The sequence below is a fragment of the Capra hircus genome, chromosome 7, assembly GCF_001704415.2.
Source record: "Capra hircus breed San Clemente chromosome 7, ASM170441v1, whole genome shotgun sequence".
NCBI lineage: Eukaryota > Metazoa > Chordata > Mammalia > Artiodactyla > Bovidae > Capra > Capra hircus.
In genome coordinates, this window is record NC_030814.1 from 101,746,141 (window position 1) to 101,818,229 (window position 72,089).

The following is a 72,089-nucleotide window of genomic DNA, read 5'->3' on the forward strand; positions in this document are numbered from 1 at the left end:
ACTATTTACAATAGCTAGGATATGGAAACCCTTTGGATAAGGAATGTGTTGGCACCTTCCCATGTGTATTTGATCTGGTCTCAAATATATATCTAGCAGAAAACCTTTCTCACTGATGACACTATAACAGTTGGGTTTCCTTTTTATGTCTTTTTATCTTAATTGGTTTCAGAAGAGGAAAAGGGACTGTGACTGTCCCAGGAGTTTGTTGCATCTTCATGGTATTTATCTTGCAATATCCTGAATGACGTATGCACTTGTCTCTCTCTCTCTCTCTGCCTTGTTCAGAACTGCTTAGAAATGAAATCTGAGCCCCAGTGATCTTTCATCTCTAGCACAAACTATGTATATTATGAATATTTTAGGGCAAATTTTCTATTAAGGATTGGATGGTTAGGACTTCCCTGGTGACCCAGTGGCTAAGATTCGGTGCTCCCGATGCAAGGGGCCTGGGTGCAATCCCTGGTCAGGGAACTACATCCCACATGCAGCAACTAAGAATTCACATGCTGCAAAGAAGATCAGAGATCTCATGTGCCTCAAATTAGACCCAGCACAACCGAATAAATAAATGTTTTTAATGAGATTACCTTGTTTTTAAAAGAAAGGGTTGGACAGTTAAATTGAAGGGCTCTTCAAATCCTTGGTCAACATATTACTCTCCTCTTTTCTTAGATAAATAAAGGAATGAACCTTATGCTTGATCTGCTCTTTGATAACTGGAAAAAGTCAGAACTGGCCACATAAGCTGGGTGGTTTTATACGTGTGACCAGCCTAAGTACTATACATGAGATAATTCTTATCTCCAGCTCAAAGGAAGTCCAGCCCCAGAAGCCATGTATTCACCAGATGTGTATGGAACATCTGAGCCTATCGCTAATCCCCTCACTGGGATGACCCCTTGAGCATGACAGACATACTTGCTTCTATGACACTACAGTGGAGGCAGGGGGAGAGGGTGGATGATGAAGAACTGAATCTAGACACAACTGTCAGGAGTTTGAGGAAGGGAGGGCAAGGGGCTCTGAGAGCTTAACAACCTAATGCATAGAGAACAGGGAAGGTTAGGAAGGCTTCGTGGAGAAGATGGCACTTCAATTCTATTAGTTTGTTTCTCTATTTCTGTGTTTTTCGTTGTGTGGGTTCTCCTTTGCTAGCTGTGGGCTTTCCCTAGTTGCAGAGAGTGAGGGCTCCTCTCTAGTTGCAGGGTATGGGCTTCTCACTGCAGTCACTTCTCTTGCTGTGAAGCACAGTCTACAGAGCATGAGCTTCAGTAGTTGTGGAGCGCGGGCTCAGTTACCCCTCGGCATGTGGGATATTCCCAGACCGGGGACTGAACCCATGTCCCCTGCACTGGTAGGCGGATTCTTAACCACTGGAAAACCAGGCAAGTCCTGAAGGTGGCATTTCAGCTGAGACATTTGCTGCAGAGGTAGGAGGGGAAAGGGTGCGTTAGGCAGAAGGAATAATGCATGCAAAGGCACTGAGGTAGGGAGGTGACTGTTCCCTTGAGGAAAAGGAGATCAGTCTGACAGGACTCTTGGGCAGCAAGGAAAGGAGAGTGGCTCAACCTGGCAGGAGTCCAATTACAAAGGAATTCACTCCATATTCCCAAGAACCAGTAGATGGCACTCACCTACACAAGGGATACAATCTGTAACACAACATAAAGCAATGGATTCCAACAATGATAATCACACCAGAAAAGTATGTCTCAGATAAATTACAGAACAGCCATTCATATTTCAGAAGGATTTTGCAGCTCTCAGACTTTCTACAGGGTTGTAACGAGAGATTCTTCTGCTTGTTTTCTCAGCTAGTATTTATTGAGCACTTATTAGGGATTCTTAGGTGGCTCAGTGGTAAAGAATATGCCTGCCAATGCAGGAGACTCAGGAGACGTGGGATCGATCCCTGGGTTGGGGAGATCTCCCGGAGGAGGACATGGCAACCCTCTCCAGTACACTTGCTGGAAAAATCTCATGGACGTGGAGCCTGGCAAGCTATGGTCCGTGGGGTCACAAGGAGTCAGATACGACTGAGCATCTGGGCATGAGCATATTAGGTGCCAAGATATAGGAATGAAACAGAGCCAGATCCTGTGGTCCTTGGCCCTCATGCTCTGCTTGCCTTTTGTCTGTGGAAAAGCTTTAGTCAAAGAATAAGCTTAATCGGAAAAGTGAGAAAATGCAGAAACAAAGAAAAGCAGTCAAAGGAGACCAAACAATAACTGTTTAGCCATTGTTGTTCAGTTGCTAAGTCTTGTCCAGCTCTTTGCAACCCCATGGACTACAGCACACCAGGCTTCCCTGTCCTTCTATCTGTCTCCCGGAGTTTGCTCAGATTCATGTCCATTGAGTTGGTGATGCTTTCTAACCTCCTCACCTTTTAGTCATTAAACATAGACAAGGACCTTTAGTTCTTTCGCAAGGGCTATAGGTAATACTCTGAGCCATATCCTATGAGCTATCTTATGGATAGTGAAATCCCCACCAGGCGGAGAAGTTAACTATATGATGGCCAGACTGTAGCCAAGACATAAGCTGACACAATTGTGAGAACTGGCCTCAAGAAATGGAAACAAATCAGCCCTGGAACTGAAAATTAACTGTACTTAAAAGAATCAAGATGATGCTGGCCAGAACACAAATGACCAATTTCAAGATGACTATCAGAGCTGGTACCATCAAAGTACCATCAGAGATGGTACTGTTTCTGCATGTAGCCCCCTTCCCTCAGCCTATAAAAGCTTTTGCCCACTGATTGTCTGGGGCAGGGTTGAGGGGGGAGGCAGTTAGCCTTTAGACAGGTGTTTGTGCCCTTCTATTGCCAGTATATAACATGAAGCAAACCAATCTTGCCTCTTTGATATCTTTTGAGCAGTGAGGAGCCAGACCTCACTTTTGGTTATAAGAACACAATGGTGAGCAAGCCCAGAGTGGTCCTACCCTCTCAGGGATACCAGTCTACTGTGGAGGGATGGGAAGGTGTCAATCAATTATTTATATAACACAGTGTAGTGAGCATTATGATGGAAGTAGAAGCATCAGCCGCCCTGAGAGCTCCAGAGACCTTCACCTCTGTATATGGTGGGCGGCACGGGATGCTCCCAGAAGCCACCCATGGCTCCAGTGCTTTGCATATTACAGATCTGCTGTACAGGGCACCATGTTACAGGCTGTAGCATTTGGCTCTGTGCACTTGGTGCAGGGGTCAAGCAAAGATCACCTTCATTTCCCACCTGTGTTTCTTGGTGTTAATCAAACGCCCAAGTTTGAGCTTGAGACTAAGCAGGAAAACTATCTGGGGACTATTTCTCTGGAGTGGAGTCAAACTGTGGCTCTGTCTCCACCTCAATCCTGAGGCTTGCATCAGACCTCATTTTCCCAAAGCTCTAGAGTTGATCTTTAGGGACTCTTTAATTTGTACAAATAATGTGGAGATGGGAATTGTGTGTTGAATTTTAATGAGCTCCCAGTTGTCATAGGAAATCCTATTGCTTGTTCAGTAATGAAACCTGGAATTGGCTTCCAAGGATTGTTATGCCAACGGAATTTAGCAGGTTGAGCAGGGTGAGTGTCCTACTGGGCTCTTTAAAAATATCAGTAAAGAAGTCTAACCTTGGGACTTCCCTGGTGGCCCAGTGAGTAGGAATTCACCTTCCAATGCAGAAGACTTAAGTTCAATCCCTGGTCAGGGAACCAAGATCTCACCTGCTGCAGGGCAACTAAGCCCACGTGCCACAACTACTGATGCCCTGAGCCCTAGAGCCCATGCTCCAAAACAAGAGAAGATAACACAGTGAGATGCCTACACGTTGCAACTAGAGAGTAGCCACTGCTCGCTGCAACTACAGAAAGCCCACTCACAGCAGTGAAGACCCAGCACAGACAAAAAGAAATAAATAAGGGTCTAACCTTGTTTATTTCTCTGTGGCCTCCAAGAGGGATGCCACAGGCAGTGGCGGATATGCTCTAAGAACACTGGGGTGGGGCTGGAGGTGACCAGCTTGGATTAATTCTACTAACTGCTTGCAGTGGACACCCTAAGACATTACTTCAACTAAATTCTCTGGGACATGCTTAGTTCTCTAAAGAAAGACTAACTAGCCAGCAGTGTGAATTGTCCACTTCTCTTTGGGTTATTTTCCAGCAGTCATGGACAGATGTGAGAGTTGGACCATGAAGAAGGTTGAATGCTGAAGAACTGATGTTTTAGAACTGTGGTGTTGGAGAAGACTCTTGAGAGTCCCTTGAACTGCAAGGAGAGCAAACCTGTCCATCCTAAAGGAAATCAGTCCTGAATATTCACTGGAAGGACTGACGCTGAAGCTGAAACTCCAGTACTCTGGCACCTGATGTGAAGACTTTGCGACCCCATGGACTGCAGGTCTGATTTCATGTTAATACTGTTTGTTTTATCCGGTAAAACTTGGGATGTTGTTAAGCTGGGGCTTGGTTGGCCTGACCCCCTTCAGGGGCCCAACAATCTCAGGGTCCATCCCCTATCTTATCTGTGGTGCCGCAAGGCTTGCACTCACCAGGCAGTCAGGTCACTCACAGTCAGGGCTGTGTCCGGGCAGGTTAGATGCAAGGTCAGAGGCCTGCTCTGCTTTGTCTCTGAAGCCTAAACAGGACACGAGTTTGAGCAAACTCAGGGAGATGGTGAAGCATAGGGAAGCCTGGCCTGCTGCAGTTCACGGGGTCACAAAGGGTCAGACACAGCTCAGCGACTGAACTGCAAAACAAGACTATCTGTTTAATTTCCCTAAGACTGCAAAGCCCCAAGAAGGCAACCCAGGGACAGCTTTGTCCATCCTGGCTCTTAACCACTGTGGCATGTTGCAGGTACATGTGAGTTTTCAGAGAACATGGCAATTGCGAAATGCACCCATAGAAAGCATAGGGTTGGGTCTGGGAAGACTGCAGATGCTGTGGGGCAGCTGAGTCCGGGCACCGCAACTACTGAGCCTATGAGCCGCAACTAACGAAGACCACGTGACTAGAGCTGCTCCACAACAAGAGAAGCCACCGCGATGAGAAGCCGGCACACCACTAGAGAAAGCCTGTGAGCAGTAACAAAGACCCAGTGTAAGAGGAGGGAAAGGGGTTGGGCACAGCTTTTGAAAGAATAACATAGGACACAACATAAACCAATTATAATCAAACGGGACCAAGAGGGCAGACAAAACTAGACCTTGATCCTCAATCAGCAAGTGAAAGGACACATCCAGAGGTGCCCTGACAGTTCCAAGACACTGTTAAAAGCCAAGGAGTGGGCGGTGGCTCAAATCCTGAAAACCTCCACCCCTTCCCAAAAATAGTTGGAATTATCCTCCCACTCATTAGCATCTGAGATTACCCAGCCTATAAAAACTAACCAGGGCAAATTTTATGTCCCAGCCACATGGGTTCAAGTCCCAAGCAAGGTTTTGACTGGGGAACGGGTTGGGCGGGGGCGGGGGGTGCGGCTAAGTCCCAGACATGTGGGTTCAAGTCCCAAGCAGGGTTTTGGCTGGGTTTGAGCCCCAGCACATGGATTCAAGTCCCAATCTGTGTAAACAGTTTCACCAGCACAACCAAAAATAAATAAATCTTAAAAAAAATTTTTTTAAAAAGCATAGTTTGACCCACTTCACTGAATCACTGCAGGGCATGTGGTCAGCCTAGAAATTGCATCTTCTTCAATAGCTGACCTTAAGCTAAACTTTCTCCAAAAAACAAGTGGCCACTCCCACTTTCTGACAGCTCTTTTCCAAGATCCTTGAAGATAATTGTAGTTTATCTCTTCTCTTCTCCACGGCAGGGATACAGGCACACACCACATCCATCCCCATGCAGTTTCAGCTTTTAAAGAGAAACAGCCATGACCAAACCCAATTGCCATTTTAGCTAATTCCAAATTGCATTTGCTGGAGAAAAGTTGTTCCTACAGATCCTGACTTTGTTGTACCATGACTATGTAGCCATGAGTGATAGACTAGCCTGTATATAAGTGAGTCTGGGCCAAGTCTAAGGAAGAGTCATGCCTAATCCCCATGCCAGATGCCTACACCTCCAACAGGTCTTGGCTTCAAGAACTCAGGGTTGCAAATGTGGAGGAAACTGTCATATGTTTTAGAATTAACAGAAGGAAGCCATGCATAATTAAGAGGTTAAAAGTTTTTTTTAATGGGATAGTGGTCACATTAAAGGATTGAAGATTTTTTAAAAATAGATTGTAGAGCCACTGCATCTACCCGGTATAGAGCAAAATCACAAAGTTAATAAAGTACTCCAAGAGAAGAAGGCGAGTGTCAGACTCCAAGTAGCCCAGGCAGATGGTCCTAGTTGAGATGGACCTAAGGAAGAATGAGGAGATGTCCCATGAGAAGCTAGGAGCAGGGAAAGCGTTCCAGGCAAAGGAAACCACAGGAGGAAATGCATGGAGGTATGAAGGACATAGAGAAAAGGAAGTGGCCAGACTGAGAATGGGGCTTTGGAGATGTCTTAGAACAGTCTCCCTGGGAATCAGAGAGGAGCTTGGACCCTAGGAGAGACTGAAAAGGAAGATGGAGGGGCTGCCTAAGCTAGTGGTAATGCAAAATGAATCTGAGGGGCCCAGTTGTGGGAAATAAAGCCCACTGGCCCAAACGCAAGGGATGGAATTGGAGACATGGAGAGCAGAAAGAAGCGAGGCTTTAATAACCATCTTGCAAGATCCGGTGTCTGGTGGGCAGCCTCACCCAGAGTCGTTACAATAGGGTTTTTATCCACTCAACACACAAGTCCCTCCCCCAGTCCCTCACTGACTGAGTTCTGCAGGGTTAACAATCTTCCTGAGGAAGTCACCTGGATTTATTACTCTGTTTGGATTTTCCCACGCAAGTATCCTGACAGCTATCACATCAGCAGGCTATCACTCTAGGCTAGCTGTCCTTGAAAATGGACCTCTTTAAGTTTTTATTTCTTATACAGTCACCCCTGACCCACAAGCATCAGGTTTTTTAATGTCAGAAGAAACCTCCAGGTCTGGGCATTTTATGAAATGAAACTTGGTCCCCTAGATCAGTCAGCTTAGGTTAACTATGCTGAAGTAACAAGTAGTGACCTCAAAATCTTAGTGACTGACAGCCACAAAGCTTCATTTCTTGGTCATGTCAATGTTCATCATGGCTCAGCAGAAGCTTTCCCTGAGAGGGTCTTCTTCACTGCAGGACCAAGGTTGAAGGAGTGACCCCTCTCTAGGAAGAGCTGGTCTTGTGTCAAGAGCAAAACAAAGATTAAAAACACACACACACGACTCTTAAGACTCCTTCTTAGCAGTGCCACATGGAAATTCCCATAATTCCCATTTCATTTTCTCAAGCAAGAACATGGCCAAATCTGGATTTTGTGGAGGTGATCATTAAAACCTTCCTATAGGGATGGGCCTGAGATTGCTCCTGGAGAGTTTCTTCTATTCAGCAGAAATTAGGAAAAGAGATAAAGGGTAAGCAAATCTTGTGCCAAGACAAGGAACCTGGACTTTGGAGAAACATCTTTATTGTTGCCTCTGGGATCTCAGTAGCCAGAGAGGACAGGGATGGAGGGTTGAGGAAGCATTGCAAGGAGTCTAAATCAGTCCTGAGGAGTGGAGTGGAGGGGCCCAAGTCAGCAACTCTGCCACTTCTCACAGATGAAAGCAAGGGACTCTGATTTGCAGGAAAAGTCACCCCAGTGCCCATGATGGAGCATCATCATGCAGGCAGGGACAGTTCCATTACCATGCAGTTCATTGGAATCCCAGTTCCTGTAGAGAGAAGCCCACCAAATCCCTCAGAAGTTGGGTTAGGGCCTGGAGTTCCTCAGCCCCGCCCTCTGTGAGTGAGGGTTTGGCCCTGAGGCTCTTGCAGCTCCCCAGTAGAAGTTAGTTATTGAGGCCATCTTACAGTAGCCATCTGGTCAACCCCTTCCTTTTTTTTTTTTTTTTTTTCTTTTCTCTAAGTGGAGACACTGAGCTCAAACAGAAGTAACAGTAGACAATGGTCTTCAGAGAAGCTGAGTGTCTCCAAGCTTCTTGGCCACCTTCTCTGACTGTCCCATCCCACTAGCCCTCTCCCTTTCTCTGAGGTCTGTTTCACCCTGAAGCCAGACAGACCACATCCAAATTCTAGTTCTTGTCACTTATCTATGTGACCACAGCAACTGTCTCAATGTCTCTGAGCCTCTGTTTTCCTCTTTTGCAAAAATGGGAGTATGTTGAAAAGGTGATGACTGGTGCCTGTAAAATACACAGCAAGTGCTTGGACAGCTCAGAGTTTATCATGGAGATGACCTCTGCCTTGGACTGGGACCCATACAGACAGGAGAATGGGAGGCAGCAGAGGGAAACATCACAAGAAAAGGCAAAGAAGGTGAGGATACAGGTAAATGCTGGGAAGGTACAATGGGCTCAATTTGGTCCCCAAGAAAAAGATATGCCTATATCTGGAGAAAAACATAATTTGAAAGCATACATGCATCTGAATGTTCATTGCAGCACTGTTTATAATAGCCAAGACATGAAAGCAAACTAAATGTCCATCAGCAGAGAGCTAAAGAAGACGTGATACATATATACAATGGCATATTACTCAGCCATTAAAAAGAATGAAATAATGCCATTTGAGACAACATGAATGGACCTAGAGATCGTCATACTAAATAAAGTAAGTCAGACAGAGAAGGTGAAATGTTATATGACATACCTTATATGTGGACTCTAAAAAGAAATCATACAAATGAGCTTACTTACAAAACAGAAAGAGACTCACAGACTTAGAAAATGAACTTATTGTTACTGGGGGAAAGGGATAGTTAGAAGTTTGGGATGGACATGTTCACACTGTTATATCTAAAATGGATAACCAACAAGGACCCATTGGTCCTTGGAACCAAGGAAGCACATGGAACTCTGCTCAGTGTTACGTGGCAGCCTGGATGGGAGGGGGTTTGGGGGCAGAATGGATACATGTATACCTATGGCTGAGTCCCTTCACTGTCCACCTGAAACTATCACAACATTGTTAGTCAGCTATACCCCAATACAAAATTAAAAGTTCAAAAAAAAAGAAAGAAAAGATATGCCTACATCCTAGCCCCTGGTACCTATGAATGTGACCTTACATAGAAAAAGCATCTTTTAAGATGCAGCCTGATCTTGGTATCCACCTGATGCGAAGAACTGACTCATTTGAAAAGACCTTGATGCTGGGTCTTTCAAGCATCTTTTAAAGATTGAAGGCGGAAGGAGAAGAATGAGACGACAGAGGATGAAGCGGTTGGATGGCATCACCAACTCAGTGGGCATGAGTTTGAGTAAGCTCCGGGAGTTGGTGACGGACAGGGAAGCCTGGTGTACTGCAGTCCATGGCATCGCAAAGAGGTGGACACAACTGAGCAACTGAACTGAACTGAACTGAAGATGCAATTAAGAGAAAGATCTTGAGATCATTTTGAATCGAGTGAGCCCTAAATCCAAGGACAAGTATCCATGTAAGGAGAAAAGGAGATACATATACAGAGGAGAAGGCCGTGTGAAGGTGGAGACAGAGACTGCAGTGATGTGGCCACAAGCCAAGAACACCTGTAGCCCCCAGAAACTGAAAGCGGTAAGGAAGCGTTCTACCCTAGAAACTCTGGAGGGAATGTAGCCCTACCAACACGTTTACTTGGGACTCCTAGCCTCTAGAACTGTGAGAGAATAAATTTCCATTGTTTGTAGTCACCACTTTTCTGGTGCTTTGTTACAGTAGTCACAGAAAAGCCATACAGTTGGCAAGTGCTACATTGTTATACCTGGATTGCAAGGAGCTCAAACCACTAAATCCTAAAGGAATATTCATTGGAAGGATCGATGCTGAAGCTGAATCGATCCAATGCTCTGGCCACCTGATGCGAACAGCTGACTCATTGGAAAAGACCCCGAAGCTGGGAAAGATTGAAGGCCAAAGGAGAAGGGGGCAGCAGAGGACGAGATGGCTAAATAGCATCACTGACTCAATGAACATGAATTTGAACAAACTCCGGGAGATAGTGAAGGACAGGGAAGCCTGGCATGTTGCAGTCCATGGGGTTGCAAAGCATCGGATACAACTTAGCAACTGAACACACATTGTTATACTCCTGAGTAGGCCCAGTTCACACCTCAGCACACTCGGGGATCTGAGACGTTATGCAGCAAAGAAACCCGACCGGCATTAAATCCACTGTTTCTCAAGCATGTAAACGGAGAAAACTATTTTTTTGTAACAGAATAGCAATAGCTAATATAATAGAAAGGGTGTCAGGTGGTTCGGAGCTGCTGCGGGTGATCTCATAATTGTGAATGAATGAAAGGAGAATAGCTATAATCATAAACTCACTCCTTGAAAGTCCTCCAGTCTCTCAGAGGGAGACTGTTTTGTGTGGCAAAGAGAAAGTGCATCCCAGACAGGGAGACTCATGTGTAGGTGGGGGCTTAACCATCAGTCCACCTGGGAGCACCTCCTTGGCCCTAGAAGAGGCCTATCCAGTATGTCACCTGCCCAGTTGAGGTCAGGAAGTCCTAGATGGGAAAAGGCATGTTCACAAGGTGGAATTCCATCAAAGCTGAAAGGATGGAGGTCCAGGGGTTTGAGGAAGGCTAAAGTGCAGAGGAACCCACAGGTGGGCAGACAGACAGATGCAGCCCCAAAGAGCATTGCCTTCCATCCTGACTCCAAACTCCAGACCCACTGTATGCTTGTCATATGGCCTCAGACAAGTTACCCATCCCTTGGTTTCCCCATCCGTACAAAGGAAAGTATCAAGTCTCCACCTCCTAGTATATTCTCAAGATCAAAAGAGTCAATTGGGACTTTCCTGGTGACACAGTGGATAGGAATCCGCCTTGCCAATGCAGAGGAAATGGGTTCATTCCCTGGTTCAGGAAGATTCCACATGCCAAGGGGCAGCAGAACTCATGCACCACAACTCCTGAGCCCAAGCTCTAGAGCTGGTGAGCCACAGCTCCTGAGCCCACATGCTGCCGCCACTGAAGCTTGCACACTCTGCAGCCCCATGAACCACAGCTCCTGAACCTGTGCCGTAACCAATGACACCGTGCCTAGAGCCTGTACTCTGCAACAGGAGAAGCCACCACAATGAGGAGCTCTCATTCATTGCAACTGCAGAAATTTCGTGCACAGCAGCAAAGACCCAGTGCAACAAAAACTAAATTAAATTAATTGATTTTTAAAGAAAAGTAAATTGTGTGAGGCATGAGCCCCCAGAAAGAAGCACTGGATAAATACTGTGAGAGTCCCCCTTAAGAATAGTGCATTTCAGAGCAAGGGATTTGACCTGAGGGCAGTAGGAATATTTCTGGCTGAAAACTCAATTCAAAGAATATTCTTGATGCCCTACTTGGGCCAAGCCTTGTTCCTGGTCTCAGAGACACAGAAATTATTAAACCCAGCCTCAGACTCATGATCAAGGCACCTCAATACAACATGAAGTGCTAGGAAGAAGGCCTCTGATGATGCCACCAGAAGATATGGAGGAAGGGATGTCCATATTGGGGTTTTAACAGGTGAGTAAGAGTTCTCCATGCAGACAGCAAGAGGAAGGGCACGCCAAGCAGGGGAATCCAGGTGACTCAGAGCCTGGGGACAGGACTTAGTACACAGAGTCCATACCCTGATATCAGAGCAGTGAGGTTGAGTTCAGGCAAAGTGTGTGTGTGTGTGTGTGTGTGTGTGTGTGTTAGTCATTCAGTCGTGTCCGACTCTTGTGACCCCATGGACTGTAGCCCACCAGGATCCTCTGTCCACGGGATTTCACAGGCAAGCATACTGGAGTGGGGTGTCATTCCCTTCTCCAGGGGATCTTCCTGACTCAAGGAGCGAACCCGGCTCTCCTGCGCTGCGGGCAGATTCTTTACCATCTGAGCCACCTGGGAAGCCCTCAGGCAAAATGAGGCAGGTCTTAAAGACCACACTAGGAGTATCGTGTGTCCAAAGGGGACAGGGAAATGAACCCCCAAATTATTTTAGAATCACTCCCCAACCCTGTTAAGTGGCTGCCGTTCTCTTTCGCATCTGTTCTGCTTGGCTATTGCTGATAACCAGGTGAGCTTGCTTCTGGGCACAAGCATCATTAGCCTGGGTCCAGGTGAGGCTGTCCAAGGAGAAAAAGTATTAGTAGGCCTGAAAGGCCATCCAATTCAGGGGGCAGTCCTGGCAGGATTCTGTGAGCAGAGAGGCATGAGCAAAGTAGCATATCCAGCTTTCCATCCAATGAAGAGACATGTCACCCACCACCCCCTAGTCACATTCCTGATCCCCATCACTTGAATGTATCTAATAACTGGAAACTCACTGCCTGGTGACCTGGTGCTTCCCATTACTGGACTATATCAGAAGGATACAGAACAATGCTACAATATCCTATTAAGTGATGGCTGCTGCTGCTAAGTCGCTTCAGTCGTGTCCGACTCTATGCAAACCTATAGACGGCAGCCCACCAGGCTCCCCCATCCCTGAGATTCTCCAGGCAAGAATACTAGAGTGGGTTGCCATTTCCTTCTCCAGTGCATGAAAGTGAAAAGTGAAAGTGAAGTCGCTCAGTCGTGTCCGACTCTTCGAGACCCCATGGACTGCAGCCCACCAGGCTCCTCCATCCATGCCAGGCAAGAGTACTGGAGTGGGTTGCCATTGCCTTCTCCATTAAATGATGGAAAGGGACTCAAAAAAATACTGTGAATAACATGCTATTTTTATATGAAACCGAGGCACATATGTTTGGTGTTCTTTATTTGCTCAAAGACTTTAGAGCAGTGGTTCTCAATCAGAGAAAATTCTGTCCCCAGGGAGACACTGGGCAGCATCCAGAGACACTTTTTATTTGTCACAACTGGTGAGGCAAAGCCAGAGATGTTGCCAAGCACCCTGTAAGACAGGACAGCTCACTATTACGGAGACTGATCCAGCCCCAAATGTCAATAGTACTGAGTGCAAGAAACTCTGCTCTTACAGAATTAACATTTAAAAACTAAACTGGAAACAATGTAAATGTGCACTGAATGGACAAAGATGTGATATGCATGTACAACGGAATACTACTCAGCCACAAAAAAAGAATGAAAAAATGTCATTTGCAGCAATCTGGATGGACCTAGAGATCATCGTGCTAGGTGAAGTAGGTCAGAAAAAGAAAGACAAAGACCATATGATACCACGTACATGTGGAATAGAAAATAGAACACAGACTTATCCATTAAACAGACTCATAGACACAGAGAGTAGATTTGCGTTTGTCAGTGGGGAGGGGGACTGGGGGAGGGATGCACCAGGGTTTGGGATTAGTAAATGCCAACTATTATATATAGAATGCATAAACAACAGGGTCCTCCTGTTATAGCACAGGGAACTGCATTCAATATCGTGTAGTACCTAGCCACAACACCACCAGGGAACCGTAGGACATAGAAGCAATCTAGAGGGGGGAGAGGGAAAGATGGCGGAGGAATAGGACGGCAAGACCACTTTCTCCCTCACAAATTCCTCAAAAGAACATTTCAACGCCGAGCAAACTTCACAAAACAACTTCTGTAGGCTGGCAGAGGACATCAGGCAACCAGAAAAGCAGATCATTGTCTTCAAAAACAGGTAGGAAAAAATATAAAAGATGAAAAGGAGACAAAGGAGGTGGGGAGGGAGCTCCGTCCCGGGAAGGGAAGCCCGTCCCGGGAAGGGAATTTTAAGAAGAGAGGTTTCCAAACACCAGGAAACACTCTCCCTGCCGAGTCTGTGGCGAGCCTTGGAAACACAGAGGGCAACATAACAGGAAGGAAAAATAGACAAATAATTAAAACCAACAGATTACAAGCCCAACAGTAACTCCCCCAGCGGAAAAGCAGCGCAGACGCCTGCATCCGCCATTGGGAAGCGGGGGCAGGGCAGGGACGCGCGGGAGGCGCGGGCTGCAGTGCTTTGTAAGAATCGGGCAGGAACGCCCCACGCGCAACCAGAACGATCTAACTTGGGCTAGCAAACCAGACTGTGGGATAGCTACCACGAGAAAAGCTTGAACATAAGACACCGCCAGGACCGAGCACAGAACAAAGGACGGAACGGGAAAAGCCGGCTGCAGACCATCCCCCGCCGGGGACAGGCAGCCAGAGCCGTAAGGACTGGAAAGGGGCAATTGCAGACTCGGGACCTAACTGCAAGCAAGCTCCTTTGCTAAGACTTCTGGGGGTGCTGGACAGTCACAATCTACTGCACGGGGTGCGCCAGCGGTCCGCCCAGAAAGCTGAGCAGCAGCGGCAGAAAAGGTGACAAGCCGCGGCGATCGAGCTCGCCAAACTCCTGAGCTACTCGGAACTGGGAAGGGCACAAAGCGCAGTTCCAGCCGAATCTGTGCCTCTGAGGGCTGCCTGAGCGCCGAACCTGAGCGGCTTGGACCGGGGAAGTGCACGCAGCCTAGGGCCGGCCCCAGACGGTTCCCGGCTGAGCATCCTAGAGCTGGAGCGGTTTGTGCGCCGTGAGAAAGGACAGGTCAAGCCGGGCAGAGATACTGCGTGCACACGACAGTGCTATTTGTTAGCAGCAGCCCCCCTCCTCACAGCGCAACTAAACTAGTGAGCCTAAAAAGCCAGCAAACAGAAGAAGTTAAACAGAGGGAACCACCTTGGAAGTGATCCCACACGGCCCATTACACCAGAAAGGGCCAGATATTTTTAAAATCATTCCTTTTTTTTTTTTTTTTTTTGCTTTTTTTTCTAACTTTTTTTTAATTGTTAAGTCTTCTATTTCCCCTCTAATTTTTATTTCTATAACCTATTATTACTATATTTTTGTTTGTTTTAAAAAGACTTTTTTTCTTTTTTTTTTTTTTTTTTTTTAAGGCAAACACCATATACAGTCTTTGGATGGTTGTTGATGGCTTTTTTTTTTTTTTTCCTTGATTGTTTGTTTGTTTGTTTTTTAATAATTCTTTTTCTTTCTTTTTTTTTTTTTCTTTCTTTCTTCCTTTTTCCTTCTGCTTCTCTCTAATATTGTATCTTTGAAAATCCAACCTCTACTCTAGATTTTTAATCTTTGCTCTTAGGTTTTTGTGGTCAATTTTGTACATTTAAAAACCCAAACTTCACTATCCCAGTTTACCTGAGAGCGAGATTACTGGCTTGACCACTCTCTCCTCCTCTGGACTCTCCTTTTTCTCCACCAGGTGGCCTCTGTCTCTTTTCTCCCCCATCTCTCCTCTATCCAACTCTGTGAATCTCTGTGTGTTCCAGACAGTGGAGAACACCTAAGGAACAGGTTACTGGCAGGATTTGTCTCTCTCCTACTCATTCCTCTCTCTGATCCTCCTGGTCACCTCTGTCTACTTCCTCCCTCTCCTCTTCCCCGTATAACTCTGTAAATACCTCTGAGCGGTCCAGACTATAGAGCGCACATAAGGAAGTGACTACTGGCTAGCTTGCTCTCTTCTCTTTTGATCTCACCGCATCTCATTCCAGTTACCTCTAACTACCCCCTCCATCTTCTCTTCTCCTTATAACTCAGTGAACCCCTCTGAGTGTCCCTCAATGTGGAGAAACTTTTCATCTTTAACCTAGATGTTTTATCATCAGTGCTGTATAGATGGAGAAGTCTAGAGGCTACTGTAAAAATAAAACTGAAAACCAGAAGCAGGAGGCTTAAATCCAAAGCCTGAAAACATTAGAGAACTCTTGAATTCAGGGAACATTAAGCAATAGGAGCCCATCTAATGCCTTCATACCTACACCGAAACCAAGTTCCACCTAAGGGCCAACAAATTCCAAAACAAGACATACCACGCAAATTCTCCAGCAACACAGGAACACTCCCCTGAGCTTCAATATACAGGCAGCTCAAAATTATCCCAAAACCTTTGATGTCTCGTAACCCATTACGGGTCACTCCATTGCACTCCAGAGAGAAGAAACCCAGCTCCACCCACCAAAACTCCAACACAAGCCTCCCTAACCAGGAAACCTTGACAAGCCACTGATAGAACCCCACCCAAAGTGAGGAAGCTCCATAATAAAGAGAACTCCACAAATTCCCAGAATATAAAAAGGCCACCCCAAACGCAGCAATATAACCAAGATGAAGAGACAGAGGAATACACAGCAGGTAAAGGAACAGGAGAGTTGCCCACCAAACCAAACAAAAGTGGAAGAAGTAGGGAATCTACCGGAGAAGGAATTCCGAATATTGATAGTGAAAATGATCCAAAATCTTGAAATCAAAATGGAATCACAGATAAATAGGCTAGAGACAAGGATTGAGAAGATGCAAGAAAGGTTTAACAAGGACCTAGAAGAAATAAAAAAGAGTCAAAATATAATGAATAATGCAATAAATGAGATCAGAAACACTCTGGAGGCGACAATTAGTAGAATAACGGAGGCAGAAGATAGGATTAGTGAAATAGAAGATAGAATGGTAGAAATAAATGAATCAGAGAGGAAACAAGAACAACGAATTAAAAGAAATGAGGACAATCTCAGAGACCTCCAGGACAATATGAAACGCTCCAACATTCGAATTATAGGAGTCCCAGAAGAAGAAGACAGAAAGAAAGATCATGAGAAAATCCTTGAGGAGATAATAGTTGAAAACTTCCCTAAAATGGGGAAGGAAATAATCACCCAAGTCCAAGAAACACAGAGAGTTCCAAATAGGATAAACCCAAGGCGAAACACCCCAAGACACATATTAATCAAATTAACAAAGATCAAACACAAAGAACAAATATTAAAAGCAGCAAGGGAAAAACAACAAATAACACACAAGGGGATTCCTATTAGGATAACAGCTGATCTTTCAATAGAAACTCTTCAGGCCAGGAGGGAATGGCAAGACATACTTAAAGTGATGAAAGACAATAACCTACAGCCCAGAATACTGTACCCAGCAAGGATCTCATTCAAATACGAAGGAGAAATCAAAAGCTTTACAGACAAGCAAAAGCTGAGAGAATTCAGCACCACCAAACCAGCTCTCCAACAAATTCTAAAGGATATTCTCTAGACAGGAAACACGAAAAGGGTGTATAAACTCGAACCCAAAACAATAAAGTAAATGGTAACGGGATCACACTTATCAATAATTACCTTAAACGTAAATGGGTTGAACGCCCCAACCAAAAGACAGAGACTGGCCGAATGGATACAAAAACAAGACCCCTCTATATGCTGCTTACAAGAGACCCACCTCAAAACAAGGGACACATACAGACTGAAAGTGAAGGGCTGGAAAAAGATATACCACGCAAATAGAGACCAAAAGAAAGCAGGAGTGGCAATACTCATATCCGATAAAATAGACTTTAAAACAAAGGCTGTGAAAAGAGACAAAGAAGGCCACTACATAATGATCAAAGGAACAATCCAAGAAGAAGATATAACAATTATAAATATATATGCCCCCAATATAGGAGCCCCGCAATATGTAAGACAAATGCTAACAAGTATGAAAGGGGAAATCAACAATAACACAATAATAGTGGGAGACTTTAATACCCCACTCACACCTATGGACAGATCAACTAAACAGAAAATTAACAAAGAAACGCAAACTTTAAATGATACATTAGATCAGTTAGACCTAATTGATATCTATAGGACATTTCACCCCAAAACAATGAATTTCACTTTTTTTTCAAGTGCTCATGGAACCTTCTCCAGGATAGATCACATCCTGGGCCATAAATCTAAACTTGATAAATTCAAAAAAATCAAAATCATTCCAAGCATCTTTTCTGACCATAATGCATTAAGATTAGATCTCAATTACAGGAGAAAAACTATTAAAAATTCCAACATATGGAGGTTGAACAACACACTTCTGAATAACCAACAAATCACAGAAGAAATCAAAAAAGAAATCAAAATATGCATAGAAACTAATGAAAATGAAAACACAACAACCCAAAACCTGTGGGACACTATAAAAGCAGTGCTAAGAGGAAAGTTCATAGCAATACAGGCATACCTCAAGAAACAAGAAAAAAGTCAAATGAATAACCTAACTCTGCAACTAAAGCAACTAGAAAAGGAAGAGTTGGAGAACCCCAGAGTTAGTAGAAGGAAAGAAATCTTAAAAATTAGGGCAGAAATAAATGCAAAAGAAACAAAAGAGACCATAGCAAAAATTAACAAAGCCAAAAGCTGGTTCTTTGAAAGGATAAATAAAATTGACAAACCATTAGCCAGACTCATCAAGAAGCAAAGAGAGAAAAATCAAATCAATAAAATTAGAAATGAAAATGGAGAGATCACAACAGACAACACAGAAATACAAAGGATCATAAGAGACTACTATCAGCAGTTGTATGCCAATAAAATGGACAACGTGGAAGAAATGGACAAATTCTTAGAAAAGTACAATTTTCCAAAACTGAACCAGGAAGAAATAGAAAATCTTAACAGACCCATCACAAGCACAGAAATTGAAATGGTAATCAGAAATCTTCCAGCAAACAAAAGCCCAGGTCCAGACGGCTTCACAGCTGAATTCTACCAAAAATTTCGAGAAGAGCTAACACCTATCCTCCTCAAACTCTTCCAGAAAATTGCAGAGGAAGGTAAACTTCCAAACTCATTCTATGAGGCCACCATCACCCTAATACCAAAACCTGACAAAGATGTCACAAAAAAGGAAAACTACAGGCCAATATCACTGATGAACATAGATGCAAAAATCCTCAACAAAATTCTAGCAATCAGAATCCAACAACACATTAAAAAGATCATACACCATGACCAAGTGGGCTTTATCCCAGGGATGCAAGGATTCTTCAATATCCGCAAATCAATCAATGTAATTCACCACATTAACAAATTGAAAAATAAAAACCATATGATTATCTCAATAGATGCAGAGAAAGCCTTTGACAAAATTCAACATCCATTTATGATAAAAACTCTCCAGAAAGCAGGAATAGAAGGAACATACCTCAACATAATAAAAGCAATATATGACAAACCCACAGCAAACATTATCCTCAATGGTGAAAAATTGAAAGCATTCCCCCTAAAGTCAGGAACAAGACAAGGGTGTCCACTTTCACCGCTACTATTCAACATAGTTCTGGAAGTTTTGGCCACAGCAATCAGAGCAGAAAAAGAAATAAAAGGAATCCAAATTGGAAAAGAAGAAGTAAAACTCTCACTGTTTGCAGATGACATGATCCTCTACATGGAAAACCCTAAAGACTCCACCAGAAAATTACTAGACCTAATCAATGAATATAGTAAAGTTGCAGGATATAAAATCAACACACAGAAATCCCTTGCATTCCTATACACGAATAATGAGAAAGTAGAAAAAGAAATTAAGGAAACAATTCCATTCACCATTGCAACGAAAAGAATAAAATACTTAGGAATATATCTACCTAAAGAAACTAAAGACCTATATATAGAAAACTATAAAACACTGATGAAAGAAATCAAAGAGGACACTAATAGATGGAGAAATATACCATGTTCATGGATCGGAAGAATCAATATAGTGAAAATGAGTATACTACCCAAAGCAATTTACAAATTTAATGCAATCCCTGTCAAGCTACCAGCCACATTTTTCACAGAACTAGAACAAATAATTTCAAGATTTGTATGGAAACACAAAAAACCTCGAATAGCCAAAGCAATCTTGAGAAAGAAGAATGGAACTGGAGGAATCAACTTGCCTGACTTCAGGCTCTACTACAAAGCCACAGTCATCAAGACAGTATGGTACTGGCACAAAGACAGACATATAGATCAATGGAACAAAATAGAAAGCCCAGAGATAAATCCACACACATATGGACACCTTATCTTTGACAAAGGAGGCAAGAATATACAATGGAGTAAAGACAATCTCTTTAACAAGTGGTGCTGGGAAAACTGGTCAACCACTTGTAAAAGAATGAAACTAGATCACTTTCTAACACCGTACACAAAAATAAACTCAAAATGGATTAAAGATCTAAATGTAAGATCAGAAACTATAAAACTCCTAGAGGAGAACATAGGCAAAACACTCTCAGACATAAATCACAGCAGGATCCTCTATGATCCACCTCCCAGAATTCTGGAAATAAAAGCAAAAATAAACAAATGGGATCTAATTAAAATTAAAAGCTTCTGTACAACAAAGGAAAATATAAGCAAGGTGAAAAGACAGCCTTCTGAATGGGAGAAAATAATAGCAAATGAAACAACTGACAAACAACTAATCTCAAAAATATACAAGCAACTTATGCAGCTCAATTCCAGAAAAATAAACGACCCAATCAAAAAATGGGCCAAAGAACTAAATAGACATTTCTCCAAAGAAGACATACGGATGGCTAACAAACACATGAAAAGATGCTCAACATCACTCATTATTAGAGAAATGCAAATCAAAACCACAATGAGGTACCACTTCACACCAGTCAGAATGGCTGCGATCCAAAAATCTGCAAGCAATAAATGCTGGAGAGGGTGTGGAGAAAAGGAAACCCTCCTACACTGTTGGTGGGAATGCAAACTAGTACAGCCACTATGGAGAACAGTGTGGAGATTCCTTAAAAAATTGCAAATAGAACTACCTTATGACCCAGCAATCCCACTTCTGGGCATACACACGGAGGAAACCAGAATTGAAAGAGACACATGTACCCCAATGTTCATCGCAGCACTGTTTATAATAGCCAGGACATGGAAACAACCTAGATGTCCATCAGCAGATGAATGGATAAGAAAGCTGTGGTACATATACACAATGGAGTATTACTCAGCCGTTAAAAAGAATTCATTTGAATCAGTTCTGATGAGATGGATGAAACTGGAGCCAATTATACAGAGTGAAGTAAGCCAGAAAGAAAAACACCAATACAGTATACTAACACATATATATGGAATTTAGGAAGATGGCAATGACGACCCTGTATGCAAGACACAGATGTGTATAACGGACTTTTGGACTCAGAGGGAGAGGGAGAGGGTGGGACGATTTGGGAGAATGGGAATTCTAACATGTATACTGTCATGTAAGAATTGAATCGCCAGTCCATGTCTGACGTAGGGTGCAGCTTGCTTGGGGCAGGTGCATGGGGATGACCCAGAGAGATGTTGTGGGGAGGGAGGTGGGAGGGGGGTTCATGTTTGGGAACGCATGTAAGAATTTAAGATTTTAAAATTTAAAAAATAAATAAATAAATAAAAAATAAATAAAAATAATAATAAAAAAAAAAAAGAAGCAATCTAGATGTCCACTGACAGATGGATGGATAAATAAATTGCGGTACATATATACAATAGAATAGTATTCAGCCATAAAAAGGGACAACTTTGAGTCAGTTGTAGTGAGGTGGATGAACCTAGAGCTTGTTACACAGAGTAAAGTAAGTCAGAGAGAAAACCATGTATAGTATATTAAAGCATATATGTGGAATCTAAGAAAATGGTACTGATGGACCTATTTGGGGGAAGGAATGAAGACATAGACGTACAGAACACACTTGTGAACCCCGTAGGGGAAGGGGTGGGTGGGATGAATTGAGAAAGTAGCAGATCTGTCACAACTATAAATATGTATATATAATCTCCTCTCTCTTGAGCCTCCCTTCCACTCCACCCCCAGGCCATCCCATCCCTCTAGGCCATCACAGAGTGCCAGACTGGGCTCTCCATGTTACACAGCAGCTTTCCACCATCTATTTCACACATGACAGTGTGTATACGTCAATGCCACTTTATCCACATTGCTTGTGGATTTCATATTTGTGGATTCACCTTCTGGCTAAAATGTATTGATCTTCCTGACCCAGGGATCAAACTGCCATCTTCTGGGGCTCCTGCATTGCAGGTGGATTCTTTACCAATGAGCCACCAGGGAAGCCCAGTGTTTCTCATCCAGCCATGCAGAAGTTATATTTAAAAAAAGCATGCAGCACCAAGGATTCCCTGGTCATCCGGTGATCAGGATTCCATGCTTCCTCTGCAGGGAGCACGGGTTCTATCTCTGGTAGGGGTTCTAAAATCCCACAAGCCACACAGCATGGCAAGTAAATACATAAAATGAAGCTTTGAGAAGAATACATAGCGCCCAGGACACCCCCTCCAGAATCCAATCCAATAGAGGTGTTTGGGACCCAAGACTCTGTACTTTAGCAAACTCTCTGAGTACTTCACAGGTGGCTCTAGTGGTAAAGAACGTGCCAGCCAGTGCAAGAGACGCAGGTTCAATCCCTGGGTTGGGAAGATCCCCTGGAGGAGGGCTTGGCACCCCACTCCAGTATTCTTGTCTGGAGAATCCCATGGACAGAGGAACCTGGCAGGCTACAGTCCACGCAGTCACAAAGAGTCAGACACGAGTCAGACATGACTGAGCAACTGAGCCCTGGGTACTTTTAAAATGCAGATAAAAACCAACCATGTCTCGTGGCATATGAGGTGTGGAGATTAAAAGTGGAGCCTCTGGATCCTGACAACCACTCCTGAAGAAGATACTCTTAATTTTCCCCCATTTTACAGCTGAGGAAACTGAGGCTTAAAGAGGTTAAGTGAGCGTTCCGTGATCCTAAGCCCAGACCAGGACAGGGTATCTCAAAAGCCTTGCTTTTCTGAGAGCCCTTCACTATAGACATGGTCTAACCACGTCACCCCTACTTTGTAAAAGGATCAGAGAAGCCTTTGATGGGGTACCCCTCTGAGTCCCACTGCGGCACAGCCTCTTCCCTTTCCCTCCACTCCTCACCATTGCCTGTAAGCACAGCTTTCATTTGACGGAATATTTCACCCCTAATGAAGTCCTGTGTCACTGGGAACCCCAAAGAAGAAGGGCTGGTGAATGTCTTGGCTGAGAGAGGGGATGTGATTTGCATTCCTGGGAGGAACCAACCCTTTTGACCCACACTTAACCTTTTTCATTCAGTTGACAGACTTCCTCCTGCACCTGCTTTGTCATCTTCAAGACTAAAGAGAATATATACAATGGAATATTACTCAGCCATAAAAAGGAACAGATGTGAGTCAGCTGAACCGAGGTGAATGAACCTAGAGCCTGTCTTATGGAGTGAAGTCAGCCAGAAAGAGAAAAACAGATATTGTATATTAACACATATATATGGAATCTAGAAAGATGGTACTGATGAACCCGTTTGCAGGATGAGAACAGAGACACAGATGTAGAGAATAGACTTGTAGACACAGCAGGGGGGGAGGAGACAAATCGAGAGAATACACTATTGTGTGTAAAATAGACAGCTAGTGCGAAGCTGCTGTATAATACAGAGAGACCAGCCCCAGCTCTGTGATGACCTAGAAAGATGGGATGGGAGGATGGTGGGAGGGACGCTCAAGAGGGAAAGGATGTATATATATATACTTATGCCTGATTTGCTTGGTTGTATGGCAGAAACCAACACAACTTTGTAAAGCAATTATCCTCCAATTAAAAATAAAAAAATAAAAATAAAGACTGAGGAAAGGTACAAGCACCGTGTTCCAGACCCCCAGAACCTCCCTGGGGTCTCTCTCTGTTCCTCAAACCCAAAGGGCCAAGATTTTCTCCCAGTCCCGGGACAAGGCACTCTGAGGCTCTGAAACGCCCCACCCATTTTTCAGATAAGAAAAACTAGGCTCAGAAAGGTAAATGCCCTTGTCTAAGGCAACCAGCTGGAGAAGGCAATGACACCCCACTCCAGTGCTCTTGCCTGGAAAATCCCATGGATGGAGGAGCCTGGTAGGCTGCAGTCCATGAGGTTGCTAAGAGTCAGACACGACTGAGCGACTTCACTTTCACTTTTCACTTTCATGCATTGGAGAAGGAAATGGCAACCCACTCCAGTGTTCTTGCCTGGAGAATCCCAGGGATGGGGGAGCCTAGTAGGAGGCCGTCTATGGGATCACACAGAGTCGGACACGACTGAAGTGGCTTAGCAGCAGCAGCAGCAGCAAGGCAACCAGCTAGTGAACATCACGGCAAAGGATTTTATTCAAGCATATCTAACTGCAGAGTCAATTCTCTATACAAAGTTAGTAGGGAAACTGGGGTTCAAGTTGGATGAGTTTTGGGAAGACACTCATTAATAATTAGGCCAATTCTCACTTCTTCTTTAGCCAGTGCAGATCCTCAAATGCCTTTGAGGCTAGTGGGGAGGTCAGCTCCTTTCTGTCACCATTGTCATCCCCCCAGGGACACAGACCAGCCACTGCGGTGCCAGCCCTGCGGACCCTCTTCTGCAGGTTGGGAGCTGCTGCACCTGCTTGTCTAGAGCCACCCTGTCTTGCGTGGTCCAGCTGTCTTACCTTTGGTGAGGACCATGCTAAGGATAATAACCTTGAGAAGCAGATCAGGGACACAGCAAGGCAGAGATGCTTCCTGGAACTTACGTCTTGTCCTGGAACTTACGTCCCCATTGGCCTGGAAGGAAACCAGATCAGCCTCCTTCTCCTTCTTCCAGGGACATATACTCTCTTCCTCAGATGGCTAAATGTACTGTCAGACCAGCTGGGGGAAATCACCATATCCCTGGTGGTATTCTGGGTTCCCTACTAGACCAACTTGATGTTGAAAATTCAGGAAAGGCTGGGAAAAGAAATCCATTATTTCAGGATGAAGGGTCATGAGGGTGAAGGCTGATGAGGTGAGGAAGGGACCTCAGGAAAGTTCGAACTGCAAGCATTTTTTTTCCTCTGACCTGTGGTTGCTGCTGCTGCTGCTGCTAAGTCGCTTCAGTCGTGTCCGACTCTGTGCGACCCCATAGACGGGGGCCCACTGTCTCTGGGATTCTCCAGACAAGAACACTGGAGTGGGTTGCCATTTCCTTCTCCAATGCATGAACGTGAATGTTAGAGTGGGTTATTTTGTGTTCTAACCACTTGGATATCCACTGCCTCACACTCAGGTGCCAGGTCCCTCCCTTTATTATGATAATTGCTCATCAGCCATCTAGAGATCCTGGGCCCCATGCTGAGCCAGGAAGTAAGGGAAATGCAGAAGAAGGTGCTGGGTACAGCCCAGCACCCAGCTCTTGATGGTATGGAAGAGGGCTCCTGGTCCCCGCTCCTTAACTCACCAGTTTCCCCCAACAGCAGGGAGAGGCTGGCTCTCAATGCTGTAGGATCCTAGGATCTCTGTCGTCTCAGGCTTCAGCCATGTTTTCAGATTACTCAGCTCTGAGATGCCCCCACCCCTCAGGGTTGTGCTGGGCAATGCCACTCCGCCCTTGAACGGAAACACACACAAACACACACCGGCTTCCCCAGCTCTTCTGCATTTCCCTTGCTTCCCGGCTCGGCGTGGGGCCCAGGATCTCTAGCTGGCTGATGAGCAATTATCATAATAAAGGGAGGGACCTGGCACCTGAGTGCAAGAGGCAGTGGATACCCAATGGTTAAAACACAAAATAACCCAGAATCAAATCCATTGAGAAATTTACAGATGTATTGGAAATGTTCTCTGTCTTAATTGTGGTCCTGGTTCCATGCCAAATTCATTAAAATATATAATTTAAAATAAGGGCTGGACGTCCCTGGAGCGCAGTGGATAGGAATCTGCCTGCCCGTTCAGGGGGCACAGGTTTGATCTCTGGTCTGAGAAGATTCCACGAGTAACTAGGTCCATGAGACACCATTACTGAGCTGTACTGTAGAGCCTGGGGGCCGAAAATACCGAGCCCGCAGGCTGCAACTGCTGCAGCCTGTGGCCCTAGAGCCTGCGCCCTACAACAGGAGCAGCCACGGCGATGAGAAGCGCATGCACCGCAGCTAGAGAGGAGCCCTGTGTGCGGCCCCTAGAGAAAGCCTGTGCCCAGCAACAAAGAGCCGGCGCCATCAAAAATAGACTAACCAGTGAATGAACCAAGGGCTGTGTGCATAGCTGATTCACTTTGCTGTGCAGTAGAAACTTGGAGAAGAAAACGGCAACCCACTCCAGTAGTCTTGCCTGGAGAAGTCCATGGATAGAGGCTCCTGGTGGGCTACAGTCCATGGAATCGCAAAGAGTCAGACATGACTCAGCGACTTTCACTTCACTCACAGTAGAAATTAACACAACATTGTAAAACTTATAAAAAATATATTTTAATGCAAGAAAACATAATGGAAAATATATATGAAAATATTTCATTATAGGAAAAATATATATGAAAATATTTCACTATATATAAAAATGTAATGAAAAAATAAATAAAAACTTATCCAGAAAAACTCTTTCAAGTTTTTGAGTTATTTTAATATTTTTATTTTTATTGGCAATCAGTGTTGATTTTATTGCTTAAGTGCAATTAAAGAGTATTGTCTTATTTAACTTATGAGACAAATGTTCATTTTTTTTGAAATAAAGAGAAGAGTTAAAAATAAAATAAAACAAAGGCATTTATGTAAATTATACATAATGGAGCTTTTAATGGCAAAACTAAATTATATTGTTTATGGATATACACAGGGGTAGAAAACAGTAAAGAAAATCAGTAAATGATTATCAAAAATTCATGATAATAGATAACTGGAGAATTAAACTATGTGATGAGAGAGCAATATGTGGAGACTTCTGGGTCTAAGACAAGCATCTTTTGCTCTTCCTGGGTTGCAGACATATGAACATTCATTATGTGTTAATAATTACCCATTGAATAAATACCCATTACATTTATGTCAATGCATTTTTTAATTTTCCATTATTGTTGCTCAATGGCAACCCACTCCAGTACTTTTGCCTGGGAAATTCCATGGATGGAGGAGACTGGTAGGCTACAGTCCATGGGGTCACTAAGAGTCGGACACGACTGAGCAACTTCACTTTCACTTTTCACTTTCCTGCACTGGAGAAGGAAATGGCAACCCACTCCAGTGTTCTTGCCTGGAGAATCCCAGGGATGGGGGAGCTTGGTGGGCTGCTGTCTATGGGGTCACACAGAGTCAGACACGACTGATGTGACTTAGCAGCAGCAGTCACTAAGTCATGTTCAACTCTTTGCAACCGCATGGTCACACGTCAGGCTCCCCTGTCCTTCACTATCTCCCAGAGTTTGCTCAGACTCATGTCCATTGAGTCAGTGATCCCATCCAACTATTTCACCCTCTGCCACCCTCTTATCCTGCCTTCAATCTTTCCCAGCATCAGGGTCTTTTCCAACGAGTCAGCTCTTCGCACCAGGTGGCCAAAGTATTGGAGCTTCAGCATCAGTTCTTCCAGTGAATATTCAGGGTTGAATTCCTTTAGGATTGACTGTCAAGAGCCAGTTAACTCGGTTAGAGCATGGTTGGTGCCAAAATCACAGGTTCAATCTCATGTTCAATCCCTTTGGTCTCCTCAGCAAGGAGGTTACCAACTGTTTGGAGAAGGGAATGGCAAACCACTTCAGTATTCTTGCCTTGAGAACCTCATGAACAGTATTCACATTATATTTCACAATAAAATGTTAAAAATGTTGTGAGAAGGGATACAAAAATACTTTACAAAGTTAAACTGATATATAATTACTAAGCATTAGATAAATAGACAAATATACTTTGGTACATGTACTATTATGTTAAGGGGCTTTTATAATCCTCTTTTGCTTTTTGTGATGAAAACTTTTTTTTTTAATGAATTTTTCAATTTGGATGACCTACTTGAGATCCATATATCATCAAAATGGCATTTTCTAAGTACCTACTTTTGAGGTCAGCATAATAATAATATAATCTTATTTTTGAACAATATTGCTGGCTCCTATGCAACTACCTATTCAGATTCTTGTTCTATTTAATATTTTCTAAAATATAATTCCATGGACTGCAGCACCCCAGGCTTCCCTGTCCATCACCAACTCCTGGAGCTTGCTCAAACTCATGTCCATTGAGCCGGTGATGCCATCCAACCATCTCATCCTCTGTCATCCCCTTCTCCTGCCTTCAATCTTTCCCAGCATCAAGGTCTTTTCCAATGAGTCTGTTCTTCGCATCAGGTGGCCAAAGTACTGGAGTTTCAGCTTTAGCATCAGTCCTTCCAATGAATATTCAGGACCGATTTCTTTTAGGATTAACTGGTTTGATCTCCTTGCAGTCCAAGGGACTCTCAAGAGTCTTCTCCAACACCATAGTTGAAACACATCAATTCTTCAGCGCTCAACTTTCTTAACAGTCCAACTCTCACATCCATACATGAGTACTGGAAAAAAAAAAAAAAGACTATTGCATTTGCAGTGGTATTTTGTATTATTCACTTCTTTTATTTTCTTTATTTTCTGGTGTTTCGACACCTATTGCTGATCCTGGAGAGACTAGCCAGTTCCTGGAGACAGCAAACAACTTACCCAAAAGCATACTTTTCATATGTAAACCGACCATAACCCCAGTAGACACTTTTGTCTAGTTCCTATACCTCAAGCCACTATCTACCTGCCAAGCCAGGTACCAGACAACTAGGGAAAGCCCTGATGCTCCAGAGCCTGCCAAAATTATACAAGTTAGCCACTGCTAAGCCTGTTTCTTCTCACAGAGACCACATTAGAAACTCTTGCTCATGTGTTCTTCCCTCTCCCTCTATCTCCTGACTGACGCTGCTGCTTGCCCATGTGGCTCTGTGTGGCATACCATGCCTCCTGTTTCTGGGGAAACATGAGTAAAAATTTCATCTATGGCACTAATTCCCATGCCCGTGTGTCTTGCCATAACTGACTAAAACAAGTGCAAGTTCCAGTTTTAAAATAAGTAAGTCATGGCGATGGAATGTACAGCATGGTGACTGCAGTAAATTAATATTGTATTACATATTTTAATATTTCCCTTGTGGCTCAGCCGGTAAAGAATCTACCTGGGTTCGATCGCTGGGTTGGGAAGATCCCCTGGAGAAGGGAAAGGCTACCCACTCCAGTATTTGGCCCTGGAGAATTCCATGGACTGTAGAGTCCATGGGGTCACAAAGAGTCAGACATGACTGAGCGACTTTCCCTTTCACATATTTTAATGTTACTAAGAGAATGAATCTTGAAGTCCTCATCACAGGAAAGAAAACTGTTTTTGCAGCTACTACTGTAAAGGATGTCAACTAGGTTTATGCGGTGATCATATTGCAATGTATACAAATGTCAAATTGTTCCACTGTATGACTTCAACCAATATAACCCTTATAGGTCAATTATACCTCAGTAAAATAATAAACGAGTCTTAGGTATCCTTAAAACATATTTACATCAAATTCAATCATACATCCTGTTCTTCCTAATTCTTTGTCAAGCTCACTCTAATCTGCTCTTCCTGATTCTTCATCAGTCCCTCCTTTGCTTCCTCCTAACGATGCATCTAGTACATATGTTGGTTACATGGTTCAATATTCCTCAGTAAATTTAGATTAAATCCAGTTTCCCACAAAGTTACATTGTCTGATGCTGGATCTCTCCCTGATAGATTAAAGGAGAAAACCATTCCTTGGTGGCTCAAACAGTAAAGAATCTGCCTACCAGGCAGGAAACCCAGGTTCAGTCCTGGGGTCTGAAAAATCCCCTGGAGAAGGAAATGGCAACCCAGTCCAGTATTCTTTCCTGGAAAATTCCACGGACAGAGGAGTCTGGCGGGCTACAGTCCATGGGATCTCAAAGAGTCAGACATGACTGAGCAACTAGCTGACTTTTTCCACTTTCATTCCCACCACTATTCCCTGCTGGACTCTAGGGGGAATCTAGATGGAAGCATGATTTACACTGAGGATTTAAAATACCTTACAGCAAATTCTCTGGCAGTCCAGTAGTTAGGACTCTGCACTCTGACTGCTGAGGTCATTGTTGTTTAGTCGCTAAGTCGTGTCCTACTCTTACAGACCCCATGGATAGTAGCCTGAGAGCCGAAGAATTGATGCTTTTGAACTGTGGTGTTGGAGAAGACTTGAGAGTCCCTTGGACTGCAAGGAGATCCAACCAGTCCATTCTGAAGGAGATCAGCCCTGGGATTTCTTTGGAGGTAATGATGCTGAAGCTGAAACTCCAGTACTTTGGCCACCTCATGCGAAGAGTTGACTCATTTGAAAAGACCCTGATGCTGGGAGGGATTGGGGGCAGGAGGAGAAGGGGACGACAGAGGATGAGATGGCTGGATGGCGTCACTGACTCGATGGACGTGAGTCTGAGTGAACTCTGGGAGTTGGTGATGGACAGGGAGGCCTGGCGTGCTGCGATTCATGGGGTCGCAAAGAGTCGGACATGACTGAGTGACTGAACTGAACTGAGGCTCCTCTGTCCATGGGATTCTCCAGGCAAGAATGCTGGAGTGGATTGCCATTTCCCTCTCCAGGGTTCCTTTTCCACCCAGGGATCAAAGCCATGTCTCCTGCATTGAAGGCAGATTCTTTTACCGCTGAGCCACCGGGGAAGGGTCCAGGTTCAATCCATGGTCAGGAAACTAACATCCCAGAAACCACATGGTGTGAGCTAAAATAAATAAATAAATGATAAAATACCTTACAAACCTAGCTGAGGCTTCTACAGAGAGAAATGTTGGGAGTGAGAATTCATGGACACAAAGAAGCAGAGCCCCTCTTCTCCTGTGATCAGAGCAAGTGCATAACATCAAGGTCCAGCCAGTGAAATAGGATTAAAGGTCTCACTTGCCCAGCTTCCCACAATCTGAGGGAGGTTTGGACCCTAGGATGCTGAGCTTCTGCGGAGCCTTCTCATCCCATATGTGCCCTCAGACCAGGCTGTGGCTCACTCTGCTCTGAGCTGCTCCTGACTAAGTAGAATTTTCTCCCCAAATCCTTGAAAGGAAACCTCTCCCTTCAAACCTGCTACATCTCTCCTTCTTCCTTGCCTCAGCATAGGAATCAAACCTCTAGACAACTCACCATTCAAAGAGAATGGCAGAGAAAAAAACATAGGAAGCTGGTGCTAAAGGGTATGAGCCACGTGCGTGCGTGCGTCCTAGGTCACTTCCACCATGTCTGGCTCTTTATAACCCTATGGATGTAGCCCACCAGGCTCCTCTGTCCATGGGACTCTCCAGGCTAGAACACTGGAGTGTGTAGCCATTCCCTCCTCCAGGGGATCTTCCCAACCCAGGGATCGAACCCAAGTCTCATACGTCTCCTGCATTGGCAGACAGGTTCTTCACCATTAGTGCCACCTGGGGAGGCCATGAGCCACAGGCCTCTTGGAACAAGGTTGTGGGCTGGCACCTACCACCTGGACCACTCCCCTGCACGTATGCCTCATCCAGATACTGGTCAGCTTAGCTCCCAATGTGCATCCTTCCAGGTGTGAAAGTGAAAGTCACTCAGTTGCAACCCCATGGATGTGAAGGCTCCTCTGTCCAAGGGATTCTCCAGGCAAGAATACTGCAGTGGGTTGCTGTTTCCTTCTCCATTAACTTTCTCTAGGTCTTTTTTTTTTCTCTCTCTCTCTCTTTCCTTTTCTTTTTTTAATGTGGACCATCTGGCATGAAGAACTCCCTTCAGTGTTTCTTGTAAGATGTCTCTCCTAGCAATAAATTCACCCAGTTTTTAATCTTAAAATGTCTTTCACTTTCATTTTGGAAAGATAGCTTCACTGAAAATATGACTCTTCTTTATCTCATCCCCTGATCTGGTGGTCTCTTCACTGAGACACAGGCTCATGGAACCTTGAAAATGTGAAGAGTGAAAGTGTTAGTCACTCAGTCATGTCTGACTCTTTGTGACCCCATGGACTGTAGCCCACCAGGCTCCTCTGTCCATGGGATTCTCCAGGCAAGAATACCAGAGTGGGTTGCCATGCCCTCGCTTCAGAGGATCTTCCCAATCCAGGGATCAAACTCAAATTTCCTGCATTGCAGGCAGCTTCTTTACCATCGAAACCACCAGGGAGGTTTTATGGAACCAGAGAAACAGACAATACTAAGGACCTACTCCTCTAAGATTCTCAGAGGAGCAACAGGATGCGAAGTTTCTCTTTGAGCCGAATTTGACCTTGATGGCTGAGTACCTACTAATATCATGTCTGACCTCCTCCTCCATACCCTAAGGGCTTCATCTTCTCTAATTCCTCCTTTAGTTGACACCCTTTTACCACCACCGTGGTCCTCAAAGTACCAGACAACATCAAGAAAGAAGCAAAGCAGTCATTTTTGCAAATTGCCTCACCTATATATCCCTTGTCATGGTTGTAGCTGGGGTGAACAATTGACTATGTTCACCCAAGGATGAATCCTTGACTATGATTTATGCGTAGCCACTGTTCTTGCCTGCCTCCGTGACTTTATGAAGTCACAGCCAGTTCTGTGTCTTGGCTTATTACTCTTGTGTACTTATGCTTCGTCATCTGATATTGGCTTAGATATCATTGCATGAACACTAAGATCCTTCACTTTTCTTCAGTGACCTTGTCACAGACCTCAGGGATTCTAACACCATTAGTCTTTACTTATTTCTCTAGTCTCTGTGAATTCTGTGAGCACACTCAGAGACTATAGATTAGAGAAGGGAATTAATCTAGTATAAGAAAGTGGGGCTATTTCCTGGCTAGTTCTCCAGCATCACAATTTTATTGCTTCCTTCAGAAGATTCTTTGAAGGTCAGACATGTTATTTATGTGTATACACAAAAGTGTGTCCATGCTAAGGAAAAAAAAAAGATTCTCACACCCCTTCTCTCACAAGAGGACAAGTAGGGCTTCCCTGCCATCTCGCTGTTAAAGAATCCACTTGCCAAAGCTGGTGACACAGGTTTGATCCCTGATCCAGGAAGATACCATATGCCGTAGAGCAACTAAGCCCACGTGCCACAACTATGCCCAGGAGCCACATCTATGGAAGCCTGAGCACCCTAAAGCCTGTGCTCCACAACAAGAGAAGCCACCACAGTGAGAAGCCTGTTCCCCGCAACTAGAGAGTAGTCCCTCCCTGCAACTAGAGAAACGCGTGCGCAGAGGCAAAGACCCAGCACAGTCAAAACAAATAAAATTATTTTTGTAAAAAGGACAAGCAAAGACTTTTGAGTTTGAATTTAGATTCCCTGCAAAGTTCAATTATCTATCACAGTGCTTCCCACATTCCTGGAACTGAGAAATAAAAAACATATCTCCTGGAGTCATTCCAGTCTCAAGGGCTCTGGCTCCCACAGCTGATAATTTTCTCTCTGGGGGGAAAAAAAATGGAGATAAAATGAAGCTTTCTGATGCAACACTGTTCCCCAGAGCCTCTATCCTCAGACAAATATATCACTTTCCCCATAGACCAAGGTCAGACTCATTAACCAAAGGTGCTGGATTCCAGGGAGGTTTTATCAAGGCACCCCAGGATAAGAATTGAAGTATGCATAGAGGCTGTGAGGCAATCTCTTTGACCCTGGCAGATAGAGGTGAGAATCTGGAATCCTACTGTCTGTAGGGCTTTCTGGGATCTAGGAGTGATTAGAGGGGAGATACTGGTGGGAAGAAAGATACCCAGGAACTATGGCTTTATTTGATTTTTAGGATCACACCAAGTTTGAGTATAAGCAAGCACTTGGCAAGAGAGATTATGTATGCCTCTTAATCTTCCCTATCTTGCAGGGGGGGCATCTATTTATTTTATCTCAGTCAGCTGGCACAGCCATGAGCCTGAGTAAGCAAGACTGTTGGTGGGAAGGTCATTTATTTTACTGTGTGTGTGTGTGTGTGTGTGTGTGTGTGTGTGTGTGCGTGCACATGCATGCATGTTCAGGCATGTCTGACTCTTCATGAACCCATGGACTGTAGCCTGCCAAGCTCCTCTGTCTATGGGATTCTCCAGGCAACAATACTGGAGTGGGTTGCCATGCCCTCCTCCAGGGGATCTTCCCAACCCAGGGATCAAATATGCATCTCCTGCATTGGCAGGCAAATTCTTTATCACTGTACCACCTGGGAAGCCTCTGTTTTACTGTGCACACTTGAATTTCCATGATAGCTGCTGAGCTGGGCAGATTTGGAGCTCTTGGCCACAGCTGAGAGATCAGACTTTGACAGAACCTTGGGCACAGCCTAGAGACACTTTCAGCAACCCTTTCAGGGGCAATCGAAAACCCTAATACCCTAGAGCTGTTTTCAGAGATCAAATCAGATTAGCTTGAAGAGCCAGGGCAGAAGGAACCAAACCTCAGTTCACCTGGCAGAGTTGAAAGAACGCATCTTAGAACTGGTCAGAATGTGTTCTGCTCCCAGCTCTGCCGGTCAGTCTCTTTGTCACCTTAGACATCTCATCACAGGAAGCTTTTCCCTTGAAGATTGTATCCATTCAGCAAATGCTTATGGAGTACTTGCTATGCACCTGGTGCTGTGTTTGGTGGTGAGTGTCAAATAGATCAAAAGAGGAGAAAATACTTATGAACTGGCTTTCAGGTAACTCATTATTTGATTATCAAACTATCAAAGAGAAAGAAAGGCAGGAATGCAGTGTAACTTTAATGAGCCAGAGGCATGTTTTTCTTTTTTTTTTTCTGCCCCTTCATCAATAAAAATTTTTTATTTTTATTTTATAGATTATTGTTGGTATAAAGACACATGTGTGTGTGTTAGTTGCTCAGTCATGTCCTCTCTGACACTTTGCAATCCCATGGGCTGTAGCCCACCAGACTCCTCTGTTGAATAATCATCTTTTTTCTTCTAAGATTAAAAGAAAGCAGAATGTTTTCATGGACTCTGGGCCTTCTGTGTTTGATGGAGAAAGGATTTTTTCATGCTCCATCATAGATGGGAGATGCCGTGAAGGTTTTATTCACAATAAGGGGTCAGTTAACCTCGATTCCTCTTCTCTCGTCTCTCATTTTCAGCAAAGGGCATCAGATCTGAAATGGAAGCAGCAGTGAGGAAAATGTGAAAAGGAAGGATTTTAAAAATCAATTCAAAAAACTAGTTGGAAGGATTCTTCATCCTTAAACATGAGGGCACTGATTTAGAACAAAGAGATTTAAAAAACAAAAAGAAGAGGAAGAAGAAGGAGATAACTCACCCAAAGCCTAGACTTGTCTCTGTCCTGCCCTTCCTGTCTGACTAACTGGAGAAGGTGGGTTTAATGAAATGAAATGCCTGTTTCCTAAATTGTTCTGAAGAAAAAAAAAAAATGTGTCCAAAGCTCAAAGCAAACTATGACGTGTGTGTGGCGTGGCTGCATGTTTGCTCACTCATGTCCAGCTGTTTGTGACCCTGTGGACTGTAGCCCACCAGGCTTCTCTGTCCATGGAATTCTCCAGGCAAGAATGCTAGAGTGGGTTGCTGTTTCCTCGTCCAGATGATCTTTCCAACCCAAGGATCAAACCCGAGTCTCCTGCGTCTACTGCACTGGCAGGAAGGTTCTTTATCACTAGCACTGGTCGGGAAACCATGACATAGGGGATCATTTTCCTATTGGAGAAGCTGCTTACAGAAAATTCCAAAAGTCAGTAGTGGGAGAATGTGATGCTCAGTAAATGCATATTTAGCTGAGGAACCATCTGGAAATACTGGAAGGGAAGGTGAGGTCAGGGAAACACCATGAGTGTGTGAGGCAAGGAAAGAGGCTTTCATCAGGGAAGAGATTGTAGAGATACCATACGACCTTCAGAGATAGAGGATCCAAAGCACCAGGGCCAGTAGTATTTAGTTCACATCACCTTTCAGACCAATCAACATTCTTGACAGTAAACTAGAGTCAGTCGGCACGGTTTCTTCTTAATACAGAGACTGGAGGGCTGTTAACCCATCAGCTGAAAGGACCATCAGACCAGAGCCAGGTGAGTGACAAGGGCAACATCAGGGCAAGAGCATCCAAGAGGACTGTTGGCTCATGGCTGGTGAGGTGGCTTCTGCCCCAGGCCAGAAAGTAGGAGAGTCATCCCGACAGAGGAGCTAAGCATAACAGCACTGGGCTGTGTACACACGCTCAGTCACTCAGTTGTGTCTGACTCTTTGCAACCCCATGGGCTGCAACCCACCAGGCTCCTCTGTCGACAGGATTTCCCAGGCAAGAATACTGGAGTGGGTTGCCATTCCCTTCTTAAGGGGATCTTCCCGACTCAGGGATCAAACCCAGATCTCCTGCACTGCAGGCAGATTCTTTACCGCCTGAGCCACCATTGGGGCAGGAAAGTCATAGGCTTACTTAACAAAGCAAGACCTGAGCAATTCATTACTTTTTGTTGGAAAGAAAGATATGAAGAGAAAACCAGGAACTCTGAAGTTACACCTATTGTTTAAAAATGATTGTCCTACTTCTTTGCGGGGTGATCTTGGATTGGTGCATTAATTTCCTGTGGCTGCTGGAACCCACAGCAGAAATGTATTCTCTGTTTGTAAATGGGGTGATGTAAAACAACAGAAATGTATTCTCTTACAGTTCTGTAGGCCAGATGTCTGAAATCAAGGTGGTGACATGATTGATTTCTCCTGGAGTCTCTGAGGGAGAATCTGTTCCATGCTTTTCTCCTAGATTCGGGAGGCTCCAGCAATTATTGTTTGCTGGCATGTAGCTGTTCATTTCAATATCTGCCTCCATCTTCACATGACCATATTCTTTTTGTCCCTGCGCATCCTCTCCTCTTCTCGTAAGGAAACCATTCGTTGGATTTCAAGCAAACCTTAAATCCGGGATGACCTCCTCAAGATTATTCTTCTCCTTTTCCTTCTCCTTCTTCTAATTTTTGGCTGTGTTAGGGCTTTTCTCTAGTTGCAGAGAGCAGGGGCTGCTCTCTATTTGCAGTGCATAAGCTTCTTATTCTGGTGGCGTCTCTTGTTGCAGGTCACAAGCTGCAGGGCATGGGGGCTTCAGTAGTTGCAGTTCCGGGCTCTAGAGCACAGGCTTAGTAGCTGTGGCACATGGGCTTAGGTGCTCCCTGGCATGTGGGATCTTCCCGGATCAGGGACTGAACTCATGTCTCCTGCATTGGCAGGCAGATTCTTTACCACTAAGCCACCAAGGAAGCCCCTTAAGATTCTTAATAATTACACCTGTGAAGACTGTAGTTCCAAATACAGACACGTTCTGAGGATTCAGGTGCACATGAAGCTGTGGGCAGCACTATTCCACACAGTTTATAGTTTGTTACTGCACTACTGTGAATCTCTGCTCCCCTGCCCATACCAGGCAGATAATAACAACACCAACTGGTAAGGATCGAGTGAAAAAGAATATGCTTATAACATACTTAATATTATTCAGCTCAAAATGTCAGTAGTGCCAATGGTGATAAGACTTTCAGCTGAAATCCATCAGCCTTTCTCTAACCTTAGCCTGATGGCCAGTACATAATGAAGGCTTCAGTTCAGTTCAGTCGCTCAGTCATGCCCGACTCTTTGCGACCCCATGAATCGCAGCACGCCAGGCCTCCCTGTCCATCACCAACTCCCGGAGTTCATTCAGACTCACGTCCATTGAGTCAGTGATGCCATCCAGCCATCTCAATGAATGCTTAGTAGGAATCAGATCCCTGGGGAACGAGGAGATATGGCATGGAAAGAGAAGAACCAAATGTAAAATCCACTTGAAAATCCTTGGACAAGATCCAGAGGTACTATATGGCTATGAGTTGACCCCAAAGGGTAATAGAGAACAAATCCTTCTCTATACAGACTACCCCAAGAAGTTCTCCATTCATTTTGGAGTAGATTTCATCCTTAAAGAATTCTGCATTATATGGAACCATAATTGGCCTGTCTGATTTTCACCCCTATATTTAGGTTTTCTCTTGCCTTCTTATAACAGCTTATCTGTGGGTGTGTGGCTGTGCCAGTCTGAGATCTATTTTATTTGTTTTAGTTGCAGCATGTAGGGTCTTAGTTTCAGCCTGAGAGATCTAGTTCCCTGGTCAGGGATCGAACCCAGGCTCCCTGCATTGGGAGCCAGGAACCTTAACCACTGGGCCACCCAGGAAGTCCCATAACACCTAGATTTTGAAAGCAGTTCTCACAAGTCCAGAGAGGCCTCCCTCAAGCACTTCATCCAAAGGTGTTTTCTCTAGCAATTTCCTGTAAGATCACTCTGTTTATTTTTCCTTACATTTATTTCCAGTAAAATGGGATTAACACATTTTAAAGCAATTTTCCTCTAATTAAAAAATAAATATTTAGAAATATTCCCTGGGAGTCCCATGGTTGAGGCTCCACACTCCCAATGCAGAAGCCCTGGGTTGCATCCCTGATCAGGGAAGTAGATCCCACATACCACAATTAAAAGATTCCACATGCCACAGAGAAGTTCAAAGATCCTGCATCCCACAACCAAAACCCGTCACTACCAAATAAATAAATATTTCTTATAAAACAAATATCTTAACTTTTTTTAAAATATGTATATATATATATATATATATATATGGTTTACTTGTTTCCTAATTCCTTATCTCTCCCATGAAAACAAAACCTTGTTCATCTTTTTTACCCCCTTGTTGCTTGTGCCTCCCTCAGTGACTGCCCCTTAGGGAAAGCTGAATTAATTTTTTATTAAATGAATGAATGAATGAATACATGGGAACAGAATAATAAGTAGTCATGATAGGTTGAAAATCAAGTGGGGCAGTAATCTAAGGAAGTCTTAGGGCTTCCCTGGTGACCCAGCGGTTTAGAATCTGCCTGCCAAATGCAAGGGACACATGTTCCATCCCTGATCTGGGAAGATCCCACATGCCACAGAGCAACTAAGTCCGTGCCACTGAAGCCCATGCCCCCTAGAGCCCTTGCTCTCCAGCAAGAGAAGCCACCGCAGCGGGAAGCCCATGCACCACAGCTAGAGAGTATCCCTGCTTGCTGCAACTAGAGAAAGTCCCCATGCAGCAATGAAGACTCGGCACCATCAAAAATAAATAAGTAAATAAAAAAAAATTTTTAAGAGAGTCTTAAATGCCAACTTAAGTGCGGCATCGATCTAGGCAAAACTAAGAGACAGAGATGGAGAAAAGGGAGCAGGGACTTTTCCCTGGTGGTCCAGTGGTTATGAATCCACCTTCCAATGCCACGGACACAGATTCAATTCCTGGTAGGGGAACTAAGATCCCACATGCCATGGGGCAACTAAGCCCGAGGGCTACAGCTTGTGAGCCATGGCACTCTGGACTGCATGCCACAACTAGAGAAGAACAGGTGCCCACAGTAGCCAAGCCGCAGCACAGTCAGAGAGAGAGGGAAGGGAACGGCTAGGCGGAGGGAAAAGTCTAGACCAGATTTCATAATTAAGAAGTCAAGTCAGAGAAGGTGAAAGATACTTAAGATGAAGCGAAGTGAAAGTCACTCAGTCGTGTCCGACTCTTTGCAACCCTGTGGACTGTAGAGTCCATGGAATTCTGCAGGCAAGAATGCTGGAGTGGATAGCCTTTCCCTTCTCCAGGGGATCATCCTGACCCAGGAATCAAACTGGAGTCTTCTACATTTCAGGCAGATTCTTTACCAGCTGAGCTATCAAAGAAATCCTGATATTTAAGGTAAGTGTTGTCAATGATTTGGGCATCAGAGGGTCTTGAGTAGACAGCCACCCAACACTGACTCCTCCTGGTCTCTAAGTAGCCCGCTGCCTTTGGACATCTGGGGAAGCAGACCTCTACTGGCTCTATCCAACAGCACACCCTCCTGGTCTTCACAGGATGGCTTCACTGTACTTCAGCATACACTTCTGTGTCCTTCCTCATTGCTGATGGTGATGGCTGACATCATCACTGTGACAGAAGTCCTCAGTGCTGCTGATGATGTGTGTGAACAGTATTCCGGGACAGTATGAGTTCCTGAGCGGTGATGATGAAGGCGAGAAGGTCAAGGATAAGTATTCTTAGGTGGGGGCTATCCCTCCTGATCCTTCAATCATCTCCCTGGTCCACTGCATTCAGTTGGCAGGGTTTTGTTGAGTGCTTAGCACACACACTGAGCATAATGTTCTCCACTCTTACCCTTTGAATTCAAGCCTCAGAAAGATGACTGGTACTGTGGACAACTTGTCTCCCACAACCCTAGACCACTGGGTTCCAAACTTTGTTGTTCATTCATTCCCTTACAGTGTAGACTTCTTGGGTTAATATCCTAAATGCCATCCCACACTCTTTCCAGACTTTGGCGCCTTCATTCGCTCATCCAAGAATTTGGCAATGAGCCTTTCCTCACTGCTTTTGGATGGAACTTCATTATCTTCTATCATCTTTGGCAAGGTCTCCCTACTTCATATGCTAGTCTCTTCAGAATCCCATCTCTGCTTTGACACCAGGGCATTTGGGATGGAGTGTGTTACAACATCCCACTGCTGCTGTCTTGCACTCTCCAGCATGGTTACAGAGGGTTTAACTGCAAGTCTTGGTGGGTAGTGCTGTCCTGGAAGGTGCAGGCAAGACTTTTACACAGAAATAGTAAAATTGGGGCTTTATCTTGCTGTTCCCCATCTCCCATAATGAATCAATCATGCTGCTGCTAAGTCACTGCAGTCGTATCCAACTCTGTGCGACCCCCTAGATGGCAGCCCACTAAGCTCCCCCGTCCCTGGGATTCTCCAGGCAAGTACACTGGAGTGGGTTGCCATTTCCTTCTCCAATGCACGAAAGTGAAAAGTCAAAGTGAAGTCGCTCAGTTGCGTCCGACCCTCAGCGACCCCATGGACTGCAGCCTCTCAGGCTTCTCCATCCATGGGATTTTCCAGGCAAGAGTACTGGTGGACCTTTTTTCCTACTGAAACTAAATGTGCCCATCAGTCCTTCTTAAGAGACTCCAGGGAGTCATTATTAAACAATTGCAGTTGTCATATAAGATGAAATTTTCCCCACTGAGATGCCTTCCAAATACCCTGTTCTTCCTGCAGATGAGCGACGCCTCTCAGAGGGTGAGGGAAACAAATCAGTCAGTGACCTCGGACTTCACTCTCACAGGCCTTTTCAACCACTCAGGGCCACATCTGGCCCTGTTCTCCCTGGTGGCTGCCATATTCACAATGGGCCTTCTGGGCAATGCAATCCTGATCTTCCTGATCCACACAGATGCCAGGCTCCACACGCCCATGTACTATCTTCTCAGCCAGCTCTCCTTGTTGGATGTTGGCTTTCCACTGGTCACCATTCCCAAGATGGCGGCTGACTTCCTGCAGGAAGAAGGCGCCATCTCCTTTGGAGGCTGTGCAGCTCAGATGTTCTTCTTGATGCTTATAGGTGTCTCTGAGGGCATCTTGCTATCCCTTATGTCTTATGACCGCTACGTTGCCGTGTGCCACCCCTTGCATTATCCTGTGCTCATGAGACGTCAGGTCTGCCTGCTCATGGTGGGCACCTCCTGGTTGTCAGGCGTGCTTGTAGCCTCCATCCAGACCTCCATCACTCTGCACTTCCCCTACTGTGCCTCACGCACTGTGGACCACTTCTTCTGTGAGCTGCCTGCCCTACTCAAGCTCTCCTGTGTGGACACCTCTGCCTATGAGTTGGCGCTGTCCATCTCTGGGGTGCTGATCTTGGTGCTGCCTCTGTCACTCATCGCCACTTCCTACAGCCATGTGTTGGGGGCTGTTCTTCACATGCACTCAACTGAGGCCCGACACAAGGCCTTCACCACCTGCTCCTCGCACATCACTGTGGTGGGGCTCTTTTACGGGGCAGCAGTGTTCATGTACATGGTACCAGGCACCTATCACACCCCACAACAGGACAACGTGGTCTCCCTCTTCTACAGTCTCATCACTCCCACGCTCAACCCCCTAATCTATAGCCTGAGGAACCGAGAAGTTCAAATGGCTTTGGTCAAGATCCTTTTCAGAACTGGCTTCAGATCAAAGAGATGACCTCCTGGGGGATGCCCAGTTGTTCCAGGGACCCTGCCTTACAGTTGAGACCCATCTTTGGTTTGCATTCCATGTGGCTCAAGACATATTCCGAGCAGCTCCCTTCCTCTTCCAAGACTTGCTTTTTCTCTTGTGGATTTAATGATCCCAAGTATTTAAACAAGAGGAGGGGTTTGTTTGTTTGTCTTAAATCAAAGAAAAATTTTACTACAAAATTGTCAACCCAAGAACAGAGACGGATCATGGGATCACAGCTTATAAATGTTTCGGCCACCTATTAGTATCCCGCGTTATCCCATTCTTATACATTTACGTACAGTGAGCAATAGATCAAATCCAACTCTAGAAATCCAAGCCCCAAAAAAATGGAATTGAGGGGCTGGTGTTCTGACAATAATGTTCTGGCCACAGAAATCCTTGAGCTGATCACTCTGAGGTCATAAGTGAAGTTAAAGTCAGAGGCATGACTGGGAGCCCTTATAATGGTCTTAATGCATGAAGGACTGACCAGTTAAGTGGGGTGGAGTGGGAAAGTCTTATGCAATATTACGCACCAGCAAGATGAAGCCAAAGTCTTTGCTACTGCCCTTCCCTTTAATTTCTACCCCTGCTCCTCCCAGACCCATTAAAGCTTCCCTGAAGTTACAAGAAAAAGGCTTGAAATTTCAAAGAGATAGACTTGGGATATGTTTACTCCTCCCCAAACCTAAAATACTTTTTAGAACTGTTCCACTGTGGTAGATGTAGTGGAGGAAATATAGAAAAGAATAAGGTTCCTTGGGGCTGGGTGGTTTTATTTCTTAGACACCTTATGAGTATTGACAGAAGGAATGAAAGGCTTTAAGCCATGTTCAGTGGACGAACTGATTTCAGATCTGGTTTAGGTTCCTCCTCTACCTTTGTCTACAACCATTAACCTTGTCAGAAGCACTGGATCACTTATCTCTTCCCTCTTATTCTTCTTCCTTCTCACACACAGTCAAGATTTCTAGAAGATGAATCAGTCTATCATAAAGTGCATGCATTTTTAGTTTTAATAAATATTGCCAGATTGTTCTGCAGAGACTGTCACCCACAAATAAGTGTTCATTTCCCCAACTACATCAGCAACATGTTGAATAACTTCAGATTTCTGCCAATTTCATGAAAGAAAATTGCATTTCTTGATTGTTTTACTTTCAATGTCCCTGATTTCTAGTGAGGGTGATATCTTTTCATAAGTTTTTTGGCCATTCACATTTCATTGACTATGGATTTCCTGTTTATATCAACTCTCTAAAGAGCTGTTCTTACTGATTTGTAGAAGTTCTTTATATCTTTACATGTTATATATTAAGCAAAAATACTCTTCAAAGTGCCTTTGAATTTAAACTTTATGGGCTTTTTCATATGAAGTTTTTTTAATGGAGTCAAAATCATAAATCTTTTTACTTATTTTTATGTCTTACTTTAAAGATTCTCTTCTCCAATATGTTATAAGAATATTGTCCTCAACTGTACTCTGATTCTTTTAGGATGTATTTGGGAGGTATAATGTGAGGCATAATTTTTCCCATGTGGCCTTCTGATTTCCCTGTAATCTGCCATAAGTCTCTGCTTATAGTTTTCATTTGTCATGCTGTATCCTAGCAGAATTACTCTTTGGTCTTCCAGCTTTCCAGTTCTCTCTTATGCTTGGCTTGCTATTGCTGCCATCAATCCATTGTAGAATTTTCATTGTAATTACCTACTGTCGGTTTTTTTGTCAAGAGTAACTATTCTTGTTTCATGGATATGACCTTGTCCTTTATCACTATGAAGCTATAAAATGTACTTGTTTTAAAATCATTTTCAGATTATCTATTATCACTACCTCTTGAATGTGAATTTTTCCGTACGTTTTCCATGGAATTGCTTCTTACATGTTTTGTAATTCTGGGTCGGTCACTCATTTAGGGGGTTGGGAATTCTCATAGATTCATCCAGCACTCTGATAATCTCTTTGCAAAATGGCTTGTTGAAATGACCTCCCATTTTGGAGGCACCATGGCTTCGCCCCAGTTTTGTAATGACACAATAAGCAGCCCTTACTTATTACTGTGAATCCTTATCCTGCAATTCTTTCTTTCAAGGGTGACTCTATTTCCTCCATCATTGCCACTTCCTTGTTTACACAAAAGTTTTTGTAACCACTAGAGAAACTTTTGAACATGGATTTCAATGTTTAGTAATGGAGTCCCAAAGTTTTTATAAGTTCCACAATACAACAACAAAAAGCTAGATAAACTAAAAAGTCATCATTTATTTAAAGCTTTTCAAAAATGATGGATGCAAAGAAGTTTCAATAAACCAAAGTTCAAGAGGGATAATCTTTTCATAGGTGAGCAAAGACTAGCAGCCTCTTTCATACTGGGAGGAGTTTCATGGAGAGATTCTGCTGAGACAGGAGAAAATTTGCCAGTGTTTAAAGATAACATGGGTGCTGTCATGATCGTTACTATTGATTGGAATCTTGGATAACCTCAAACACAGAACTAAGTCCTTCAGTCTGGCAATTTTCTCCCAAGAAAATTTTTCTGAGTAAAGAATAGGGAGAATGTAGCTGAAAGCAGACACAAAACTCACAGTGGAGATGAATCCAAAAGCAATCTGAAATAATTTTAACATTTTAACCCAATCCCCTGCCACCCCAAATCTTCCTAAGAGCAAAGGGAGCATCTGCTTAGCAGTAGGGGGAAAGATTGGAGTCAGGATGAAAGGTGCAGAGATATCTCACGGCCTTATTTTAAAACACAGGTAAAATGTTCAAAGAGACAACCTAAGTGTCCAACAACAAATGGATGAACTAATATGGCAGAAAGTGAAGAGGAACTAAAGAGCCTCTTGATGAAAGTGAAAGAGGAGAGTGAAAAAGCTGGCTTAAAACTCAACATTTGAAAAACCAATATCATGGAATCTGGTCCCATTATTTCACAGCAAATAGAAGAGGAAACAATGACAGGCTTTATTTTCTTGGGCTCCAAAATCACTGCAGATGGTGACTGCTGCCTTGAAATTAAGAGACTCCTGCTCCTTGGAAGAAAAGCTCTGACAAATCTAGACAGCATATTAAAAAGCAGAGACATTGCTTTACTGACAAAGGTCTGTCTAATCAAAGCTATGGTTTTTCCAGAAGTCATGTATGGATGTGAGAGTTGGACCATAAAGAAAGCTGAGTGCCGAAGAACTGATGCTTTTGAACTGTGGTGTTGAAGAAGACTCTTGAAAGTCCCTTGGGCTTCAAGGAGATCAAACCAGTCAATCCTAAAGAAAATCAACCCTGTATCCATTGGAATAACTGATGCTGAAGCTGAGGCTCCAATATTTTGGCCACCTGATGAGAAGAACTGACTCCTTAGAAAAGACCCTGATGGTGGGAAAAATTGAAGGCAGGAGGAGAAGGAGGAGATGACAGAGGATGAGGTGGTTGGATGGCATCACCAACTCGATGGTCATGAGTCTGAGCAAGCTCCAGGAGTTGGTGAGGGACAGGGACGCCTGGCCTGCTTCAGTCCATCGGGTCACAAAAAGTCAGATACAAGTGAGCAACTAAACTGAAACTGAAGTATGTGGTATATACATACAATAGAGTACTACTCTGACATACCAAAAAAAAAAAAAAAGAAATTTTACCATTTGCAGCAACACGGATGGTTGCAATCACATGGTTTAAGATATTAACTGTATAGAGTATGTGGTATGGGTTCCCAGGTGGCGCAGTGGTAAAGAGTCCACCTGCCAAAGCAGGAGGTGCAAGAGACATGAGTTTGATTCCTGGAGAGTGAAAATTCCATAGAGTAGGAAACTGCAACCCTCTCCAGTATTCTTGCCTGAAAAATCCCATGGACAGAGGAGCCTGGCGGGCTACAGTCCATGGGGTCGCAAAGAGTCAGACATGGCTTAGCAACTGAGCACACAATATGTGGCATAAAAATAATCTAAGGACAAATGTGATAAATGAAGAATACCTATTGAATTCACCATAGCAATCACTTCAAAATATAAATCCAAGAGATGTACCTAAAAATGTAAAAGAGGAGATAAATAGGAAATTTTTAAAGATGTTAATTAATTGAAAAAAGGCCTAAAAGGAAATAATAACAGATAATACAAATAGAAAGCAGAGAGCAACATGTTCAACATAATGCCTATTTTTTTTGCAAGTTACATCAATATTTAGTAAAATAGATCCATATGACGGGTCATAAATCAAGTCTCAATGAATTCCAAATGACTGAGACAACTCCCAATATAATCTCTAACTATGACATAAGAAAATTAGAAATTAATCCAATGGTTAATTAGAAAAATCTCCATATCTGTGGAAATTAAATAGCACATTGCCTAAAAACAAAACAGGGACTTCCCCAGTGGTCCAGTGGTTAAGAATCTGCCTTGCAATGCAGGGGACATGCGTTCAATTCCTGGTCTGGAGCTATGACCCCACATCCCACAGAACAACTAAGCCTGCATGCCACAACTAGACAGTCTGTGCACCACAAGGAAAGATCCTGCATGCTGCAACTAAGTCCTGACACAGTCAAATAAATAAATACCTTTAAAAACAAAAACAACAACCCATGGGTCAGAAAAAGAATCACATGAAAAATAATTTTTAATTTAATTATAATGAAAAGAATATATCAAAATACATGAGATTCTCATTAAAGCTTAGGTATGAATTTATAGCTTTGGGTAGATACATGGAAAAATAAGAAAGATTTAAAAATATTGATCTAAGTGTCTATATATTTTTTTAATCAAGTTAAAGTAAGAGTGTGTGCTCAGTGTCCGACTCTTTGCAGCCCCATGGACTGTAGCCCTCCAGGCTCCTCTGCCCATGGGATTTCCCTGGCAAGAATATTGGAGTGAAGTTACCATTTCCAACTCCATAAAGTAAGTAGAGACAGTAAAAAATAAAGATAAGAGTATAAATCAATAAAGTATGTGGGAGGCAAACAATAGAGAAAATTTATAAAGCTAAAAAATAGTTTCTTTAAAAGAGTAATAAGATAAATAACTCAACAATATACTGACCAAGAAAAAAAGAAACAGAAAACACAAATTACCAATACCAGTGATGAAAGAGAGACCATCATTACAGCTCCTCCAGACATAAACTGTGCATTATCAACAACTCTCTTCTAATAACATTAAGTAGATAAATTTTATTTCTTTATTTATTATTGAAGTATACTTGATTTACAATGTTGTGTTAGTTTTTGGTATGCAACAAATTAAACTTCTTTGACCAAAAAATTCATCCCTGTTTTCCCATAAGATGTTATAGGAAAACTCAAATTAACTTTTTGGCCAACCTAAAATACATATAACTCAGAATATTTTCAGTTATACTTTATTACAGGATCTTGAGTATAGTTTCCTGTGCTATACACACAGGACCTGGTTTTTTAATTTATTTATTTATTTTAATTGGAGGCAACTACTTTACAATATGGTGGTAATTTTTGCCATAAATCAACATGAATCAGTCATGGGTGTACATGTGTCCCACCATCCTGAACCCCTTCCCATCTCCCTCCCCACCCCATCCATCTGGGTTGTCCCAGAGCACAGGTTTTAAGTGCCCTGTTTCATGCATCGAACTAGGACAGGTCGTCTATTTTACATACGGTAATACACAAGTTTCAGACTCTCATATTGTCCCTTTCTTGCCTTCTCCCACATAGTCCAAAAGTCTGTTCTTTACATTTGTGTCTCTTCTGCTGCCTTGCATATAGGGTTGTCATTACCATCTTTCTAAATCCCATATATATACTGTATTGGTATTTCTCTATCTGACTTACTTCACCGTGTATAATAGGCTCCAGTTTCATCCACCTCATTAGAACTGACTCAAATGTGTTCTTTTTTATAGTTGAGTAATATTCCATTGTGTATATGTACACAACTTCCTTATCCATTCATCTGCCAATGGACATCCAGGTTGCTTCCATGTCCTGGCTATTATAAACAGTGCTGCAATGAACACGGGTACACCTGTCTCTGGTTTCCTCCATGTGTATGCCCAGCAGTGGGATTGCTGGGTCATATGGCAGTTCTGTTTCCAGTTTTTTAAGGAGTCTCCACACTGCTCTGCATATGGCTGTACAAGTTTGCATTCCCACCAACAGTGTAAGAGGGTTCCCTTTTCTCCACACCCTCTCCAGCATTTATTATTTGTAGACTTTTTGATGTCAGCCATTCTGACTGGTGTGAGATGGTACCTCACTGTGGTTTTGATTTGCATTTCTCTGATAATGAGTGATGATGTTGAGCATCTTTCCATGTGTTTGTTAGCCATCTGTAAGTCTTCTTTGGAGAAATGTCTGTTTAGTTCTTTGGCCCACTTTTTGATTGAGTCACTTATTTTTCTGATTTTGAGCTGCAGGACCTGCTTGTATATTTTGGAGATTAATTCTTTGTCAGTTTTTTCACTTGCTATTATTTTCTCCCATTCTGAAGGCTGCCTTTTCACCTTGCTTATAGTTTCCTTTGTTGTGCAAAGGCTTTTCATTTTAATTAGGTCCCATTTGTTTATTTTTGTTTTTATTTCCATTACTCTGGGAGGTGGGTCATAGAGGATCTTGCCGTGATTTATGTCAGAGAGTGTTCTGCTTATGTTTTCCGCTAAAGAGTTTTATAGTTTCTGGTCTGAAATTTAGATCTTTAATCCATTTTGAGTTTATTTTTGTGTGTGGTGTTAGAAAGTGCTCTAGTTTCATTCTTTTACAAGTGGTTGACCAGTTTTCCCAGCACCACTTGTTAAAGAGTTTGTCATTTCTCCATTGTATATTTTTGCCTCCTTGGTCAAAGATAAGTTGCCTATAGGTCTATGGGTTTATCTCTGGGCTTTCTATTTTGCTACACTGATCTGTATTTCTGTCTTTGTGCCAGTACCATACTGTCTTGATGACTGTGGCTTTGTAGTATAGTCTGAAGTCAGGCAGGTTGATTCCTCCAGTTCCAGTCTTCTTTCTCAAGATTGCTTTGGCTATTCGAGGATTTTGTGTTTCCATACAAATCATGAAATTATTTGTTCTAGCTCTGTGAAAAATACCACTGGTAGCTTGATAGGGATTTCATTGACTCTATACATTGCTTTGGGTAATATATTCATTTTCACTATATTGATCCTTCTGATCTGCAAACATGGTATATTTCCCCATTTATTTGTGTCATCTTTGATTTCTTTCATCAGTGTTTTATAGTTTTCTATATATAGGTCTTTTGTTTCTTTTGGTAAATTTATGCCTAAGTACTTTATTATTTTCATTGCAATGGTGAACTGGATTGTTTCCTTAATTTCTCTTTCTGCTTTCTCATTGTTAGTGTATAAGAATGCAAGGGATTTCTGTGTATTAACTTTATATCCTTCAACTTTACTATATTCATTGATTAGCTCTAGTAATTTTCTAGTGGCGTCTTTAGGGTTTTCTATGTAAAGGATCATGTCACCTGCAGACAGTGAGAATTTTATTTTTCTTTTCCAATCCAGATTCCTTTTATTTCTTTTTCTTCTCTGATTGCTGTGGCTAGAACTCCCAAAATTATGCTGAATAGTAGTGGTGAGAGTGAGCACACTTGTCTTGCTCCTGATTTTAGAGGAAATGCTTTCAAGTTTTCACCACTGAGGGTGATGTTTGCTGTGGGTTTGTCATATATGGTTTTTATTATGTTGAGGTATGATCCTCCTGTGCCTACTTTCTGGGGAGTTTTTATCATAAATGGATATTGAATCTTGTCAAAGGCTTTCTTTGCATCTATTGAGATAATCATATGGTTTTTATCTTTCAATTTGTTAATATGGTGTATCACATTGATTGATTTGTGAATATTTACAAGCTTGCCATTTATCTATTTTATATGTAGTAGTGTGTATCTGTTAATCCCCAAACTCCTGATTTATCTCTCCTTCACCTCGTTCTCCTTTGGGAACCTTTGTTTTCTATGTCTATAAGTCTGTTTCTCTTTTATAAGTAAGTTCATTTGTGTCATATTTGAGATATCACACTTAAGTGATATCATATGGTACCGATTTTTCTCTTTCTGACTTACTTCACTTAGTATAATCTCTAGGTTTATCTGTGTAGTTGCAAATAGTATGATCTCATTCTTTTGTGGCTGAATAATATTTCATTGTGTATATATACCACTTTATCCATTCTTCTGTCAATGGACATTTAAGTTGCTTCCACATCTTGGCTAGTATATATAGAGCTGCTATGACCATTGGGATCCAATTTGTGTTCCCACCAACAAAGTAGGAGAGTTCTCCTTTTCCACAACATCTCTGGCATTTGTTATTTGTAGGATTTTTAATGATGACCATTCTAACTAGTGTGAAGTGGTATCTAGCCATAATCTTGATTTGCATTTCTCTAATAATTAGCGATGTTTAGAATCTTTTCAGGAGAAGGCAATGGCGCCCTACTCCAGTACTCTTGCCTGGAAAATCCTATGGATGGAGGAGCCTGGTGGGCTGCAGTCCATGGGGTCACTAAGAGTCGGAAACGACTGAGTGACTTCACTTTCGCTTTTCACTTTCATGCATTGGAGAAGGAAATGGCAACCCACTCCAATGTTCTTGCCTGGAGAATCCCAGGGACGGGGGAGCCTAGCGGGCTGCCATCTATGGGGTCACACAGAGTCAGACACGACTGAAGTGACTTAGCAGCAGCATCTTTTCAGGTGCCTATTGGCCATCAGTATGTTTTTGGTAAAATGTATTTTAAAAAAATTTTTAACTGACATAAGATATAGAAAACTTGAATTGCTCTATATGCTTCCAAAAATATAAGGAAGAAATAATACCAATCTTACACAAATGCATCCAGTGAAGATAAAAAACAGTTCACACAGTAACTCATTTTATGAAACCAGAAAAACCCTGATACTAAAAGCTGACAAGGACACTGCAGGAAAATAAAATTTAAAACTCAGTATTCACATGAGCATAGATGAAAGTTTTAAATAATTACAAACACAATCCAGTCATATATTAAAAGGTTAATATACCATAGCTATGTGAGGTTTATTTCAAGAATGAAAGTATGGTTTAATATTTGGAAATCAATCACTATAATTCAACACATGCAGAGAATAAATGAGAAACACGTGTTATCATCTCATAGATGTAGGAAAAACATTCGACAAAATTCAATACCCACTCCTCTTTAAAAACAAAAACAAAGCAGAAACAATTCTCAAACCAGGAATAGCAGGGAACTTCTTAAATCTGATAAAGGACAGATTTTTAGAAAACATATCTAACATCAAACTTAATGTGAAAAACTGAATTATTTCCTCTTTAGATTGGGAAGAAAAGAATATCTGCTCTCATTTATATTTAACATTGTCCTGGAGGTTCTAGGCAGAAAAAGAAATAAAGTGATTAAAAATTTAAACTGCTTTTGTTTGCAGACAACCTGATTGTGTACATAGAAACCCCCCCTCCACACCCCCCCACCCAAAAAGAATCTACAAGCTATTGGAACTAATAAGTGAATACAGCAAAGTTGTAGGAGACAAGGAAGCCTGGCATGCTGCAGTCCACGGGGTCTCAAAAAGCTGGACACTACTTAGCTACTGACAAAAAGGAGTCAAGGTTCATCTATTAAAACATCAATTGTATGTCCTCTTCTGGCTGTAAACAATAAGACGGGGGAAAAACTTTATCAAAAGACACAATATGGCATCTTAAAAACAATACTCCGTTCAGTTCAGTCACTCAGTCGAGTCCGACTCTGCGACCCCATGTATCGCAGCACGCCAGGCCTCCCTGTCCATCACCAACTCCTGGAGTTCACTCAGACTCATGTCCATCGAGTCAGTGATGCCATCCAGCCATCTCATCCTCTGCCCCCTTCTCCTCCTGCCCCCCAAAACACTACTACTTAACATCAAAAATATAAAATACAGCAATAAATCTAATGAAATATGTGCAAAACCACTACATTGAAAACTGCTAAGCTTTTTTGAATAAACTGTTTCAAAAATAAATGAGGAGATATACCATTTCCTATATAAGAAGACTCAAAGTGGTTAAAAATGACAATCCTCTAATTCCCGCCAGGATTTTCATAGAAATTCACAAACTCAACCTAAAATTTTTATAGAAATTTCAATGACCATGAATAAGATAAGGCAATCTTGAAAGGGATGAAGCTGGAGGACTCACATTATCTAATTTCCAGGCTGACTACAAATTTACAAAAGTGAAGACATTTTCTCACAAATATTAGAATGGACAAATATATCCAAGAACAGAATAGAAGGACTTTCCTGGTGGTCCAGTGGCTAAGACTCTGCTCTCCTCAGTCAGGGAACTAGAGTCCACATGCTGCAATGAAAGATCCCGCATATCACAGCTGAGACCCAGCACAGCCAAAGGAATAAACAAATCAATTTTTAAAAATAGAATAGAGAATCCAGAGATAGCCCCATGCATGTACAGTCAATTGGTCTTCTACAAAAGCTCTATAGTTAAGGGAAAGGAAAGTCTTTCAACAAAGTGGCTAGACTTTGAAAGAAACCAGACACAAAAGAGTACACAACCATTCAATTTACTGAAGTTTCCCCAAAAAAGCAAAATTCTGATCTACAACGGTAAAAAACATAATAGTGGTTGTTCTGGGGATGGTAGGATGGGCTTGACTGGAAAGAAGGCAAGAGAGAGGTTTCTGAGGCAATGGGAATGTTCTATATCTTGATTTGTGTGATAACACAGATAAATAGATTTGTCTAATTTTAGCAAGCTTAAGTTCGGTGCATTTTACTGTATATAAATGATACCTCAAAAAATTGAAGGATGGAGGCAAGGACAGTAAGGTAGGAATGGCAGGTCAAAGACAAAGAACCATAAAATGAAATAACACATTGGTGCTTGAACAAAGTCTCCATTCAAAGTGTCTGGAGCTGCACAGGGAGGGGGTGAGGATAAGGTGGCAGCAGCAGTGGGTGATACCATCACTGAGGTGTCTTTCAAACATAGCAGGTAAGTTTAATCCTGAATCTCACTCGGGCTTCCCTGATAGCTCAACTGGTAAAGAACCCACCTGCAATGCAGGAGACCCAGGAGACGCGAATTCAATCCCTGAGTCAAGTCAGGAAGATCCCCTGGAGGATGGAAAGGGAAACCCACTCCAGGACTTTTGCCTGAAAAACCCCATGGACAGAGGAGCCTGGAGGGCTACACTCCAAAGGCTTGCAAAGAGTCAGACACGACTGAGCGACTGAGCACAACCCCATTTACATTGATGCCCGACTCTTCTGTGGTGTGTATTCCAAATGGCTTGGAAAAAATCCAGTACCCTAGGTCATTTAGGAAGACTCTCTGTGGCATATTTCACCACTGGGCATTGAGCCAGGCCCAGCTATTTCTTTCCTCAAGAATCAAAGCTGGGCAGTGCCTGCCCCTACTCTGAAGCTTCCCAGGAGAATCTGAACATAATTGCAATCAAGGGATAAAAAAATAATAATAATAATAATAAAGCAGAGTTTTGTCCCAAAGGAAAAATGGAAAACCACAAAATTGAAATCAATACATGTTTAAATAAATGACAACCAAGTGAAATGTTATATCAACTTCACTCATTGTTGGCTTTGGTAATTATTAAAATGTCATTGCACCTACTCATATAAAAATCTGCACACAAGAAAGATAAATACTGTATGATTTCAATCATTTGTGAAACTTAAAAATATCGAATTTATTGAAACAGAGTAAAATGGTGGTTGCCAGATTGGAAGGCAAAGAAAGGGAAAATGTTGGTCAAAAGGTGCAACTTTCAGTTGTAAGACAAATAAGTTCCAGAGATCTAATGTACAGCATGGTGACTGCAGTAAGTACAACCATATTATACTTGTGATTTGCTAAGAGAATAGGTCTTAAGCATTCTCACTATAAAAAAAAAAAAAAGATAGCTATGTGAAGTGATGACTGTGTTACTTACCTTGCTTGTAGTAATCATTTCACAGTGTATGTGTGTGGTGTTAATTTGTTTCAATCATGTCCCACTCTTTGCAGTCTCATGGATTGCATCACGCCAGGCTTCTCTGTCCTTTGCCATCTCTCAGAGTTTGCTCAAACTCATGCCCATTGATTCAGTGATGCAATCCAACCATCTCATTCTCTATCACCCCCTGTAGTAGAGATACATAATTTATGAGTAAGCATTAATATATGGTTCACATGCTTTTACTTATAAAATCTGTGTCAAAAAATTATAGAGGCCCTATCTAGGGATGGGAGCCATGGTGGGATTTTGAGCAAGAGATGGGCACCATTGACTTGCCACCATTAACCCAGAACCACCAACCGAATTCTGCCATTTCTAGGGCCGTTGAGGCATGTTTTTCCCCAAGATATGTTCCTTGGAGATAGAGGTCTCTCACTACACCAAGCCTTGCAGAAGTGAAGAAGAAGGAAAAAGAAAGAAATGCTGGGTGTTTCTCTCTTTCCCCAAGCTGCTACATCCAGGAGTGGTTCCCATTGGGGCAAACATTATTTGGCATCTGGATCCCTAACAAGGCATTTGGGGGCTAAGCCTGGCATACAGGGATTGAGGTATAAATGTTAAAAGTCTTTCCGGAAAGCCCTCAGACCCACTTCCCCATCCTTCAAAGCCTCCAGACCCCATTCACCCTGCAACCCAGCTTGCCCCCCAACAGATACTTCCAAATCCAAAGAGCAGAGAAATATGTTCTACCCTTGGCTTAGTGCCTGGCATCATAGCTCACCTGCCACGTAAGTGGGGAATGAAGTGGAACAGTGGGAAGCATGAAGAAAGAGCAGGAATTCTGGGCTGTGCCAGATTTTAGTCCAGCAAGACTAAATAAAGTACTTGAGGAGATAACAGCTAACATCTTCCCAAATATGGCAAGAGAGAAAGCCTGGAAATTGAAGCTCAGTGAACCCCAAGCAAAATAAACCTGTGGCAATCGAAGCCAAGATACATCACAATTAAATTTCTGGAAACTACAGATAAAGAAAAAATCTTGAGAGTAGTCAGAATAATTATGCCTTATCTATAGGGGAAACGCAATGAGAGACAGTGGATTATTCATCAGAAACCATGAAGCCAGAAGGAAATGGCACAGTATTTGTTCAGATGCTGACAGAAAAGAATTGCCAGTTCAACAAAATATCCTTCAGAAATGAAAGAGAAATGAAGACATTCTCGGATGAAGGAAAACTAAGAAAATTTATCTCTAGCAGATCTTCTCTAAAAGAATATAGAAAGGAAGTTCTCTGAACACGAAGGAAAATACACACTTACTTGTGCATACTGAACATGAGTATCCAGAGAGATACATTTAGACAAAGAGTACTTTATCTGAGTATGCTCATCAAAGAGTAATGACCCTACTTGTTCACACCCAACAAAAATGAAAATATAAAATACTGCTAAGGTGTAAGACAGATGCTCCCCCACTGTGGAAAACAGCATGGAGGCTCCTCAAAAAAACTAAACGAATTACCAGATGACCCAGCAATCCCACTCTTCAGCATGTATCCGGACAAAATTATAACTCAAAAAAATACATACAGCCCTATGATCACAGCAGCACTGTTCACAATAGCCAAGATGTGGACGAAATCTAAGTATCCATCAACAGATGAGTGGGTAAAGAAGATGCGGTACATTCATGCTACTCAGACCGAAAAAGTAACGAAATAATGCCATTTGCGGCATCGTGGATGGAACTAAAGATTATCATACTCAATGAAGTAAGTCAGAAAGAAAAAGACAGATATCATGTGATATCGCTTTTATGTGGAATCTAAACCATGACACAAAAGAACCTATCTACAAAACAGAAACAGACTCACAGATACAGAGAAACAATTTGTGATTGCCAAGGGGGATGGAGGGGAGGGACAGACTGGGAGTTTAGGGTTAACAGATGCAAATTATTACATATATAATGGATAAACAAAAAGATACTATTGTTTAGCACAGGGAACTATATTCAATATCTTGAGATAAACCACAAAGGAAAAGAATATCAAAGGGGATGTATATACATACATGTATAACGGGATCGCTTTGTTGTACAGCAGAAATTAACACAACATTGTAAATCAACTATACTTCAATTTTCAAACAAGATAGATGCTGCAAAGTCTTTGTAATGAGAATTGTGCAAACTTTTTATGGATAGAATTCCCAAGTTTCACTTAGGGCATCAATTCTTAACTTTAACTATGATTCTAATCATTGTAGTTTTCTTAAGTTACTGATATTCCTAGTGCTTCCTGTCACCTCATTTGTGTGCATTTGTATAAAAGCTCTAAAGTTAGAGATCAGTTGTAAAAATCCCTAACACTGTTTCAGTTCAGTTCAGTCACTCAATGTCCGACTCTTGGCGACCCCATGAATCGCAGCACGCCAGGCCTCCCTGTCCATCACCAGCTCCCGGAGTTCACTCAGACTCACGTGCATCGAGTCAGTGATGCCATCCAGCCATCTCATCCTCTGTCGTCCCCTTCTCCTACTGCACCCAATCCCTCCCAGAATCAAAGTCTTTTCCAAAGAGTCAACTCTTCTCATGAGATGGCCAAAGTACTGGAGTTTCAGCTTTAGAATCATTCCTTCCAAAGAAATCCCAGGGCTGATCTCCTTCAGAATGGACTGGTTGGATCTCCTTGCAGTCCAAGGGACTCTCAAGAGTCTTCTCCAACACCACAGTTCAAAAGCATCAATTCTTTGGTGCTCAGCCTTCTTCACAGTCCAGCTCTCACATCCATACATGACCAGAGGAAAAACCATAGCCTTGACTAGACAGACCTTTGTTGGCAAAGTAATGTCTCTGCTTTTAAATATGCTATCTAGATTGGTCATAACTTTTCTTCCAAGGAGTAAGCGTTTTTTCATTTCATGGCTGCAGTCACCATCTGCAGTGATTTTGGAGCCCCCCAAAAAATAAAGTCTGACACTGTTTCCACTGTTTCCCCATCTATTTCCCATGAAGTGATGGGACCAGATGCCATGATCTTAGTTTTCTGAATGTTGAGCTTTAAGCCAACTTTTTCACTCTCCACTTTCACTTTCATCAAGAGGCTTCTTAGTTCCTCTCCACTTTCTGCCACAAGGGTGGTGTCATCTGCATATCTGAGGTGATTGATATTTCTCCCAGCAAACTTGATTCCAGCTTGTACTTCCTCCAGTCCAGCATTTCTCATGATGTACTCTGCATATAAGTTAAATAAGCAGGGTGACAATATACAGCCTTGATGTACTCCTTTTCCTATTTGGAACCAGTCTGTTGTTCCATGTCCAGTTCTAACTGTTGCTTCCTGACCTGCATATAGGTTTCTCAAGAGGCAGGTCAGGTGGTCTGGTATTCCCATCTCTTGAAGAATTTTCCACAGTTTATTGTGATTCACACAGTCAAAGGCTTTGGCATAGTCAATAAAGCAGAAATAGATGTTTTTCTGGAACTCTCTTGCTTTCTCAGTGATCCTGCGGATGTTGGCAATTTGATCTCTGGTTCCTCTGCCTTTTCTAAATCCAGCTTGAACATCTGGAAGTTCACGGTTCACATATTGCTGAAGCCTAACTTGGAGAATTTTGAGCATGACTTTACTAGCATGTGAGATGAGTGCAAGTATGCGGTAGTTTGAGCATTCTTTGGCATTGCCTTTCTTTGGGATTGGAATGAAAACTGACCTTTTCCAGTCCTGTGGCCACTGCTGAGTTTCCCAAATTTGCTGGCATATTGAGTGCAGCACTTTCACAGCATCATCTTTCAGGATTTGAAACAGCTCAACTGGAATTCCATCACCTCCACTAGCTTTGTTCGTAGTGATGCTTTCTAAGGCCCACTTGACTTCACATTCCAGGATGTTTGGCTCTAGGTAAGTGATCATACCATCGTAATTATCTAGGTCGTGAAGATCTTTTTTGTACAGTTCTTCTGTGTATTCTTGCCACCTCTTCTTAATATCTTCTGCTTCTGTTAGGTCCAGACCATTTCTGTCCTTTATCAAGCCCATATTTGCATGACATGTTCCCTTGGTATCTCTAATTTTCTTGAAGAGATCTCTAGTCTTTCCCATTCTGTTCTTTTCCTCTATTTAGCACACATAAAACGCACAATAAACTATAGCAATATTATGATGGCTATTGTTCCCTACTTCCCCAGCCTAGAGAACAGAAAATTAGAAAATGTATAGGACTTCTCTGGTGGTCTAGAGGCTAAGAATGTGCCTGCCAATGCAGGGCTCATGAGTTCGACCCCTGGTCCAAGAAGATCCCACACACCTCGGGGAAGCTAAGCCCACATGCCATAACTACTGAGTCCACATGCTGCAGCTACTAAAGTCCGAGCACCCTAGAGCCTTCTGCAACAAAAGAAGCCCCTAGCAATGTGCACCACAGCTAGAGAAGACCCATGTGCAGCAACAAAGACCTACAGCGGCCAAAAATAAATTTAAAAATCAATTTTTTTAAAAAAAGAAAATGTGTAGGCGAACAAACTAAATAAATGAGGTTTGGGGGCGGGAGGGGGTGTTGGCTGCACTGGGTCTTCACTGCACCATCCGACCTCTCTAGCTGCAGTGCACAGGCTTAGCTGCCCCACAGCATATGGGCTCTTAGTTCCCCGACCAGAGATCAAAGCCCTGTCCCTTGCACTGGAAGGCAAATTCTTAACCATCGGACCACCAGGGAAGTCCCAGGAAATGACTTTTTTAAAGGGTTTCATGGAGACAGGACAACTGTGAGAAGAGTGGGGGAACGGGGAGGTCATCATGGCTGTTCAGTTCAGTTCAGTTCAGTTCAGTCGCTCATTCATGTTCGACTCTTTGCGACCCCAAGGACTGCAGCACGCCAGACTCCCCCGTCCATCACCAATTACTGGAGCTTGCTCAAACTCATGTCCATCCAGGCGGTGATGTCAACCAACCATCTCATCCTCTGTTGTACCCTTCTCCTCCCACCTTCAATCTTTCCTAGCAGCAGGGTCTTTTCCAATGAGTGAGTTCTTCACATTAAGTGGCCAAAGTACTGGAGTTTCAGCTTCAGCATCAGCCCTTCCGATGAATATTTAGGACTGATTTCCTTTAGGACTGACTGTTGGATCTCCTTGCAGTCCAAGGGACTCTCAAGAGTCTTCTCCAACACCGCAGTTCAAAAGCATCAATTCTTCGGCGCTCAGCTTTCTTTATAGTCCAACTCCCACATCCATATACCATGGCCGTAAGTTGACTTTTCAGCGACACTATGGAACAACAGACTGGTTCCAAATAGGAAAAGGAGTACGTCAACGCTGTGTATTGTCACCCTGCTTGTTTAACTTCTGTGCAGAATATATCATGAGAAACGCTGGACTGGAAGAAACACAAGCTGAAATCAAGATTGCCGGGAGAAATATCAATAACCTCAGATATGCAGATGACACCACCCTTGTGGCAGAAAATGAAGAGGAACTAAAAAGCCTCTTGATGAAAGTGAAAGAAGAGAGTGAAAAAGTTGGCTTAAAGCTCAACATTCAGAAAACGAAGATCATGGCATCTGGTCCCATCACTTCATGGGAAATAGATGGGGAAACAGTGAAAACAGTGTCAGACTTTATTTTGGGGGGCTCCAAAATCACTGTAGATGGTGACTGCAGCCATGAAATTAAAAGACGCTTGCTCCTTGGAAGAAAGTTATGACCAACCTAGATAGCATATTGAAAAGCAGAGACATTACTTTGCCAACAAAGGTCCGTCTAGTCAAGGCTATGGTTTTTCCAGTAGTCATGTATGGATGTGAGAGTTGGACTGTGAAGAAGGCTGAGCGCAGAAGAATTGATGCTTTTGAACTGTGGTGTTGAGAAGACTCTTGAGAGTCCCTTGGACTGCAAGGAGATCCAACCAGTCCATTCTGAAGGAGATCAACCCTGGGATTTCTTTGGAAGGAATGATGATAAAGCTGAAACTTCAGTACTTTGGCCATCTCATGCGAAGAGCTGACTCATTGGAAAAGACCCTGATGCTGGGAGGGATGGGGGCAGTAGGAGAAGGGGACAGCAGAGGATGAGATGGCTGGATGGCATCACTGAGTCGGTGGACATGAGTCTGAGTGAACTCCGGGAGTTGGTGATGGACAGGGAGGCCTGGCGTGCTGCAATTCATGGGGTCGCAAAGAGTGGGACACGACTGAGCGACTGAACTGAACTGATGTAGCTTATGATCTACAGACTCACAGAGCGTATTTCCCAGTGAGGACACTCGGCGGCGCCAGTACAACACTGCGCCAGTAGGTTTTCTAGAAGATTTGGAAAATGTTCCATCACCCGAAGGAAAAATTAAAAACCACACAGTCTGATGATGGGAAACATAAAAGCAAGCTGAACAAAACAAAATCGATAAATATTTGAATTAACTGTCTTCTTAAACTCGTAGGACACCGGTTTCATTAGTTGCTGTCTTTAACACCAGGGCTTCCCTGGTGGCTCAGACTGTAGAGAGGCTGCCTGCAGTGTGTGAGAACCGTTTCGACCCTTGCGTCGGGAAGATTCCCCTGCAGAAGGAAATGGCAACTCACTCCAGTATTCTTGCCTGGAAAATCCCATGGACAGAGGAGCCTGGCAGGCTACAGTCAATGGGGTCGCAAAGACTCAGACACAACTGAGCAACTTCACATTCTTAACATTCCTACAAAATGTCCCTAAGTTGGAAAGTTACTTGTGGGTTAGGAGTGCTCCATTTGCAAGAATTCCTGCAAATGCAGGATGAATTGTGCTGGATAGTGGTCCTGAATGTAAAGGAAATGAAGAACTTTCATTTTGCGTTCATTTTTACCTTCCAAAACTTTTTAAAATAATAATTATTAGAGAATGGACAAAGACTTGAACACCTGTACACGTCACCAAAGACAATACACAAAGAAGGACAGAAGATGTACAACATCGTTAGTCATTAGGTAAATGCAAGTTAAAGTCACAATGAAATGCCATTACACACCTACCAGAATGGTTCAAATAAAACACTGACACAATCAAGCGTTCACAAGGATGAGAGTAGTCAGAAGTCTCATAGGTTACTGGTGGGAATGCAAAATGGTTTGGAAAAGAGTTTGACAGCTTCTTACAAACTTACATCTACCATATAACCCAATAATCTTAATCCTAGGTATTCCCCCTGAAGAAATGAAAGCTTGTGCATATGAATATTCAGAGCAGCTTTATTTGTACTAGACAAAAGCAGGAAACAACTTAAATGTCCTCCAACAAACAGCTGTTCATCCGCACAATGAAATGCTGCTTGGCATTAAAAAAATCAAACTATTGACAACATGTAATGACCGGGGGGGATTCTCTAGGGTATTTGCTGAGTAAAAGAAACCAACCTCAAAGGTCACAAGTCTGTACAATATTATTTACATAACATTGTCAAAATGACAAAATTGTGGGGGTTGTGATTGCCAGATTATGGTTGCCAAGCGTTAGGAAAGTGTGTCAGTGTTGATTAAAAAGAGGCAGCGTGAGGGAGTTCCTTCGGATGGTGGAACAGGGTTGTGTCCTGATTGTGGTGGTGGTTACTTGAGTGTACACAAGTGACAAGCTTTCAGAGTGTTTCAAAGCAGTTGCGCAAATATTAAAATTGGTGGATTCCAAATAAGGTCTTTAGTTAATTAATAATGTCAATGTCAATGTCCCAGGTTTTATAACTGCCTATGTAAATATATAATGCATTATTGCACTTGAATTCATTATATGTAAATATATGTTGTGCTTGTTTCAGTTGCTAAGTTGTGCCCAACTCTTTGTGACCCATGGACTGTAGCTCCCCAGGCTCCTCCGTCCATGGGATTTTCCAGGCAGGAATACTGGAGTGGGTTGCCATTTCCTCCTCCAAAGTGTATATATATAAATATATATATATATATATATATATAATGATATAATTGTAACAAGTTTTATTGTAGGAAGCTGAGTGAAGGATACATAGGACCTCTCTGTATTATATTTTTGACTTAAATGTGGGTCTAAAATGATTTCAAAATAAAAAGGTGTAAAAAAAATAGTATGTACTTTACTAGCATTTTTTATTTTTGCTAGAGTGATTCTAGCTTTCAGCCTATTTTGGTGTGCATAACACAGTTTCCATGTGCCCAAACAGGTAGACCTACACATTGTATTATCCATTTTTATCTCAATCAATCATCAAAAATAACTCCTGTGACATAAAAGAACACAGGTTGACCCTAATGCCAGCCCAAAAATGTGGGCAGAGACTTATCGGCCCTAAAATGTCTTCTCTCTACGTTAGACACATTGTGAGGAGGAAAGGCAATGACAAAGAAACCAGCAGTGACCAGAAATAATCAAACATTTTTCAATTGTCAAAAAGCATATTTGTAAGAAAGGCTTCCATCCATGACCCTTAAGAATGAACTTTGTCCCAGGATACCTTGAAGTATTAGCTAATATCAGTGTTGCTGTTGGGCTTCCCAGGCAACACCAGCGATAAAGAACATGTTTGCCAACGCAGGAGTCACGAGATGTGGGTTCGATCCCCGGGTCTGGAAGCTCCCCTAGAGGAGGGCACGGCAACCCACTCCAGTATTCTTGCCTGGAGAAGCCCATGGCCAGGGAAGCCTGGCAGGCTGTACTCCACACCTTTGCAAGGAGTCAGACATGACTGAAGTGACTTAGCAGGCAGGCGGTGTTACTGTCAGGGTGCTTTGAAGCAACCACGAGTTTATTTCATTCTAATAGCTTCCCTTTTTCACTTAAACTTGGGAGCCCTGTTTTATAATGTTGATAATGCTACTAGTTTTTAAATCTACACATAGTCAGGGGTATATGCCCAAATATATTTTATCAATAGATATGCAAGTTCAAATTTTTTGGAATATAAAAGATGGTCAAAGTGATTATTCATCAGGGAAATGTGAGCCACAACCACGATGAGACACCACTTCATACCACCCATTAGGGTGGCTGTAATTTTGTTTAAAATGAGTGTTAGTGAGGATAGGAAGAAATTGGAACTCTTGTGCACTGCCAGTGGAAATAGAAATTGGTACAGCCACTGCGGCATACAAAATTAAAAATAGAATTGCCATATGACCCAGCAATTCCACTTATGGGTATATATATATATATATATCCAAAGGAAGTGAAAGCAATGTCTTGAAGAGATATGTGTATGCTCATGTTCATAGCAGCATTATTTACAATAGCCAAAATGTGAAAGCAATTGCTACATGAACCAGCAATCCTGGTTCTATGAATGTACCCAAAAGAACTGAAAACAGGGACTCCAACAGATGCCTGTAAGCCAGAGTTCACAGCAGCACCAGTCACAGCAGCCAAAGGTGGAAAGTACCCAAATGTCCATCAACTGCTGAATGGAGAAACTATGTGTGGTCCATTCATACAATGCAGTATTTTTCAGACATAAAAAGGAATGACGCATTGGCACGTGCTACAGTGTAGATGTGGAGAAGGAAATGGCAACTCACTGCAGTATTCTTGCCTGGGAAGCCTCATGGACAGAGGATCCTGGCAGGCTACAGCCCATGGGGTTGCAGAGAGCTGGGCAGGACTGAGCACACACACGTAAGGTAGATGAACCCAAAACCACTATGTTAAGTGAAGGAAGTCAGTTGCAAAAGGTCACACATTGTACGGTTCCATTTATGTGAGATGTCCAGAATAGGTAAATGCACAGAGATGGATTCTAGGGTGGGGGGATGGGAAATGGGGATTGACTGCTCATAGGTATGAAGTTCCCTTGTAGGAGGGTTAAAGTGCTTGGGAACTGAACAGAGGTGGTGGTTGCCCAACATTGTGAGTATGCTAAATGTCACTGAACTGTTTACTTTTTGAGGGTTAATTTTATGTCATGTGAATCTCAACTCAATTAACAAGTAATGTGTGCAAGAAAGAAATCACACATGACATCCCTTATATGTTGAATCCGAAAAGAAATGATACACATGAACTTACTTACAAAACAGAGAGAGCGACTCATGGACACAGAGAATAAACTTAGGGAACTGATAGTTGCTGGAGGGGGAAGGGTGGTGGGAAGGGATAATTCGGGAGTTTGGGATGGACACGCACACACTGCTACATTTAACATGGGCAACCAACAAGGACCTGCTCTAGAGCACATGGAACTCTGCTCACTCTTGTGTGGCCGCCTGGGTGAGGGGAGTTTGGGGGAGAATGGATACACGCATATGTATGGCTGAGGCCCTTCACTGTTCACCTGAGACTGTCACAACCTTGTTAATTGGCTTACTCCAATACAAAATGAAAAGTATTTTTTAAAAAAAGGAATAATATCTGCAAACCATTGTTCCCAGCAGTGGGAGGCCAAGGACATACAATAGCGGTCAGACAGGTCCCCTAGAGTGGGGGGAAGTCCTCTGAGCCCAGAACTTGCAGAGTTCCCCCAAAGAGGCCCAGAGTCACCTTAATCCTGAGCTCAGGGGTAAAAGAAAAAGCCCAGAACTAGACGTGGTCGCCCTCTTTCCCAAAGAGACGAGCCAGCAGGGACAGGGTGTGGAGCAGACAATTAGCAGGCACCCTAACAAGACACAAGGGACTGAGCGTGTGGGGTGAGGATGGCCGGTACATTGGGCTCTGCCGGCTTCTCCTGCTCCCTCCTGTGGGGCCGAAGACCTTGCTCCACGTGGCAGGCAACCCAGGAAATTCTCCCAGCAAAAGCTGCGTCACCTCCTGCCAGGCATCTCCAAAGCCAGAGGAGACACCTGCCACAGGTGAGTGGGGAGAGAGGGAAGCAGACAGGAAAAGAAACCAGCAAGACGGGGGCTGTGCCTCTCCAGCCAGGCTGCTGAATGACCTTGGGAAAGTGAGTTGGCCTCTCGGAGCCTCCGTTCACCAGTCTGGATAAGGAGTACAAAAAAATGGGAAGCAAATATTATGTGGCAGCCTGGATGGGAGGAGACTTTGGGAGAGAATGGATACATGTATGAGTCTGGCTAAGTCCTTTTGTTGTCCACTTGAAACTATCACAGTATTGTTAATTGACTATACTCCAATACAAAATAAAAACTTAGAGAAAAAAAAAAAAAGGAAGCATCCTGTGTGCACAAGGCCTGCTAAGAGGTTCCAAATTCTGGGTCCTTCATTGCAGAGTTTTAAGAGCTTTGGAACAAGTTCAGTTCAGTTCACTTGCTCAGTCATGTCCGACTCTTTGAGACTCCATGAACCACAGCACACCAGGCCTCCCTGTCCATCACCAACTCCCAGAGTCTACCCAAACCATGTCCACTGAGACGGTGATGCCATCCAACCATCTCATTCTGTGTCCTCCCCTTCTCCTCTTGCCTTCAATCTTTCCCAGCATCAGGGTTTTTTCCAATGAGTCAGCTCTTCACATCAGGTGGCCAAAGTATTGGAGTTTCAGCTTCAGCATCAGTCCTTCCAATGAATATTCAGGACTGATTTCCTTTAGGAGCGACTGGTTGGATCTCTTTGCAGTCCAAGGGACTCTCAACAGTCTTCTCCAACACCACAGTTCAAAAGCATCAGTTCTTCAGTGCTCAGCTTTCTTTATAGTCCAATTCTCACATCCATACATGACCACTGGAAAAACCATAGCCCTGACTAGACGGACCTTTGTTGGCAAAGTAAAACTGAAGTCGCTCAGTCGTGTCTGACTCTTTGCAACCCTATGGACTGTAGCCTACTACGCTCCTCCGTCCATGGGATTTTCCAGGCAAGGGTACTGGAGTGTGTTGCCATTTCCTTCTCCAGAGGATCTTCCTGACCCAGGGATCGAACCCAGGTCTCCCACACTGTAGGCAGACGCTTTACCCTCTGAGCCACCAGGGAAGTCTGGCAAAGTAATATCTCTGCTTTTTAATATACTGTCTAGGTTGGTCATAACTTTCCCTCCAAGGAGTAAGCGTCTTTTAATTTCATGGCTGCAATGCCCATCTGCAGTGATCTTGGAGACCAGAAAAATAAAATCAGCCACTGTTTCCACTGTTTCACCATCTATTTGCCACGAAGTGATGGGACCAGATGCCATGATCTTCGTTTTCTGAATGTTGAGCTTTAAGCCAACTTTTTCACTCTCATCTTTCATTTTCATCAAGAGGCTCTTTAGTTCCTCACGTTCTGCCACAAGGATGGTGTCATCTGCATATCTGAGGTTATTGATATTTCTCCTGGCAATCTTGATTCCAGCTTGTGCTTCTTCCAGTCCAGCATTTCTCATGATGTACTCTGCATAGAAGTTAAATAAGCAGGGTGACAATATACAGCCTTGACGTACTCCTTTTCCTATTTGGAACCAGTCTGTTGTTCCATGTCCAGTTCTAACTGTTGCTTCCTGACCTGCATACAAGTTTCTAAAGAGGCAAATCAGGTGGTCTGGTATTCCTGTCTCTTTCAGAATTTTCCACAGTTTATTGTGATCCACACAGTCAAAGGCTTTGGCATAGTCAAGAAAGCAGAAATAGATGTTTTTCTGGAACTCTCTTGCTTTTTTGATGATCCATTGGATGTTGACAATTTGATCTCTGGTTCCTCTGCCTTTTCTAAAACCAGCTGGAACATCTGGAAGTTCACGGCACATGTTTGGAGCAAGAGAGACTGTGAAATGTTGGGTAATGGGCTATTCTCTCCAAGCCTCCTCATCCTATAGGAGTGCCTATCTCGGATTAAGCAACAGGAAACAAGTAGGACTCCTTGTCTTGGTGCTGGGTGCAAAAGGTGCATGTGAGGAATGTTAGCTGGGCTTTCCCAGTGGCTCAGTGGTAAAGAACCTTCCTACAATACAGGAGACACAGGAGACCTGGGTTGCATCCCTGGGTTGGGAAGATCCCCTGAAGGAGGGCATGGCAACCCACTCCACTATGCTTGCCTGGAGAATCCCTTGGACAGGGAAGCCTGATAGGCTACAGTCCATAGGGTTGCAAAGAGTGGGACCCTCCTGAAGCGACTCAGCACACACGCATGCAAGAAATGTTAGCAAGGGACTCCGTGGCGATCCAGTGGTTAAGAATCCACCCGCCAATGCCGGAGACACGAGTTCAGTCCCTGAGCCAGGAGGATCCCACAGGCTGCAGAGCAGCTACGCCTATGCACCACCACTTCTGAGCCCAAGAGAAGCCACAGCAGTGAGAAGCCCATGAACGGAGCTAGAGAAACCCTATTTACAGCAAGAAACAAGGGCACAGTAAAGATAAACAAATCAATAAAGTTTTAAAAGAACTGTTAGCTACTGGTAGCAGAGTGATAGGGATCCAGTGCAGGCTTTTAAGCTGGGGAAAAGCAGGTCATCTCATCCTGGTAGAGGCCATTGCGGAGGCTGAACCCAAAGAGCCAGCCTGGAGCCAAAGTGACCAGAGAAGGGGTGGGTTTGGAATCTAACAGTGACAAGATGAGAATCTGGTAGGGTGCTGGGCAGGAGAGGAGGGGTTGGGAAAAGAGCGGGGCAGGTTAAACTGTCAGTGTGATGCGAGAGGGGTTGAAGGAGACCTGGCTGCCGCCCAAATCTCTGGCCCAAGTGACTGGGTGATCAGCAGGGTCGCTGCTAAGCTCGGGTACAGTGAAAGAACAGGACTGAGGGTAGACACTGAGCAGGGTTTGCTACAAGGTTTGTGGGGACCTGGGCACGCTCAGCAGAAATGGACACCCAAGAGGTGTGTCTGGACCCTTGGGATGGGAGTTCGAGAGACAGTGATCTTGACCAGAGAACGGGGTGGAATCCATCATTACTTGCCCACTCATCTGGGGCCTCTCTATCCTAGTGAGTTCCTTGAGGATAGGAGGGGACCATGATAGGTCTCCCAGATGGCTCAGTAGAGAAGAATCAGCCTACCAATGCAGGAGACGCAGGAGACCCGGATTGGATCCCTGAGTCAGGAAAATCCCCTGGAGGAGGAAGTGGCAACCCACTCCAGTCCTCTTGCCTGGAGAATGCCCTGGACAGAGAAGCCTGGCAGGCTACAGTCCATGGGGTTACAAAGAATCAGATACAACTGAGCAACTGAAAATGCAGACGGTCATGTGTGTGTGTGTGTGTGTGTGTGTGTGTGTGTGTGTGTGTGTGTGCGCACGTGCGTGTGTGTGTTGTATGTAATATATCAGGCATGCAAAACAAAAAAGCGTAGATCATAACTCATGCTGGGATACAGCTATACTCATCACTCACCTTAAGAAGTAGAGCATCCACGTACAACTCCCTACACCCATGCTCTTGTTTGCCCCCTTCTCCCTCTTCTCCCTCTCTGCTTGTCTGTCTCTCTCTCCCCTCTCCTCTCCCTATCGCTGAAATAACCAACACCCTAATTCAAGTCTCTATCACTCCCACGCACATTTTTCATCTTTACTACACAGGATGTGTCCACCAGCAACATAGAGAATTGTGCTGCACGTTTTAAGCTTTACATATACATGGCATTCCCTGGTGGCTCAGATGGTAAAGCGTCTGTCTACAATGTGGGAGACCTGGGTTCGATCCCTGGGTTGGGAAGATCCCCTGGAGAAGGAAATAGCAATCCACTCCAATACAATTGCCTGGAAAATCCCATGGACAGAGGAGCCTGGTAGACTACAGTCCCTGGGGTCGCAAAGAGTCGGACACGACTGAGCGACTTCACTTCCCTTCATACATGCCATTATTCTGCGTGGATTCTTCCCTGATGGTTTCCTCACGCTTGTGACATTCATCCAGGTTGGTGCGAGCTGTCCCACGTTTGCCCCCTTTCTGTGACTTATAGTGTGTGCTAAGTACTAAGTCGCTTCAGTCATGTTCAACTCTTTGCAACACTTTGGACTGTAGCCTGCAGGCTCCTCTGTCCATGGGGTTCTCCAGGCAGCAATACTGGAGTGCATTGTCATGCTGTCCTCCAGGGAATCTTCCCGACCCTGAGACTGAACCCGCGTCTCTTTTCTCCCGCATCGGCAGAGGGGTTCTATACCACTAGCACCACCTGGGACTTACTGTAGCATCCACCAAATGGGAACATGGTAGCTGATGGATGTACCTCTATCATGAACGGATGCTTCTCTTTCCAAACTTCCTTGAGCATGCCTTAGAGTGCACCTTCAAAATGATTCCTCTGTGGTAGAATTGCAGGTGGAGAGAGGTACTCTGTCTTTGTCACCGTCTCAGAATCACTGGCCACATCTTGGGGAACACCTCAGTGAAGATGCGCAACAAGTGGTCGGTGAATCAACAAGAAAGTGAAATAGGACATATAGACTCCCAGGGCAGGAGAGGAGAGGAACAGGGCAGTGGGCAGACGGGCTCAAAGAGAAGGTCCCTCCCCAGGTCCAGAGAACACAAGTCATCAGAGGACCAAGGAATGAGCAGTCACTGCGCACTGATCTGTACGAGAGAGAAGGATCTGAGATGACTCCTGGAATCTGGAGCAAAGTCCTGAAGGAAGAGCCTTTGAGGCAGAGAAAACAGCAAGTGCAAAGGGCCTGAGGCAGAACCAGTCTTGGACCAAGAGACCCATGTGGCTGGGAGACAGTGAACAAATGGAGATGGGGGAGGTCAACAGGGGCTAGACTTCACAGAAGCTGAGAACTTTTTTTAACTTTTTCTTTTTAAGATTCCACATATAAGTGATACCATGCAGTATTTGTCTTTCCCTGTCCAGCTTATTTCACTTATCATAAGGATCTCAAGGTAGATCTAAGTTGTTGCAAATGGCAGGATGTCCTTCTTTCTCATAGTTGAATAATATTCCATTGCATATGTATATATATATATATATATATATATATATATATATATATATATAAAAAACACCACATCTTCTTAATCCAGGTCAGGAAGCAACAGTTGGAACTGGACATGGAACAAACTGGTTCCAAATAGGAAAAGGAGTATGTCAAGGCTGTATATTGTCACCCTGCTTACTGAATTTATATGCAGAGTACATCATGTGAAATGCCAGACTGGATGAAGCACAAACTGGAATCAAGATTGCTGGGAGAAACATCAATAACCTCAGATATGCCTCAGGGATTGACCCCATTCCCCTGTATTATTAGACGCATGATGTCCTAGCCAGCGGACCTCCAAGTCCCAATTACCCATATTTTTATTTTTAAAACATTTTTTTCTTCTAAAAATATAAATTAAGTGTTATAGTTTCTAGTGAGTCTTACACAGTCACAAAACTGTTCCAGGTTGCCCAGTCTTCTGCAAGTATCAAATGTTCCAAGACTACTATTCACTGGGAATATCATTTCTTCTCTGACCATCCACAAATACAGCAGAGTACTGTTTGCCATATTTAATAAGAACATTACCCATACCCAATAAGAACATTTTTGCCTCTTCATTCTGCATGCTTTCTTTTCATGCTTTCTTGTAAGCTTTTGATTTTATAATCATCAGAACATTGCACCTACGAGTTAGACAAAAACTACAGGGCACAAGCAATCAAAACCAAAGTAAACCTTAACTATTTGAAACCAAGACCAGCCTCAAAATTCAAAGGTCATGTTTACTCAGACTAAAGAGGAATGAAAGTGGGTCATTTGTAGAGAAGTGGATGGATCTAGAGTCTGTCTTGCAGAGTGAAGCAAGTCAGATAGAGAAAAACAAATGTTGGCTATTGCGGCATATATGTGGCATCTAGAAAAACGGTGCAGGTGAACTTCGTTCCAGGGCAAGAATAGAGGTGCAGATGGAGAGAACAGATCCATGGGCACAAGAGGGGAAGAAGATGGGGCAAACTGTCAGAGTAGGATTGACATACATACACTGCCATGTGAAAAGAGCCAGCTAGTGGGAAGCTGCTGTGTAACACAAGGAGCTCGGCTTAGCTCTCTGTAACCACCTAGAGGGGTGACATGGGGTGGGGGGTCGCGAGTGGGAGGGACGCGGGGAGGGGGCGTATATGTATACATAGAGCTGATCCCCAGGTGGCGCTAGCGGTAAAGAATATACCTGTCAATGCAGGAGATGTAAGAGACACGGGTTCAATCCCTAGGTTGGGAAGCTCCTGTGGAGGAAGGCATGGCAACCCACTCCAGTAATTTTTTTTTATTTTATGCTTATTTAATTGAAAGATAATTGCTTTACAGAATTGTGTTTGTTTCTGCCAAACATCAACATGAATCAGCCATAGGTATACATATGTTCCCTCCCTCTTGACACTCCAGTATTCTTACCTGGAGAATCCCATGGACAGAGGAGCCTGGTAGGCCCCAGTCCATAGCATCGCAAAGAGTTGGACACAACTGAAGTGACTCAGCACACACGCATAGCAGAGTCACTTCTTTGTACAGCAGAAACTCATACAATCTTGTAAAGCAGTTATACTCCAATAAAATAAATACCGATAAATACAAAAAAAGAAGATAATGATAAATGGGTACATCTTACAGCACAAAGCATGTGATAAGCATGCAACACACTGCTTGCAGTGTGACTAAGCTGTGTCTGACGTTTTGTGACCCCATGGACTGTAGTCTGCCCGGCTCTTCTGCCTGTGGGATTATCCCAGGAAGAATACTGGATGGGGGCCATTTCCGCCTCCAGGGGATCTTCCCGACCCAGGGATTGAACCCACCTCTCCTGCAGCTCCTGCACTGGTAGATGGGTTCTTCTCCACTGAGCCATCTTAATTTGAGTTCTCCCCAAAGCAGATTCTGAGTCAAGAACTTGAGTGCAAAGATTTATTTGGAAAATAATCCCAGAAGACTCAGTGAGTGTTTGGGGTAAGAAGGTGTGGATGAATAGGGATCCTTGTGAGAGCACACCCCAGAGCTGCCTTGCTCAGAAGGGATGAAGCTGGGACACTCACCCAACAAGCCCAGTCCCTCACTAGCCAAAAGTCCTTCTTGGGATGCCAACTGCCAGCACGTCCTCGTTACACCGTGTGCAGGTTAAGCCTCCTCCAGTGATCAGATAAAGCCTTGGTGCACAGAGACACGGGTGGGAGAGGTGAGAGGTGGTCAGTGTGCTTAGGAGCTGTCCCCCAAGCTGCGAGTGACACCCTGCAGATGGGCTGTGAAGAATGAATGGTGTTTACTGATGGAAATGATCCAGCAAACGGGTGGGGGGATTCAGGGGCAGGAAAGAGTGGGAAGAAGTGATGAACGGCTGAATGAAGGAGAGGGGATGAGATCCAGGGTGCAAAAGAGGGGCTGGCCTTGACCAGGACCCGGGACAGCTCCTCTGTTTCCTTTCTGATTGATTCAGGATGGCTGAAACTGGGGCTAATCTCACCCTAGTCTCTGAGTTCCTGCTCCTGGGCCTCTCGGAGGACCCCAAGCAACAGCAGCTGCTGTTCATCCTCTTCCTGAGCATGTACCTGGTCACGCAACTGGGGAACCTGTCCATTATCCTGGCCATCGCCAATGACGTCCGGCTCCACACGCCCATGTACTTCTTCCTGGCCAACCTGGCCTTCGTGGACATTTGCTTCACCTCCACCACTATCCCTAAGATGCTGGCCAACCACGTGTCAGGACA

At 43.5% G+C, this 72,089-nt stretch overlaps 3 protein-coding genes across 3 annotated transcripts in view; 2 read left to right on the forward strand and 1 right to left on the reverse strand.

The window, feature by feature from the left end:
- LOC106502259 (C-type lectin domain family 4 member G) lies at positions 7,633-40,033 on the reverse strand. Its single transcript, XM_018051704.1, is given in 3 exon segments — positions 7,633-7,771; positions 10,443-10,546; positions 39,935-40,033. Coding segments are annotated over 3 exon segments (342 nt in total).
- Positions 40,634-41,650, forward strand: LOC102178995 (olfactory receptor 2Z1-like). Its single transcript, XM_018051705.1, has one exon. The coding sequence runs from the start codon at positions 40,634-40,636 to the stop codon at positions 41,648-41,650; it is 1,017 nt and encodes a 338-aa protein (XP_017907194.1).
- LOC102178720 (olfactory receptor 1361-like) overlaps positions 71,818-72,089 on the forward strand; it is a 948-nt gene continuing 676 nt past the window's right edge. Inside the window, exon 1 of the mRNA XM_005682212.2 lies at positions 71,818-72,089. This exon is cut by the window's right edge and continues 676 nt beyond it. Coding sequence (XP_005682269.2) covers positions 71,818-72,089 — 272 coding nt within the window.

Excerpts from the sequence above, each read along its gene's own strand:
- LOC102178995 (XM_018051705.1), top strand. The coding sequence starts at position 40,634 with ATGAAATTTTCCCCACTGAGATGCCTTCCAAATACCCTGTTCTTCCTG.